Source organism: Apium graveolens, chromosome 10 (assembly GCF_009905375.1).
Source record: "Apium graveolens cultivar Ventura chromosome 10, ASM990537v1, whole genome shotgun sequence".
In the NCBI taxonomy this organism is placed as follows: Eukaryota; Viridiplantae; Streptophyta; class Magnoliopsida; order Apiales; family Apiaceae; genus Apium; species Apium graveolens.
Window position 1 is genome coordinate 231,839,168 of NC_133656.1, and position 72,089 is coordinate 231,911,256.

The window sequence follows — 72,089 nt, forward strand, 5'->3', positions numbered from 1 at the left end:
TATACCACTTGAACGTACCTAACATTCTTATAAGTATATTGCCAATACGATATTAGCCATTCTCGACTGATGATTCCACGTGACCATTTTCGCCAAATGGCAAATTTCCTTCCTCAGACGCTACAAGAAACGCAGGTCATTCCGTGGTCACAACACTTCAGATGAGCCCCTTCCATGTGACAGTGACCATTAGATTCAGTCATTCCTCGATCAACGTGAATTTTCATTAGAAAAAACAAAAATCAACCAGGCTATAGACGATTATGTCAATCATATCTTATGATGAAATAAGTATAACAATTTATAGATCTTAAAACGTCTAATATAAAGATCTCGGTAAGAGGTATATCATCTCACACACACCACGCTGGCAATTTATCATGCTACGAATACGATAGAAGGAACTGAAGAGATTGATCGATGATCAGAAAGTAGATGTGAACTTAATTGTTGACCTTCTCAAATATAAAATTACGTTGTTGCTTCTAAAATTCCAATTACACACACCATAGTGATCATGAAATTAACATGTTATACATCAAATTCATATGTTTTGTGTCGTCCAGTACACTTTGACTACATGTAGATTCTGAATTGAAACACTCAAGCAATTATATGTCATTAGTGTAGTAAATATGTGGGGTTAGGGTTCCATCACTGTTTTTCCATTTCTCACTCTCGTCAAGTCCTCTAGACCTAGCTAGTGCCATCTGTACTAACTATACAGTAATTCAGCATAGTATTTATAAGGAGCTTCTCTACAGATGAATATTCACACAAACACAAGCCAATTAACAAAGCTTAATTGTAGCCACTTAGCTTCTCAAACCTAGCACAAGTACATATCTTATCAATGGCTTCTTTTAATCCTGCCTTCAAGAGTTTAGCGCTTCTCGCAATTGCATTTGCTTTCTGCATCCAAGGAACCTTAGGTACATAATCTTACTTATTATATGTTGAGTTCTTCCACCAACCTGAGCTGTGATACTATGTTGAGTAACAAATTACTCTAAAATCTTAAGGTGTTAGGAGAAAAACCCGAGTAGGATTATATTCTAACAATACTAAGAACATTTTTCTGTTTTATGATGATTAAGTACATTTTTTTGTTATTGTAGGAAGCATTGCATGTGAGGATCTGAACAAAGAGTCGTGTGCATACGCGATATCTTCAAGCGGGAAGCGATGTGTGCTGGATCAACGTGTTCGGAGAAGTGGCGAGGAAGCATTCACTTGCGGTACCTCGGAGATTGAGGCTGATAAGCTAAAGGATTGGATTGAAAGCGATGAATGTATTCGTGCCTGTGGTTTGGAGAGGAACGTTCTTGGAATTTCTTCCGACTCTCTCCTCGAGCCACACTTCGCCAGAAAGCTTTGCTCTACTCGATGCTACAACCACTGCCCTAACATCATCGACCTTTACTTCAATCTTGCTGCTGGTGAAGGTACTTTAATAATTACATATACTCGTAGCCACACAATACCCCACTATTTGGAGCGAATTAAAGGAGCTGACCTAAGATTTTCTTTTCCAAATCCGGAATTTTATAAAAAAAAATCAGCTGGTAAAAATATTTTAAAACCTCGCCTAACATCTAAAAATTAGTGAAAATTAAAATCAATCCCGAATGTTTCAGAATTCCGGTTATGCTTGGGTTAAAGACTAGTAGAATACTGTGTAATTTAACAAATTATTTTAAAGAAAAAAAAATATTCTACTAACTAATGATACACAAAATTTTATCAACTTGAACTTAAACAGGACTATTTCTTCCAAAATTCTGTGCATCTCGAGGAAAGAGAACCCGACGTGGAATGACCGAGATGATCAAAAGCTCCGGAAATGTCGCAGCCGGACCAGTGAGTGCTGGTAAGTTCATGGTAGCGGAGGGACCTGAAGCTGCCGAGTTCATGTATGAGGAGGCGGAAGGACCAGAGGCTGACAACATGTATATGGAGGAAGCAGAGGCTCCAGCATTTTGATAAAATACAAAAAAAGTGTTTTAATAATAAGGAATATTTTGGAATCCCGGTTATTAGCCCGACTTCCATAGGTTGTTGTGTGCTTATGTTCAATTAAATCTGCATTTCTTATTAAGTTGGTTACATTTATGTATCTTGAATAAGAAAAGAAATGGTAGAAGATGTTGAATGTATATCAACTTAAGCAAAACTATTAGAATTAGGGGCAATTAGCAGCATTGAAGAAGAAGATTCACCAAATCACATTTCTGATTAACAAAGTTTCACAATGAATGTAAACTGATTTCTACATATCACTCTTATTGAATCATACTACTATATACTTATTACAATCTACTGATTACACACAAGTTTGAACTCTCATTTTTAACTAACTAATTTTTTTCAGTAAGCAACATGGTTTATAGACGATCCAGGAGAGAGAGTTTGGTTTGGTAAGGTGCAGTTAGTTATAACAAATTTTGTTGAGTTAGCACTTAGTGACATGATGTGTGTTGTCACTTGAATCCTAGTCTTGATTCTGTATTGTTACTCGAATCCTGATCACTTGAATCCTGATCATGATCCTGATCATGTGTTGTCACTCGAATCCTGATTCTGTATATAGTCGTAACATCCCCCCTCAAACGAGGGTGACATTGTGTCATCCCAAGTTTGGACAGAAATTCTGTAAACTGAACAGAAGGTAACACCTTTGTTAAAACATCTGCCAGTTGATTAGTTGTAGGAACATATGAAAGCTGAATTAACCCTTTCAAAACTTTGTCACGAGTAAAATGCACATCGATCTTGCTATAATTTGTATGCTCGTGATGCACAAGATTCTTCGCAATGTGGATGTAACTTTGACTATCACAATGTAACGTGACAATGTAACGTGACAGGCTTTAGACAAGGCATGTCTAACTCAGCTAATAATCTGACCAGCCAAGTAATTTCTGAAGCAGCATTAATGGACATAACACGATATTCAGCTTCTGCTGAACTCTTGGAAACAATTCCTTGTTTCTTTGATTTCCAGCTTATTGGTGACTTGCCAAGAAGCATGATGATATACCCAGAAATAGAAAGTCGTGTGTCTTTGCAAGCATCCCAGTCTGAATCAGGTAAGCTTGTAAAGTTAGATGATCAGTTCCTTGTAGCAAAATGCCTCGTCCTGCAGTTGAGGCTATATAATGAAGAGTATGCATTAGAGCTTTAAAGTGAAACACTCTAGGATTCTGTAACAACTGTCTTAAGTTGAGTCTCATGTTCAATGGTAATGGAGTAACTGTATTTTTGAATGAAGAAATACCAGTTTCGTCTAATTGTTCTTTTGTAAACTTGGCTTGGGACATGTTAATACATGCTTCAGGATACCCAATCTCGATGCCCAAGAAACAACTCATCAAACCCAAATCTTTTATACTGAACGTTTGATGTAAATGAACTTTAACAGCTTGAATCTCTGCAACATCGTCTCCTGTTAAGATAATATCGTCCACGTATACAGCATCAATGGTAGTATATGAAGGGTTTCGAGCACATAAACGCAACGGAATCGATGTAAAATTAAATTAAAGCCAGAATAAAATCGAAACCCTACGCAGGATCCATGTGAAAATAGATATTTAATTCGTAGTAAGAATCTTTACCTTAAAGAAGCTTAAAGAGTTTATTAACGGACTTCCAAACCTTGTTCAATCACCACATATCTCGCTCTTACGATCTACGCTCTACGGTATCCACACAAACGCTTTTCTTGAAGGATTGATGTGTACTAGCACCCGAAAACTCCATCTCTACCTCTCTTCATCTTTCTCCTTGAACGGCTAGAGTTTTGTAAACCATATACCCTTATATATAAATCGGACCTCAAAGAGTTTATATGTAGAGAAGAATGAGTTTTCTAATTATAATCTAATTATAATTAATATTAATCCGAAATCTCCATTTATTATTTAATTAAGTCACACTTAATTAATAACTTATTTCGGCATTAGTTTAAGTAATTTCTCTGTTTTATTTATTTAATTAATTAGTTATACTTAATTAATATCATAAATAAAATAAATTACTTATTTAATTTAAATTATTTCTCCTTCAAGCGTTCTTTGTGTGTGACCTTGTAGGTTATTATTATGTTGGCAATAATTTTAATATCTCATATTAAAATTATAAACAATGAGCGGCATCTAGTAATACATCATTGATATCCAAATAATAATAATTAAATCGGTGATTCGATTTAAACCTTTCGTGATAATGTACAATGTAATATAATCCCTTTAACCAAATATTATAGATTAAACTAGAGGCATGTAATGTGTCATCCTCGTTATAGTTTAATCCAAGTTCCCTTGATCAATGAGTAGACTATCATATTAAATCAACATTTGAGCGCCGCCACGCATTTCATAGTCTAGCTCATACAAGAGGCCAATAATATCACTCCTAAAATACGAGGGTTGAATCCTATCTAGATCATTCATATTTCTCATATAATTCATAATATACTCGAAATACATTTTTATCATTACCCGGTCAAAGGTAACTTATAATGTAATCAAAGTACATTAATTCTCGTATAAAAAAATAATGATTTCAAGTCTAAGGACCATTACATCATTATCACAGTGAGAAGTACTTATGACATAACAAACATGTAGAATCTCACATTGGGTCTATCCAGCACCATGTACATTTACATCTGCATGTCCTTTTGACTTTAGTATCACCATGCCTATGATCAATGAGATGTGATCATCAGTCAAAAAACACACCAGTCTTAATGCATTATTATTGTCCCTTAATAATAATACTCGACTAGAGACCTTTAGGAGTATTGATATTATTCTCATAATCTCATTTCTAAGTCACGTACTTAGAGATTTAAAATTGCATATCATATTTCAAGGACATTTATTAATCTAACATTTATATCGCAGTAAATTAAGAAATAATAAATTATAAAGAGAATAATCGATAGAACATAAATATTAATAATCCAAATATCTTAAACTAAAACATCATAGTGTTGTCTCTAGGGCACAAACACTAACAATCTCCCACTAACAATCTAACATTTGGTCTTATTAGTTGTTTTATAATTTTTCTCAAATAAAGCATTAATTTTATAGAATAATATTCAGGATCTCATCGAAAACTTACAGCAGCTTGCCAAACGAAGGCTAAGAGAAAAAAGAACAAAGGTATGACTGGCATAAGATCTACGATTGGATTTAAAAAAGCATAAGCCTCGGGCAATTTGGCGAAGAAAAGACTACTCGAATAAAAGGCAGAATTAAGTAATACTCATGAAACTAGTATGACCATCGTGCTTTTGCTGCGACAAAGCCTTAGTCTGTGGGTCTGTAACATTATCATTACTATGCACTTCACATTCATATCTCCTTGATCATTAATCTCATTAATAAGGTGATATCGCCTAAGGACATGCCTAAACAGTCTCCTTGGCTATTTTGAAAGCATCCATATATCCGGCTTCCATTATAGAATCATCAATGATCTTGCTGTGAATTATTTCAGCTAACATCACTTATATTTAGACAAAACACAAAATAGACATAAACACATAATCATTCTTGTCTGTCCAAAAATTAGGTTCAGAAACTAGCATCAGTGTAATCATTTACAACTAGTTCCCTATCTTCTCCATACACCAAAAATAAATCTTTAGCGCTCTTTAAGTACGTAAGAATATTCTTGAAAATTATCAGTGACCCTCACCTGGATTAGACTGGTATCTGCCCATCATGCTCAAAGCATACGAAATATTAAGATAAATACATATCATTGTACATATTATAGATCCAATTGCTGAAGCATATGGAACTTTCTAAAATGACCCTTATCATCTAATGATTTAGGGGCAATTATCTTTTGAGATCACTATCCCATGTGACATAGAAACATATCATTTATGTGTCTCATGCATCAAAAAATTATGCAATATTTTATCAATGTATGTACTCCGACTAGGTCGATTAATTTCTTCAATCTATCTCTATAGATCTTCATCCCTAATATATAGGTAGCATCGCCTAGGTCTTTCATCGAGAAACTATTTCTCAACCAAGTCTTAACAGCCTGAAGAGAAGGTATGTCATTCTATATCTGTTATATGCCATCTACATATAATAATAGGAATGTTACATGGCTCCCACTAACCTTCTTGTAAACACACGGTTCATCTTCATTTTTAATAAAGCCAAACTCTTTGATTGTTCAACAAAATGAATATTCCATCTCCTTGAGGCTTGCTTCAATTTATAAATAGATAGAAGCAACTTACAGACCATCTTAACAAACTTTGGATTGACAAATCCCTCAGGTTGTATTATACATATATCCTCTTCGAGGCTCCCATATAAGAAAGCGGTTTTGACATCCATTTGTCAAATCTCATAGTCAAAGTAAGCAGTTATTGCTAGCAAAATCCTGATGGAATTGACCATAGCAACTGGTGAAAAAGTCTCATCATAGTCTATACCATAAAAAAAATTTGAAACCTTTTGCCACTAGTCGCGCCTTATAGGTCTGTACTTTACCATCCATGTCAGTTTTCTTTTTGAAAACCCACTTGCACCCTATAGGTTTTACATCTTCGAGTGGATCAACTAAAGTCAATACTTTATTTTGATACATGGATTCCATCTTGGATTTCATGGCCTCCAACCATCTCTCGGAGTCTGAACTGTTCATAGCATCTATGAGGGTGAGAGACTCATCATTATCCGTAAGCATCACATCACCATCTTGAGTTAAGAAAAATTCATAATATCTCTCAGGCTCATGGTGAATCCTACTAGATCTACGAACAACCTGTGTTTCCTGAACATGATTACTTTCAACATTTTGATGTACATCATGATCTCGTTCCAACTCTAATTCAATGTTATCATGTGGTTCTCGATCTTCATCGAGATGTATTATCCTCCCACTGATTTTCTTAGAAAGTAGTTCTCCCTCAAGAAATACAGCGATCCGAGCAGCAAATATTTTTTTCTCGCAAGGATTATAAAAGTTATACCCTTTAGTCTCACTTGGGTATCCCACAAAATAGTATCTATCTAACTTTGGTACAAGCTTGTCAGAGGCTAAACGTTTCACAAATGCTTCATGACCCCAAATTTTCATAAATAACATGCTATGACGTTTCTCAATCCATATCTCATATGGAGTCTTTTGTACCACTTTTGTCAGAACTCGGTTAAGTGTATATGTAGCCGTTTCTAGAGTATAATGTCGGAAACTGATTGAAAGATCCTCTTGACTCATCATCAATCACACTATGTCTAACAAGGTACGATTTCTCCTCTCAGAATCTCTATTCCATTGAGGTATTCCTTAAGGAGGGAGTAAGTTGTGATACAATATCACACACCTTCAAGAAACTCTTAAATTTGAGGCTTAAGTATTCTCCTCCACGATCTGATCGTAAAACCTTTATACTTTCCCATGTTTGTTTTTCTACTGCGGCCTTATATTCTTTGAACATTTCTAAAGAATTGGATTTGTTCTTCATAAGAACCACATATCCATATCTACTAAAATCATCAGTAAATGTTATGAAGTAGTATAAGCCACCCCTTGTCATCATACGCATTCGACCAGATACATCATTATGTATAAGTCCTAATCGTTCGATGGCCCTTTCATCTGATCAGGTAAAAGAAGCTTTAGTCATTTTACCAATGAGACAAAGTTCGCATCTTCCGTATGATTCAAAATCAAACTTATCCAAGTATCCATCTATATGTAACTCAGAAATGCATTTCTCATTAATATGGCTTAACGACAATGCTAGAGGTAATGTCTGATTTGAGTCATCTTAGAATATATAAATTGTTAACTAATTGTGCAACATTATAAGCCTTACCATTATATAGAACAAACAACTATTGTTTATTTAATTAAAATGAAAACCTTTATTGTCCTGACAAAAAATTGATTTAATGTATCCGCTAAAGGAAGGCACGTAATAACAATTTATCAAGTTCTCAATCTCGCCTATGGGCAAAAATAGGTATCGAATTCCTTCAACTAGAGCAACAACTTTTGCTCCAACTCTAACCCGATACCTAAAGCTTGACCATTGCTAGTTTTCTTCTTTAGATCTTCCAAACAAGCTCGACAATTAACTTCCAATCATCTAGTTATTTCCACAGAAGTGACAATCATCTCCTTTAGCAACACCACTATCAGGCTTCAAAAGCCCTTTGGGATTGGACTTTGGTTTGGCACCGAATAAGATCAAATCTTCACCTTGCATGTCCACTTTCCTTTCCTATTTGCATTCTATGTGTACACCATCAATATGGATGTAATTCATGCTTTTTACCGTGTTATTTTCAGCAGTTCTAAACATGCCTAACAACTCAGTGAGTGTTCTATCTATCTCATTCATTTTGTTCTTAACAAACTGAGAATATAAGTTGTTCAAAGACTGTTTGATCAAATCAAGCTGAGTCTCTAGACCATTCTTGAAACCCAAAATATCAAGGTACATATACCTATCATCTTTAGAACATGTGGTTCAACCGGATATCATTCTCCCATTAATACAAAAGTATGGTGCTTTATTGTCAAATCTTTCTGACGAACCTATCCTTCAAACATCCTTTGAAGGTCCTCAATCATATTATAAGCATCATTACGCTCTTGTTGCTTCTAAAGCTCATCACTCATAATTACAAATATGAGACATGAAATATCAGTTGCGTAACTAATTTGATTCTAGTAAGAATTTGTTCAGCACATGTTTCATTCTCAGCTAGAAGAAATAAGGGAGGGGTTTGATTGACATCCTTGAACCTGAGGACAATCCTCAAGTTCCTATGTCGGTCGAGAAAATTATTTCATGTCATCTTGTCCTTCTCAAGGACTATTATATAGAGAATTTATTTATGTTATTTGTCAGTTGATATCTACAATATTAAAGTGCATAAAATGAATTAGTCTACAAATGATCATTAAATTATGTTCAAGTGATTATTCATATATATTCATAATATATATCTCCCACTATTTTTATCAAATCAAAAGCCCTAACTATTAATTCGGAAAGAATATCTTCTATATCCTTTCTAGTGAGCCAAGATCCATATTCCGCCATGCGTTAGGTCAGCTTTGGCTTTTCTCCTAAAACACTTAAATCTTTTCTCTAAACTTCTTCTCACCTTTATTTATATCTCAAGCGCTCACCATGTACTGTAACTCTCGAATCCACCCTCATAAGTACAATCGCTTCATAGGACAAGTTCTAAACTGGGGGTATAGAACAGGATGTAGGGTAAACTAAAGAAATATACTCACACCCAAATGTCCAATAAAATATAATTAAACAGAGGGAGGTTCTCGAATAGCTTGAAGAGGTGCAACTGTCATAACGGAAGGTAACGCCATTAATACTGATGGAAGCACAAGGTGCAAATCCAATCTGAGAGAAGATGACGATCCTCAAACGGAAAGCTCCAAATAATTAAATGACACCGGAAAATCAGGATCTGCCATTGCCGTTGTCTGGAAATCACGTCGCAAGCTGAGAATCCCGAATCGCAATACGAATTGTGTCGGAGACCTACTATACCATCGCACTCGACCTCACAATGTCTTATCTTTCTATTTCCTATTCCTAATCCTAACCCTCTACCCAATCCCGACAATCTAGGCTTGTTTCAGTGACTTTTAACCTGTAGCTCTGATACCAACCTGTGGCGCCCTCCAAACCCGGGTCAGAAGTTTGGGGTCCACAATACAAACACAATGTATCACCCTGTATAAGAAATATTATTTATAATGACCCTGCTTCACAAAACCACGGATCGCAACAGGTTAAAGTGTGAAAACAAGCCACAACCTGAATTATTACATCGTACCAAATCCCAACTAATTTAACTTATAATTGATAATAAAATCATTCTTACGATCTGACTATCTCTTTACCGCCTGAAACTTCTGCTAGCTTGATCCCACTCAACTGGAACCTTAGCCCGCACTTTGGACTGAGGAACTTCACTATCATCCATATTCTTTTCAACTGTAAAATATATAAAAGAATCGCAAGGGTGAGATATCTAGCTCAGCAAGTCATAATAATGTTAACTGAGGTTAAACAATGATCAAGTGAAATGATTCGGATGAATCAAGTTTCTTTTTAACTAATCATTAGAATTGGATATTCATTTTAAGTTATAAAACCAAGGTTAGGCTGCTGATCAGTCACGCACTAACCCCGAGCAAAGCACACAGCACTGCTCTAATTACTGGATCCAAGGAACACATTGGCCTAATTCGACCACGAATCTGGTCTGACCACGAATCTGGTTCACATAAGAAAACTATCCAATTCTAAAACAATTCAGTGTAATAAACGATGTAATTCAATAAGCAAAATCATAATCCACATTGATAAAGCATTTGTACAAAAGCGTAACACGTTTCATGAGTGTCATAAGGGTATATCAAGGTATGTACGAGAAACGGTTTTCAACCTGTAAAAGGATCAGGTATTAGACAAATAATGGTTTTTCAGGATATGGTTCTTTGATGTTATTAAGAATGATTGGAGTATAAAAGTTTCTGTGTTTTCAAATCATTCTCTTTCAGTGCTTGGTGTTTCGTAGTTATACATTTGGGAAGTAGTATCATATTTACGTGATTTGGTATCTGAGGATCAACAAAAGGATGGTTTACAAAGAATAAGGCTTATGGCTCAAGATCAAGAGAAATCAGGATTCAAGGTTAGATAGTTTAAAACACTTGCAATACAAAACCTGAGTTATTTTAAATAATAGCAACATGTTATGATACAGTTCGAACTTAATTGCGATATATCTTGAAGAAAGATTCGGAAGTACTTGCCTTACAGGCTTTACAACTATTACTGATCAATTCTGATCCGACTCTGCCGCTCAGGCTTTAACGTCCAATCACTAGATCCCATTGGATTCAACTTTAACATTCAGATTTTTCTGTTGAACTCTACTGAGCTCGCTGACTGATTGCTAGGTTATCCTTAGTCCATCGTCCACTTTCAGTGTTCTCGACTATAACCTACAGGGTCGAAATACCCTACGTTAGACGTCTAGGTATGCTTGACATATCCTCGATACTAATTCTTACCCAACGATATTCAAACCCGACTCGTAATTATTCATATTAGAATAACATAGAAAACAATTAGGGTTCATATTCTTGAAATCGATCCAGTGTTCATTTTCAGAAAATACGTATACTCGTCATTTTTCGAAATTAGGGTTACTGTGTTTTGGTCAAAACATACAACACATCATACAATCAGGTTCTGTATAAACATACGTATATGTATTTACTTATACTCGCTCGACGTCCCGATAATCCTCGGATACGCTCCCGTATTTCCGTAGTTTGATTTTCCCGGAAATCGGGCAGCGTCCAATTGTTTATCGGATTACCCGTCAAAACATCAATCGACGTCAATTCAATAACGACAATCCAATTCGTAATAACCACAATTCCAATCCTCAGTTTAACCCAACAATCAATCCAATAACATAATCCAACCAACCTTACAACCGGATATTTAACTCTTACATTTATTTATTTATTTCGAAAATTACCAAATAATTATAAATTGTTATTTAGGCTCAAGAATCATCATTGCCAATAATCCGTCGACTCAACGAGTTCATTGCCGACGGCGGCATAACTCCAACGGTGCCCATACGGGTTTCCGGTCGGAATTTCGCCAATCATTTCTTATGTATACATTTTCTTTTAAACCCGAGTAATTCAATCGATTATTAAATCGTAAAATCACAAAAGCCATCATCGAAAACACATTATCGGATTAAACTGAAATTTACCAAGCAAGTTTTAGGTTACTGTCAATACCACAACCAAATTTCCACACGAACAAGACACCCAACCCGCGTGCACGCGTGTAAACACACGGCACAGGAGCAACGGCGAAAAACAAAATCGCCAGAAACAGAAGTATAGCACAGCAGCAAGTACAGGAAACGCAACCACTTAACACATAATATGCATACATATAAGATCGGGCAATAAGAAACCCGAAGCTACCAGGCCAACCGGAGTTTTAGGCGGCAGCTTCCCGGAAAAGGAACGGAATCAGGCGACGATCGGAGCAAAGAAAGGGGAGGAAGAAACGGGGAGGGAAGAGAAGACAGAGGGAATAAGTGAGGGAGAACACAGAGATGACATAAGAGCAGAGGAAATATATTCCGGCGAGAGGATGAGGACAGCCCCCCCCCCCACCTGTGTTTTCTATTTCTTTACCCCATGTTTCTTTCTTTTTTTATATATATTTTTATTGTACTAATCGTTGCAGTACACCTGATAGTACAGTTTGTAGTACAATATCTATTATTCAAACACATATTATTGGATAATTACTAAAATTCTGAGACCAGGGTTATCTCTAAATTCGAATTTAACGGACCGAGGTGCACGTAAAATTTCTTCAGAAAATTACGAAAATTGCCTTAAAAGGTTACAAATATCCCGAAGTTTAATAAAATATAAATTTCGCAATTTTAAAATAATTTCTAAAATGTACTTTATGCCCGCCTTTATCAATTAAATGAATCGGCGCGCGGGTAAAATTAATCCCAAAAATTTCCAAAACAATTTTAAAATTCCCAAAATATTCCCAACTTAAATAAATATGAGTTTCATAATTTTTAAAGAGTTCTTTAATTAAATATGGATTTTACAAATAAAAGCATTCAGAAAATCATTTAAAGATAAATAATTAATAAAATATTGATTTCCTAATTTTATAAAATCCTAAAAATAATTATTGAAATTATATAATCATAAAAACAATTTTAGAGATACTTCAAATATTTATACAAATAAAGTTGCATTAAATCCACTTTAAAAGTGGAACAATTCAATACAATTCCTTAATTAATCACACGAACAACCCGGTTTATCATAAATCACACCTAGACAATAATCAAACAACACATGGCGGTAAAAACCAATACACATATTTTATTTAATAATTTCCATAATAATCACATATTTAAATAATTCGAAAATACACGGGTTATTATATCCTTCCCCCCTTAAAAAAATTCTGTCCTCAGAATCTGGTCAAGTTACACAAGTGAGGATTTTTGTCAAGCATATATGATTCTAGTTTCCAAGTAGACTCTTCTACTCGAGGATTTCAAATGTACTTACCATAGATATACACTCATTTTCAATGACTTGCTTTTCACGATCAAGACTTTAGATCGATCACTATATACAAAACAAATTTGGACAAGAGTCCATTGGCTCCTAATCACTTGCTTAATTCAAATCAAATACTTAACGCTTTAACATTAACAGGCTAAACACACTATATGTGCATATTGTGACGGTAACGTGAACTCATGAATAACTTCATCTATATTTATCAATACTTCGAATAGTTCACTAGTTTTAGGACTTGACATGATCCTTCTACTTAGACTTATGCAGTCTCTTTCAAGATAAAACTGGTATTAACACTACCGGTCCTATTTCTATACTCATATTCTCTCTCGATACAATTTTGCCTTCTTTCTTTGTCTACTCCAAGCTGCTTCAATCAATATCATTACGCTCTTGGTGTGCCGATTTAACTTATAATTTGATAACTTTCTTTCTTCTACTTTATTTTAATAGAAATGGGGACCTACACTTGCGTTTATATGAAGCTTGGTAAAGTGGCATTCCAAAACTGACATTACTGATAAATGATCATTCCAATATTTCCTTAAAACTCAACCTCTCAACATATCTTACAGTTCTTGAACCATTTCCGTACTTTGACTCTTCGTTTAAGGATGTTACGCAGTGCTCGTTTTCAACTTGGTTTCCAAACATTTAAACATTTCTTACTCATTTTCATTAGTTAAGGCTGAAAAGTAATCTCATATATTCACGTATTATCATCTTTAAGTAGTTGAACTTCAGATTCCATTTATTTTTATTTTTTTCCAATTCGTCTATTAACTCCTCGGTGGTCTTAATTACATCCAATTCTTTTTGTCAGCATGAGGCATCTACTACCATACGGCTTTGCTTTGCTTAGGTAGTTGTTAATGGATTAATTCAGAATCTTTTGTTAATCTTAGTCAGAATTTTATTCTTGAAAACTCAACATATAGTTGCCTTCCTTTTGATCTTTGGAGAAAAATCCTTGGGTATTCCACACATATTTTCTTATTCCTTGAATAGCTGAGGATGTTATTAATAAATATAATTTACTTGTCTGAGTACTCCTTATACAACATATTCCTTAATTCCTTGTAGCCAATTGTTACACTTGTTATTTCACATAATATCACCAGATCTTGCAATGCTCTTAACTCATTTTGGTCGTAATCTTTGTTATGTTCTCAGGTCGGATCTTAAGTTAATCCTTGATATATATCACATCTCTTAAATTAGATCTCATAAGTAGTCAATTCTTTATAGGGGTCACTTATTCTTATTCGTTGTTTTGTTAAACTCCCGATAATCAGTACATACTTTCAAAATTTCATTCCTTCTTTTCCTTAACATCATTGATACCCTTCACGATTCGCTTCTTGTAAAACCACTCCCTGGGTCTGCCTTATCCACTAGGCCTCTCATACTTCGCCTTAATTCTTCGATATATCCAACACTCCCTAATTCATCTTAAAATTTCCCAATTTTTTTTTCTGGATCTCCTTTGGTCTCCTTCTCACTGATTACTTATGCTTTCTATCATCAAAACTTTCACCTTGTAACTTTACATACAACTTCTTTCTTCTCCGACTTCTCCGTTGTCATTAAATACTTCGCATGGTCCTCCATTGACTTTAAGTAACACAAATACAACTTATCCAGATATTCCTTAAAGATTATGTCCATAGGTTCAATCTCCAATTGGTAACACCTAAATCTTAAATCAATTTTAGAAAATACTTTGCTTCTTCTGTTTGATCAACAAATCCGTAGTGCGAGGTAACAGATACTTACTCTTGATAGTAATCTTGTTGAGCTGGCTTTAGTCGATGCATAACCTCATACTTCCATTTTCTTATTAACAAATAATACTGGTACACTTTATGGGATACACTGGGTTTAATTGCTTCTTCTTCTAGCATTTCTTGTATTTACTCTGCTAACTCCTTCACTTTAACTGGCACCATTCTGTGCGGGGTCTTGGACACTGACTTCATTTCAGGTGCTAAATCAATCGTGAGGTTCACTTCTCTATCTGAAGAAAATATTGATAACCCATTTGAAAACATATCTTGAAACTCTTTAATCGTTATAAAATATTCAAATTTCGTTTGCTTCTGACTTTTATTTATCTCATGACTACCATAATGCTCACATCTTGATCACCGTAATCATTGTTAACAAATTATTTACTCTCCTTCTTCCTTTATATCTCAGCATATTCTCACTTAACGATTTTAGGACTATTTCTTAATCACGACGGTTTGTCTGGGCATCATGCTTCCATAGTTAATCCATTTCTTAGAATAATATCAAATCCTCTTATCTCAAATTATATCAATTCTTCACAACTTATTGCCAGAAACCTCAATTCCACCATTGGTACTTACTTATTTAACAACTACATGTTCCTGACTTGCTAATCCTTTTAACCATAATCTTATCAATTCAACAAAGTAATTCATTTCATCAATAAAACCTTGAGAGATAAACAATTAAGTTTCTCTCACATCTTTTAATACTTTAACGCATAAGGTACTTACCATCATCATCCATGTTGTCACGTCCGTAATCTAAACAACATATTTCACAGGAAAGTCGCATATTCTCGTTCTCGAAGACGTATCCTAATTGGAATAGATTCCCTTAATTCTTAGCGCATCCCTGACTGGTTAGTGATTTGCAATTCTCGCCATATGCCCTTGTTTGCTTTCCATGCGTGAGAAGTAGATGGAACTTTACCCGCTTGGTCCATAATTTGTTGATTTCTGTTTGAAAAACTCTTACAAAGAATGACAGTACAACAAAGCAACTAGAAGGATTCGTAATTCAACAAAATTTAGAGTTGAAAAGAAAGAAGAAACAGGGATTTGAATATGAATGAGACAACCACATTGGTACTTAAGATGGCCAGTCTTTCATACCATTTGGCATATAGTACATGATTAGGTGGCGTCCCACCCGACTCTTCGTCATTCCGATAAAGTGTCTCACCATAACACTGTTTGTCCCAATCAGAAAGCAAAACTTGAGGAAACAATTAAACTTGAAAGAAATGCAATATCCTCCCTTTTGATATTATAGCAAAGAGTTTATTTAAGAAAAGAAGTTCATACATTATTAGGAATTGAATAGGAATATATGCTGTAATTTTGAAGGCAAGAACGATACCATTGGTCACCATCCACATTTCATTTGTATTCATCTTTCGAGCTCGTTCGATCATATCCCAATTACGTCATATAACAACTTTAGAAAGTCCACTGAAATGTCTTCACAAGCCAAGCATTATAATCAATTCTTACTTGCTAAGTTTTGCATTTTTAACAGTGCACTTACACGTATAATACCTTAACAAGTCGATCATAATGGCGTCCTTACCAGACAACCTCGAGTTTTTTTTTTGTCGTACATCATGGCATCTCTCCAATAGATTAAATACTTTATATTGTAATTTCCCCGTGGGATCTTATTTCTTAATCCTTTTTCTAACTGCTAACATCGTGATCCATTATCTTCTCTTGACATTTCCTTATCTTTCTCTTTACAATTTCGACTGAAAGGTCATACTATCCATCCTTGCCCCTTTTTGGATTATAACCTCTGACTTCCAATTCCAGCTTCTAAAATTCCATAGATAATTTTTCTGATACAGTTTCTATGTTCATTTTCTCCTTTTTGCTTATTGCTTACCTCTATATTTGCTTTTCCTCGTAAATACATACTTCAACCTCTTATGGTTCATATAGATCTTACATTTTTCTCCATACATATCATGTTTCCCAATCTTTCAAAACAAATATTATTACTATTAGTCCCAGTTATAATTAGGATATTTATGCTCATAAGGTTTCGGTTGTCTGGGAGTATATACAATAACTTTATTATGTTGCATCAACACCCATCCTACTCCCTAATAAGAAGCATCACCATAACTACCGTATCTCCTTGATACTTTCGAGATGATAAAGCAGGTGATGTAACCATTCTCTCCTTTAACTCTGCAAAGTTTCTTTACCCCTCTCCATTTCATATAAATCTCTTGCTTTTTCTGGTTAGCTTCGTCGCAGGTATTGCAACTTCCAAGAAATCTTGCACAAATTTTCAATAATAACCGGTCCATGGTAAAACTCCTTACTTTTGTTGGTGCTTTTAGCCTTTCCTTGTTCATAGTAACTTTAATTTTATTTTATTTTCAATTTAGAATAACCCCGAAGCATTCAACATAACGATCCTTGTGTTAATAATATTCTTCTTTTTAGGAAATCTGGAAATCTTCTCAATCTCCTTCAGTCATGCTCAGACTTCTGTTAGATCAGTGAATTCCTTGAACTTGGATAATCCTGTAATTGGATGAGTAATTGCTCCGTACACTGATTCTGTTGTTAATCTTATCAAACAATATTTGTACCTTTCGGTTGAGAATAACCAATTTCTTCATAATCGCGGATCACTTTGTCCTCTGAATTAACAATACTAAGTCTGAAACAGCATTCTTCCAGGTAATCCGAGCTTTCTAACAAACAAGAAACTCAAGTAGTAACTTGACAACCAATGTTTAAGAATCATTTTATTCGAAAAGGCTTTTAGGAATTTGTAAAGGAAAATCTTTTTCGAAAACTTGTTTAAAAGGTTTGGAAAATCACAAACCTGGTTGTCCTTACTATATGAGTTGGTTGTTGTCCTTCCGACCTATAACAAGGTACCATATTAAAGAAACAATTACATAAAAGTTCGTTCACTTCGATCTACCTTTCTCCTTTATCGAGTCCACTTACCTTCCTTAATCGACGAAACTTCAATTATTGTCGCACATTATCTTACTCGTAACTTCACATCAAGGCTCCCATACATTATTGTTACAGTAGTCAAGTAGAACAGGCTATCCAATAGTCAATAAGTTTATTTCATAGAACAAAGTTTACTCGTATCACATCACATTACTACTTTACATATCGCATTTATCATATCATCATCATTTAATTTCACAAAATCCCAGGTTTATACCTTTCTCTCTAACTTTTTCAAAATTCATCTAATTCATTCCATAATTATTCACGGGTGGCTTAGTCACTAATGACTTCTTTTAACCCGATAACAGCTATCCTCTGAAACACTTAAATCTTTTCTCTAAACTTCTTCTCACCTTTATTTATATCTCAAGCGCTCACCATGTACTGTAACTCTCGAATCCACCCTCATAAGTACAATCGCTTCATAGGACAAGTTCTAAACTGGGGGTATAGAACAGGATGTAGGGTAAACTAAAGAAATATACTCACACCCAAATGTCCAATAAAATATAATTAAACAGAGGGAGGTTCTCGAATAGCTTGAAGAGGTGCAACTGTCATAACGGAAGGTAACGCCATTAATACTGATGGAAGAACAAGGTGCAAATCCAATCTGAGAGAAGATGACGATCCTCAAACGGAAAGCTCCAAACAATTAAATGACACCGGAAAATCAGGATCTGCCATTGCCGTTGTCTGGAAATCACGTCGCAAGCTGAGAATCCCGAATCGCAATACGAATTGTGCCGGAGACCTACTATACCATCGCACTCGACCTCACAATGTCTTATCTTTCTATTTCCTATTCCTAATCCTAACCCTCTACCCAATCCCGACAATCTAGGCTTGTTTCAGTGACTTATAACCTGTAGCTCTGATACCAACCTGTGGCGCCCTCCAAACCCGGGTCAGAAGTTTGGGGTCCACAATACAAACACAATGTATCACCCTGTATAAGAAATATTATTTATAATGACCCTGCTTCACAAAACCACGGATCGCAACAGGTTAAAGTGTGAAAACAAGCCACAACCTGAATTATTACATCGTACCAAATCCCAACTAATTTAACTTACAATTGATAATAAAATCATTCTTACGATCTGACTATCTCTTTACCGCCTGAAACTTCTGCTAGCTTGATCCCACTCAACTGGAACCTTAGCCCGCACTTTGGACTGAGGAACTTCACTATCATCCATATTCTTTTCAACTGTAAAATATATAAAAGAATCGCAAGGGTGAGCTATCTAGCTCAGCAAGTCATAATAATGTTAACTGAGGTTAAACAATGATCAAGTGAAATGATTCGGATGAATCAAGTTTCTTTTTAACTAATCATTAGAATTGGATATTCATTTTAAGTTATAAAACCAAGGTTAGGCTGCTGATCAGTCACGCACTAACCCCGAGCAAAGCACACAGCACTGCTCTAATTACTGAATCCAAGGCACACATTGGCCTAATTCGACCATGAATCTGGTCTGACCACGAATCTGGTTCACATAAGAAAACTATCCAATTCTAAAACAATTCAGTATAATAAACGATGTAATTCAATAAGCAAAATCATAATCCACATTGATAAAGCATTTGTACAAAAGCGTAACACGTTTCATGAGTGTCATAAGAGTATATCAAGGTATGTACGAGAAATGGTTTTCAACCTGTAAAAGGATCAGGTATTAGACAAATAATGGTTTTTCAGGATATGGTTCTTTGATGTTATTAAGAATGATTGGAGTATAAAAGTTTCTGTGTTTTCAAATCATTCTCTTTCAGTGCTTGGTGTTTCGTAGTTATACATTTGGGAAGTAGTATCATATTTGCGTGATTTGGTATCTGAGGATCAACAAAAGGATGGTTTACAAAGAATAAGGCTTATGGCTCAAGATCAAGAGAAATCAGGATTCAAGGTTAGATAGTTTAAAACACTTGCAATACAAAACCTGAGTTGTTTTAAATAATAGAAACATGTTATGATACAGTTCGAACTTAATTGCGATATATCTTGAAGAAAGATTCGGAAGTACTTGCCTTACAGGCTTTACAACTATTACTGATCAATTCTGATCCGACTCTACCGCTCATGCTTTAACGTCCAATCACTAGATCCCATTGGATTCAACTTTAACATTCAGATTTTTCTGTTGAACTCTACTGAGCTCGCCGACTGATTGCTAGGTTATCCTTAGTCCATCGTCCACTTTCAGTGTTCTCGACTATAACCTACAGGGTCGAAATACCCTACGTTAGACGTCTAGGTATGCTTGACATATCCTCGATACTAATTCTTACTCAACGATATTCAAACCCGACTCGTAATTATTCATATTAGAATAACATAGAAAACAATTAGGGTTCATATTCTCGAAATCGATCCAGTGTTCATTTTCAGAAAATACGTATACTCGTCATTTTTCGAAATTAGGGTTACTGTGTTTTGGTCAAAATATACAACACATCATACAATCAGGTTCTGTATAAACATACGTATATGTATTTACTTATACTCGCTCGACGTCCCGATAATCCTCGGATACGCTCCCGTATTTCCGTAGTTTGATTTTCCCGGAAATCGGGCAGCGTCCCCTTTGTTTATCGGATTACCCGTCAAAACATCAATCGACGTCAATTCAATAACGACAATCCAATCGTAATAACCACAATTCCAATCCTCAGTTTAACCCAACAATCAATCCAATAACATAATCCAACCAACCTTACAACCGGATATTTAACTCTTACATTTATTTATTTATTTCGAAAATTACCAAATAATTATAAATTGTTATTTTGGCTCAAGAATCATCATTGCCAATAATCCGTCGACTCAACGAGTTCATTGCCGACGGCGGCATAACTCCAACGGTGCCCATACGGGTTTCCGGTCGGAATTTCGCCAATCATTTCTTATGTATACATTTTCTTTTAAACCCGAGTAATTCAATCGATTATTAAATCGTAAAATCACAAAAGCCATCATCGAAAACACATTATCGGATTAAACTGAAATTCACCAAGCAAGTTTTAGGTTACTGTCAATACCACAACCAAATTTCCACACGAACAAGACACCCAACCCACGCGCACGCGTGTAAACACGCGGCACAGGAGCAACGGCGAAAAACAAAATCGCCAGAAACAGAAGTATAGCACAGCAGCAAGTACAGGAAACACAACCACTTAACACATAATATGCATACATATAAGATCGGGCAATAAGAAACCCGAAGCTACCAGGCCAACCGGAGTTTTAGGCGGCAGCTTCCCGGAAAAGGAACGGAATCAGGCGACGATCGGAGCAAAGAAAGGGGAGGAAGAAACGGGGAGGGAAGAGAAGACAGAGGGAATAAGTGAGGGAGAACACAGAGATGACATAAGAGCAGAGGAAATATATTCCGGCGAGAGGATGAGGACAGCCCCCCCCCCCACCTGTGTTTTCTATTTCTTTACCCCTGTTTCTTTCTTTTTTTATATATATATATATATTTATTGTACTAATCGTTGCAGTACACCTGATAGTACAGTTTGTAGTACAATATCTATTATTCAAACACATATTATTGGATAATTACTAAAATTCTGAGACCAGGGTTATCTCTAAATTCGAATTTAACGGACCGAGGTGCACGTAAAATTTCTTCAGAAAATTACGAAAATTGCCTTAAAAGGTTACAAATATCCCGAAGTTTAATAAAATATAAATTTCGCAATTTTAAAACAATTTCTAAAATATACTTTATGCCCGCCTTTATCAATTAAACGAATCGGCGCGCGGGTAAAATTAATCCCAAAAATTTCCAAAACAATTTTAAAATTCCCAGAATATTCTCAACTTAAATAAATATGAGTTTCATAATTTTTGAAGAGTTCTTTAATTAAATATGGATTTTACAAATAAAAGCGTTCAGAAAATCATTTAAAGATAAATAATTAATAAAATATTGATTTCCTAATTTTATAAAATCCTAAAAATAATTATTGAAATTATATAATCATAAAAACAATTTTAGAGATGCTTCAAATATTTATACAAATAAAGTTGCATTAAATCCACTTTAAAAGTGGAACAATTCAATACAATTCCTTAATTAATCACACGAACAACCGGGTTTATCATAAATCACACCTAGATAATAATCAAACAACACATGGCGGTAAAAACCAATACACATATTTTATTTAATAATTTCCGTAATAATCACATATTTAAATAATTCGAAAATACACGGGTTATTATAATATGTAAAGTGCAATAAAGGAAACGTGGTTGGTTATGGCTTCATTCTATGTGATCTTCATTAAGCTAATGACAAAGATCTAGGTCAATCTAAGGTGGAAAATAAATACAAGCTAACTATTACATGTCTTCTTTCTTGAGTTATTTCTTCCTTGTATTGCTTTCTTGGATGACCTCCATGTGGGATAACCCTTCCTTGATCTTTAAATCTACATGTCTTCATGTACATTACAAGAATGAAATATAAAAATAAATCTAATGAACTTACAAGAAGAACCCAAGTTACATTCGAGATTTAATAATTACAAGATCAAACGATATGCAATCCGTATTCAAAAAAAAACAAAACTATTAACCTAAGTTCATAAGCCATAACCAGCCATCATACTCAATTAACACGTAAGAACATGTTAGAACACATAATCGGATCTTAACATATCATACCCATCATGATCTAATCATAAAAACCAAATATGGAAAAAATCAGAAAATTCGAAATTAAATTTGATAACATTAAATCGCAGATTACAAGGTCTAAACAGCGTCAAATGCCTTACAGACGAGTCGATGATGGCTTTAGCCATCCGTTTTGTTCAAACGCTCGATTCCCTATTGAATAGGGTATTCGTTTGAGAAAATCGGACACCAGACCTAGATTTCAGAGAATTTGCAACATCTGATTCAGAATATGTATCGAATACGATTCTTATAATAAGAACAAATATAAATCATATATATATATCAGTATACATACATATTATATAATCATCATATGATTATACAACTCACATGAATATCGTATATTCAAACCATACATATACAAACATATTGTATCAACATCAAAATATGGCAAATCACGTACATGCTTGTATATCAAAATGGTTAAACACATAAATGAATTAAATACTTTCGCAAGTAGCTCTGATACCATTGAAGGGTTTCGAACACATAAACGCAACAAAAATGATGTAAAATTAAATTAAAATCGAAACCCTATGCAGGATCTATGCGAAAATAGATATTTAATTCGTAGTAAAAATCTTCACCTTAAAGAAACTTAAAGAGTTCATTAATGGATTTCCAAAACTTTTTGAATCACCACGTATCCCGCACTCGCGATCTACGCTCTACAGTATCCACACGAACGCTTTTCTTGAAGGATTGATGTGTACCAGCACTTGAAAACTCCATCTCTACCTCTCTTCCTCTTTCTCCTTGAATGGCTAGAGTTTTGTAAACCATATACCCTTATATATAAATCGGCCCTCAAAGAGTTTATATGTAGAGAAGAATGAGTTCTCTAATTATAATCTAATTATAATAAATACTAATCTGAAATCCCAATTTATTATTTAATTAAGTCACACTTAATTAATTAATAACTTATTTCAGAATTAGTTTAAGTAATTTCTCTATTTTATTTATTTAATTAATTAAGTCATACTTAATTAATATCATAAATAAAATAAATTACTTATTTAATTTAAATTCATAATTTAAATTTTTCTCCTCCAAGCGTTCTTTGTGGGTGACCTTGTAGGTTATTATTACGTTGGAAATAATTTTAATATCTCATATTAAAATTATAAATAATGAGCGACATCTAGTAATACATCATTGATACCCAAGTAATAATAATTAAACTGGTGATTCGATTTAAACCTTTCGTGATAATGTACAATGTAATATAATCTCTTTAACCAAATATTATAAATTAAACTAAAGGCATGTAATTTGTCATCCTCATTATAGTTTAATCCAAGTTTCCTTGATCAATGAGTAGACTATCATATTAAATAAACATTTAAGCGTCGCCACGCATTTCATATTCTATCTCACACAAGAGGCCAATAATATCACTCCTAAAATACGAGGGTTAAATCCTATCTAGATCATTCATATTTCTCATATAATTCATAATATACCTGAAATACACTTTTATCATTACCCGGTCAAAGGTAACTTTTAATGTAATCAAAGTACATTAATTCTCGTATAAAAATATAATGATTTCAAGTATAAGGACCATTACATCATTATCACAGTGAGAAGTACTTATGACACAACAGACATGTAGAATCTCACATTGGGTCTATCTAGCACCATGTACATTTACATATGCATGTCTTTTTGACTTTAGTATCACCATACCTATGATCAATAAGATGTGATCATCAGTCAAAAAACACACCAGTCTTAATGCATTATTATTGTCCCTTAATAATAATACTCGACTAGGGACCTTTAGAAATATTGATATTATTCTCATAATCTCATTTCTAAGTCACGTACTTAGATATTTAAAATTGCATATCATATTCCAAGGACATTTATTAATCTAACATTTATATCGCATTAAATTAAGAAATAATAAATTATAAAGAGAATAATCGATAGAACATAAATATTAATAATCTAAATGTCTTAAACTAAATATCATGGTGTTGTCTCTAGGGCACAAACACTAACAGTATATTGTTTGTCTCTTTTAATAAAAAGAGAATAATCATTCTTCGATTGTGTATAGGGCTGAGCAAAACCGAACCAAAACCGAAAAACCGAGCCGTGTTAATTCGGTTCAGTTTGGTTCTAATTTTTTCATAAATTCGGTCTACCGAATAGACCGAAATAAAACTCAGTTTGGTTTGGTTCTTTTAAAAAATATTTTGGTCCAGACCGAATAGACCAAATCATAAATATTATAATTTCATATTATATACATTTTACATATATTTTAAAAATTATAATCATAATTTTTAATTTGTAGTTGTATTTATACACTATTAGAACTCTACATATCACATTACTTTAATTATATTTTCAATTTTTATAATTTGTGGTTTAATTATTAATGTAATTTTCTTTTTTTTAAAATTCGGTCTGTTAGGTCCAAAACTGGACCGAACCGAATTATTTCGGTTTAGTTCGGTCCGGTCCATAATATAACTTCGGTCTAGTTCGATCCAAGAAAAAATGACTATTCGGTTTTTCGGTGTATACGGTTCGGTCCGGTTTCGGACCGAACCGACCGAATGCCCAGCCCTAATTGTGTATAACCACGCAATTTCAATTCGCCTAGTAGTTTTGCAAACCACTGTCGAGAAGCTTGTTTTAACCCGTGTAATGACTTGATGAGCCTACATACATAACCTTTTGGGAAATCAAAATCTTGTGGTGGAGACATATACACTTTTTCACTAAGATCTCCATGCAGAAATGCGTTATTAATGTCCAATTGATGCAATTTCCAGTGCTTATGTGACGCTAATAATAACAGACATCTGACAGTAGTCATCTTAATAAATGGTGAGAATGAACTTTTCTTCGTAATCTATTCCCCGTTTGATTGTAACCCTTTGCCATTAAACGTGCTTTAAAAAGTTCTATACTCTCATCTGCCTTAAGTTTTATCTTATATACCCATTTAGAACCTATAGGCCTTTTTCCAACTGGTAAAGGAACCAACTCATAGGTATGATTCTGCTGAAGTGCCACTATTTCTTTTTGTCATTGCTTCTACCCATCTATTATCCCTACTAGCTTCTTCATATGTCAATGGTTCTTTGAGTGAAACAGGGTGTGCAAGAAATGAATGATGTTGAGATGACAAGTTTTGTGAAGAGATGATATTGCACCAATGATCATTGGTTGTAGAAGTTAATGTACTAGTATTACAAATAAAATCTTTTAGAAATAAAGGTGGTTGCACAACTCTAGTACTTTTTCTCAAAATAGGTTTGTTTTTAGAAGTTGCAGATTCATCACTGTGTGAAGACTGGGGGTTATCAGCAGAATGTGGAGAATGATTAGAATCAAAATCTTGAGAATTTTCTTCATAGTCATGATCACTAAATTGAAAAACATCTGGTATAGATATAAAATCAAACTCTGTGAAAGAAGTTACTATTGAAAGGAAAACTGAAATTTGGATGAGTGATTTGTAGATAATTTCAGATGATATGGAAAGTGTTGCTCATGAAATATGACATCTCTAGAGATATAAATAATAAGAGTATTAGTATTTAGTATCTTATAACCTTTCTTCCCAAGTGGGTACCCTAAGAACACATGTAGGACAGCTCTATCATCAAATTTGCTTCTGTTAACTTGAGAAGTGGAAACAAAGCACAAACACCCAATACTCTCATGTAAGATAAGTCTGGTGGCTCCTTAAAAAAAATTTATAAGGACTGGAGTTGGAAAAAATTGATAGAGGTATTCAGTTGATAATATGTACTACGCATAATACACATTCACCCCAGTACTGAATTAGAAGCTTGGAATGAAAAAATAATGCTCTTGAAACCTCCAGAATATGCCTTTGTTTTCTTTCTACAATCGCATTCTTTTGGGGTGTATCAACACAACTAGTTTGAAGCTGAATGCCTTTAGATTTATAAAACTGTAGCATTTCCCCTTTATTGAGCTCAGGGGCATTATCAGTTCTAACTACATGAATAGATAGTTTGAACTGACTTTCTATGTAAAGAGCAAAATTGCACAATACTGAAAAAATTTCAGATTTATGTTGTAACAGGAATACCCAAGTCATTCTGCTGAAATCATCAACTATTATAAAAAAAATACTTGTAATTGTTATGAGTTGGTTCTTTATAGGGGCCCCATACATCCAAATGCAGCATAGAACAAGTTGTATCAGTTTTTATTGAGCTATGAAGAAAAGAGGCTCTAAATTGCTTGGCTTTAGGGCAGACTTGACAGATGGTATGTAACATACAGGGTTTATCAAATACATTTTAAATATGATGAAGCATAGAAATAGGTATATGCCCAATTCTGAGATGCCAAAGCTTGATCTTGTTCTGATTTTCTTCAACAAGTCCTTTATAAGTATTAATGGATTTTGTTGCTAAGTAGTAGAGCCCATTCTTGAAGTTACCAAGATGCATTTGTGTCATTGAAGGACTCTGAAGAAAATAGTGGTCATCAGTAAAAGTAACTGAGCACTTAAGGTCTTGACAAAGCTTTGGTATGGATATCAAATTGTATCTGAAATCAGGTACATATAATACATCCTTAAGTATTATATTGTCACTAATTTGGATATCTTCTATATGTGATACTAATACCTTCTTCTCATCTGGAAGAGTTATACAAGTTTTCATATTTTGAATTGGAGAAAATTACATAAAGAGAGATAAATCATGACAAACATGATCGGTAGCTCCACTGTCCACAATCCAATGAGCTGATGTGAATGATGCAAGACAAATATTACCTGCTACACAAGCTGCTTTCATGGTATTTCCAATGGATAAGTCTCATGTATCCCTTCCAAGTAGCTGTAAAAGTTGTGCATACTGAGCATCTGTGAATCCTGCATTCTTGTTATCAAAAACATCAGTACTTTCATTTGTTTCAAAATTGACATTAACAGCTATTTTCCTGTTTTCTGGTCAATTGTCATTCTTGAAATGTGATGAATATCCATGTAACTTATAGCATCTCCGAGCAGTGTGGCCAGTCATTTTGCAGTGATCACAAAAGTAAGAACTGAATTTTCCTCTGCTTTCTCCAGACTGAGGTCTGAAACTAGAACCAGATCCACCTTGTGGTCTGAAATTGAAACTTCTTATATTTGTAGCAAAATCCATGACTTCTTCTGATGAATGAGCAGGATGCAACAACTTCTTGTGATTTTCTTCCTGAAGCAACAATCTATAAGCATGTGATATAGCAGGCAATGGATTCATAACAAGAATGTTGCCTCTGATTCCTTCAAATTCATCATTTACTTCATAAGAAATTCAACCAATCTTTTATCTTTCTGAGATTTTATCATCTTTTATGTTATCTCACACGTGCATCCAACACATTCATATGAAGCTATAGGGTCAACAACATCTAATTGATCCCAAATCATCTTGATTTTAGTATAGTAACTAGAGACAAGATCAGTTCCTTGTTTGATCTCATACAGACTCTGCTATAGGGAAAATAGCAATGTACCAGATGCTTGACCATAGCATTCTTCCAAATTGATCCAAATGTCATGAGCTGTGTTGAAATATAGAACACTCCTAGCAATACTCTGATCTAACACTCCAAGTAACCTAGAAATCATCATACTGTTACAACGTTCCCAACCCTTATAATTTGGATCTGCAATCAAAGGCTTTGTAATTGTGCCATCAACAAAACCAGTTTTATTCTTTGTTGATAAGCTAATCAACATAGAACGTTTCCAATCGCCATAGCCAGTTCCATCAAATTTGATATTAACCAATTTCATGTCAGGATTATCAGAAGGATGAAGATAATAAGGAGAAGTATGATTTTGAGATTGATCCATAACGGGAGCTTGATTGTTTTGATTATTTTCAGTATTCTCAGCCATATTAAGACTCGAAGGAAACAAGATCAACAAATTGAAAAACACTTATCGATAAAATATCATATCTCGTTAATTTGAAAAATAGTTTTAGCAAATCAACAATTAATTGAGAAAGTTTTCAAGATAATGATGATCAGTATGTATGTCAACCAGAAATCATGATGATGAGAATCAATATATAAATCAAAGAGAGAAACTACAAATCAAGAATTCACTAAAAACTTTTGAAGAATTGACGAAGAATCCATCAAAATCAAGAAGAATTCACCAGAGATGATGTAACGCTAGATCGCTTTGTTGCAAGATCGTCTTCTCCGCTCTGATACCATGTTAGAATTAGCAGCATTAAAGAAGAAGATTCACCAAATCACATTTCTGATTAACAAAGTTTCACAATGAATGTAAACTGATTTATATAGATTACTCTTATTGAATCATACTCCTATATACTGATTACAATCTACTGATTACACACAAGCTTAAACTCTTATTTTTAACTAACATTTTATCTCAGTAAGCAACATGGTTTTATAAACGATCCAGGAGAGAGAGTTTGGTTTGGTGTAGTTAGTTATAACAAACTTTGCTGAGTTGGCACTTAGTGACATCATGTGTGTTGTCACTTGAATCCAGGTCCTGATCTGTGCTGTCACTCAAATCCTTATCATTTGAAGCCTGATCCTGATTTTGTGTTGTCACTTGAATCTTGATTCTGTATAGTAGTAACAAAAACTGAATAAATTTATTATTATAAAAAAATTATGTCCGGTTGTTTTTCTTTTTCGAATAAAATTAAATTGTTCACTGAAATAATGAATAAATATTATTTTGTTCATGATTGATCTTAATACAGTATTGTTTGAAACTCTAGTTCAAAGTTAAATTTTTACACGATTTTCAGCTCAGTGTTCTTTCTTCTTCTTTTTTGCCGAGAAAAATGAGAATTTCATTAATAATTTAAATCGTCCATCAATACATCAATGAATCCGGGTTATTTTCATCAACCCTTCAACTACGGTCAGCTATATAACAAGTAGCCCTAGCTAGGAAGTGTGCTACTTGGTTTGCAGACCGTTTTACAAACTTAACGAACATATTTCTAACTCTCAGTTCAAGTAACAGATTCTTGGATTCACTTATGAGTCTACCAAAATAGGACGTCAAGGTTCTTGAACTTCTGATGGCATGTACAACCACCAGACAGTCCGTCTCCAAGATTACATTTCTGTGTTGTTGTTTCTTAAAGCCTCCCTTACACCTATTGCTTCTGTGTTCTCTGCAGTCACCTTACCCAGGTTACACTGTGATTTAGCCTCTATCAACCCTCATCTATGATCCCTTACTATGAACGAATAATTGTATGAGTTGGAAGTTTCAAAGATTGTTGCGTCAGAATTAATCTTAATCTTATTTTCATTTAGTAAAGTCCAGTGCTCATTTCCATCTGCCTTAGTCATATGACCAAGAAAAGTATATACATTATTTTCGGAATTTTCAAATGGATTAAAACCATCATTCGGCAATCCAAGTTGAACATTACGAAACTCTTTAGCAAAAGATTGGTATCTCTTGTCAAAAATTTTACATTCATCTTCGTCCGCGGGGTGATTTAATTCTTATTCTTTTATTTCTCTATTCTTGTGTCAAGTCATAATGTTAGTTGTATGCTCCGATATGTATAACAGTTGTAAACGAGGAATAAGTGGAAAATGTCTTAAGACCTTCTTAGGTATTTTTTTCCTATTTTTTCCAAAACATCTTTGTAACATTTCTCTTTACAAATGTCACAAAAAACATTTTTCTCGTCGTTATTATAATCATCATACAATTATTCGCACACACGTCAATTTTTTCATAACCCACTTTCATTTTTTTACCTTTTTCATTGCATAATAAGAAATCAGTAACATATGGCCTTGTGGCAACACTTCACCAGTATTGCCAATTAATATCTCAAATAATTTCTAACTACAACGAGTTACGTCTTTGAAATATAACAATCTCGTAATGAAAGAGAGTTTTGTGTAATTTTTATTACCGGGATAACAGAAGTTCATGACTAATTGGCATCAGTGTAAAATTGAGAATCATCAAAATTTGGAGATTTTTTTGGCATCATTCGTACTACTACTACCTATTGTATCATTGAAACTATAAAAAATTTGCCTGGCACTATCTCGTAACAACCCATACATATCTACTGGTGGTTCCACAATTGGTGTTGTGTGTCGTTTACGATGACGTAGTTGTCAAGACTCCGTTATTGACTCTTTCTCACCATGTAAAGTCCCCACGACATATGATTTAAATATTTCGAAAGCATACGGGTAAAACTTTATGATATCTAAACTTTTCTGTCGACTAGATTTACAATTCTTACAGGGACACAATATCTTATATTTTGTCAACCTGAATCTTTTTGCTAAATCTAAATGTTCTACTAGGCCATTTTTATACTCTTCCGATAATAAGTGCGATCACTTTTCATACGGCGTGCATCCAACCACGATTTACATTTGACATATACAATATTAACAAAATATATTTCAATTTCATTTCACTTTTTTTTTGCTATTTATATACAAATAAGATGATAACTTTCATATTTTAACATAAATATTAATTTAATATATCTCATATATGCATAAATTCATCAGTAGTATTTCCTTTTGAAGTATATATAAAATGCTAATGTATAAATTATACACACGAATCATACACAAAACTAATCCAAACTAAAATAAAAAAAATGATGAAATAGAATAAAGAACAATGAGATCAAATAACTTACGAGAAATAAATGATTGATGGAAAAACTTCTACCTTCTCTTCTTCTTTATAGTTTTCTTTTCTTCTTCTTTAATTTTTATCTTATCTTCATCATATTAACACCACACACTGCGCAAGCAAAAAGGCTGTGTATAAATCTTTTAAATCTATACCTATTTTCCTACCAATATCGGTAGGATATACTATTTACGGATAGTAAACCCTTTCCTACCAATATTTGTAGGAAATGACACTGAATTATTAAATTTTTTTCTATTTTAAAAAAATGTATTATTTTTTTGAATAATATGTGGACTGCTGATGTAGAGTCTGGGGTCATGTTAGTATAAAATTCTATCAAAATCTACAAATATTGACTGAATTTGTTAGGAAATGTTCTTAGGAAAAAAATCATTAATTAAAAAATGTGAGAGCTGATGAGCGGATGGTTAGACGATTTCGATATCAAATGTCGGTCAAAACCCACCAGAATTTCTATAAGAATTCCTGCCAAAACTCGCGTTGGTAGGAAATAGTTGAGCAATTGCCACCAATTTTTGACGGTAGAAATTGTTTGGTAGGAAATGACCATCTTTCTTGTAGTGATATGTAGAATCTCTTTAAATATTAATTATTAGTATTTAAAACTCATGATTTTTACACTGAACATTGGATAATTAAGGATGGATCATGTTCCCTAGATAGGACATAGCAAAAAATCGAATTAAAATTGATATCGAAAAAAATTGGATAAAACTGAGACGAATAAAATTGATTCGAAAGTGGAATCGAAAAATAAAAAACTAAACCGATTTAAATGGCTTAGTTCCAATTATATGTTACAACTGAACCAATTACTAATATTATTAATAAAATATTGTATTTTACATATATAATTTATATATGAATATGTTATTTATGAATTTTGTAATGCAAATATCTTAGTCTCTTAATCTAGCAATTTTTACTAGCAGGTTATGGAGAGGAATAAAATTTACTAAAGTTACTTAAACCTGCTATAATTTTATTAATAAAATACTAAATTTACGACGGTTTTGGGTTTCGTCGTAAATAATTACGACGTTTTACTTTTATTCGTCGTAAGTTGGGCGCGCAATTTTTTCCGTCGTAAGTTCGCCGTCGTAAGTGGCCTATTTTGTTGTAATGTTAGTAGGATATGTTGTGGTTGTAGTTTAGCGGGATAAGAAGACTATATCTGATAACTTAGCAATTTATTAGTTTAGCATGTAAATAACACTATTTATTTTTATTTTTAAAAATTAAAATAGGGGAATTACCATTGAAGTAAAATATACCACATTTCAGTTATTATATTATAGTATAGATTTTAATATTTATTGATTTTGTAATCGAAATCGGATCAATTATAATCCAAACGGGGCTTTTTAACCCGAATCTGAACTGTCAGTTGCCGTTTTCAATTTTAGAAATCGAAAATATATGGTTGAAGTTCCGATTTTATCCGGAAATCGAGCCGAACCGGCCATGCTCTTCCTTATCCCTAGCAACCGGTTGTTAGTTAAGTCTTATCTTATACACTGTTCCAAGGACATCATATATATATATATATATATATATATTAAGGGCCCGGATTGAATTTTTTTATTTTTACATTTCATAATATTTTTTGGCTGAAAGGTAGGACTCCTTTTCGCGGAAGGGAAAATTCCGATTCGCGAAAAATTATATATTTTCAAAAGATTAAAGAAAAATCAATATGAACCCCTAAAATATAGATCCGGAAACGACCGGGAAACTCAACTGTATGTTATATAAACTGTGTTATATAAATTTTCAGGGAGCAGGACATTTTAAGGATAAGTAGCAAAGTCGGAGTAATATATAATATCAACAAATGGGGGATATTTATAAATACTTCTTCTGTCATCTTGATTTTCTTTTCCATCTCGGACAGCTAAGGCATTAAAAAATAGCAAAACCAGGATACAGTTACAACTTACAACTTACATGTACATATTAGATGGGCTCCTCTTGAAGAATTTTTGTTTTTTTAATTACAATGCCTCAGCCTAATTGCCTATATGGGCTGCTTGGATAGTTGGATATGACACTGCCCTATTTAATACTATCAGATAGCAGAAGTAGTACAATGTTAGCGATTCTCGACGGATTCTACAAAGCCATTATTGACGAATTTACGTCCAGAAATACTACAAAGAAACAAGGTTCTTCTAATTACCTACTGTCAAAACACAAGTTATGTGTAGGGCGCCTTCCATGTGGCACTGCCATGTAGATTAAGTCAGACGTCAATCAACGTGAATTGCAACCTGAAAAAGCAAAAATCAAACAGGTTATTAACTATCAATACATTCTTATAATAAAATAAGTATAAGAATTCATAGATCTTAAACAACGTCTAATATAAACAGCTCCGGAAGTAAGTATAACAATTGCTTCTTATGATTGTAGAGAAAGCTACAATTAACAGCACAAACGATATGTTTGAAGAGATTGTTTTTGTTGATTAGTTCCCCTCCATGGCTCCGTTCATTATCAAATGTAATCTTCGTAATAAGTCATGTTACTGATTACACACAAAGTAGATGTCTGAACTGAAAAGTTTCTGCAATATAAAATTACTTCGTGGCTTCTAAAATTCCAATTACACACACCATAGCGACAATGAAATTAACATGTTATATTTCAAATTCATGTGTTATGTGTCGTGCGCAAGCTATAGGCCACAAACACATTCGTACAGTAGACTTTGACTACAATTGATCGAGATGTGCGTTAATCTTCTAAATTGAAACACTCAAGCAATTATATATCATTAGTGTAGCAAATATGTGGGGTTAGGGTTCCATCAATGTTTTTCCAATTCTCACTCTCGTCAATTTCTCTAGACCTAGCTAGTGCCATCTGTCCTAACTATACAGTAATTTAGCATAGTATTTATAAGGAGCTTCTCTAGAGATGAATATTCACACAAACACAAGCCAATTAACAAAGCTTAATTGTAGCCACTTAGCTTCCCAAACCTAGCACAAGTACATATCTTATCAATGGCTTCTTTTCATCCTGCCTTCAAGAGTTTAGCGCTTTTCGCTCTCGCATTTGCTTTCTGCATCCAAGGAACCTTAGGTACATAATCTTACTTACTATATGTTGAGTTCTTCCACTAGCCTGAGCGGTGATATTATGTTGACTAACAAGTCACTCTAAAACTTAACATGCTAGAGGAAAGTCCGAGTAGGATTATATATAATCTAACAATGCTAAGTGCTAATATGCCACACGCACGCACATTTTTTCTGTTTTATGATGAATAAGTACATTTTTTTGTTATTGTAGGAAGCATTGCATGTGAGGATCTGAACAAAGAGTCATGTGCATACGCGATATCTTCAAGCGGGAAGCGGTGTGTGCTGGAGCAACGTGTTCGGAGAAGTGGTGAGGAAGCATTTACTTGCGGTACCTCGGAGATTGAGGCTGATAAGCTAAAGGATTGGATTGAAAGCGATAAATGTATTCGTTCCTGTGGTTTGGAGAGGAATGTTCTTGGAATCTCATCCGACTCTCTCCTCGAGCCACACTTCGCCAGAAAGCTTTGCTCTACCCGATGCTACAACCACTGCCCTAACATCATCGACCTTTACTTCAATCTTGCTGCTGGTGAAGGTACTTTAATAATTATGTAACTTAATAGGCACACAATACCAACTATCTGATTTTTGTAAAAAATTCAGTTGGTTAAAATATTTTAGAAACCTCGCCTAACATCTAAAAATTGGTGAAAATTGCAATTAATCCCGAATGTTTCAGAATTATGGTTATGCTTGACCAAACACTAGTAGTATCGATTTTTTAAAATAAAAAGAGCATTCTTTTTTTTTAATAACCAGGTGTCCGGGATAAAACGAGCATTTACCTAATTTATGATACACAAAATTTCATAAACTTGAACTTGTACAGGACTATTTCTTCCAAAATTGTGTGCATCTCGAGGAAAAAGAACAAGGCGTGGAATGACCGAGATGATCAAAAGCTCGGGAAATGTAGCAGCCGGACCAGTGAGCGCTGGTAAGTTCATGATGGCAGAGGGACCTGAAGCTGCCGAATTCATGGATGAGGAAGCAGAAGGACCAGAAGCTGACAACATGTATATGGAGGAAGCAGAGGCTCCAGCATTTTGATAAAATCATGGGGTGAAAATACAAAAAAGTGTTCTAATAATAAGGAATTTTTTGGAATTCCAGTTATTGGCTCTACTTCTTTAGGTTGTTGTGTGCTCATGTTCAATTAAATCTGCATTTCTAAGTTGGTTACATATATGTATCTTTAATAAGAAAAGAAATTATAGATGTTGAATGTATATCAGCTTAAACAAAACTGAGTGAATTTATTATTGTGAAATATGTGTTGGTCTATCTACTTTTTTTTCCTTTGATGATGTCTTGCTATTTTCCCTTTTACATTTCTTAAAAAATGAAGCCTAAACTATCACTATAAACTGGAAAAACTCTGGTCCGGAGTTAAACTTTTACAGAGTTTTCATCCTACTATTCTTTTAATTATTTGATGCATTTGGTAAGATTAATGGTGGTTAATTATTATTTTTAGTGAAGATGTGATTCGGAATAAATTAATACAATAACTCTTAGTATCGTATATTTGATTATATGTGACTGTCCCTTCTATCGAATGCCTCTAACATGCTTCATTTTAGGATTATTTTTTTTGAAAATATAATTTTACGATCTTATAATAAGTAATTTAGGACATTTTTATTTGTGAGACTATGCCCCGTTTGTTATTGCTGTTGCAGACCGTCACAGCAGTTTTTTGCTGAGAAAAGCTGTTGTCCGAAAAAACGATTTTGGTTTAAAAACTGTTATTAGCAAAAGTATGTCATAAAAGTTTTTTCCGCTTTTACAAGAAGTAGCTATTAGTTTCACCATCAAACCTTATCAAAAATATTATTTTCATATATAATATCTCAAAATATGTATAAATTAAAAAAAATTACCAAATACTCATCTAATTTTCCTCGCACCACGTTTTCTCACAACACAACACAGTTTTCAACAGCACTCCTAAACGGAGCCTATTTCCGCTTGCAAAGAGTTCATTAATATCTATAATAATGAAGGTCAATCAAAATTTGACAACTAAGTTTCTAATACGTATATTTGAGCACACACAAGAAAAATGGTAAATGTAATGACCAAAATAAACATAATAATGTAAAACTACTAAAACCATACCAAAGTTTAACACGTACTGATTTTCAGTGACATTTTTGTGTTGTTGATTAGTTGTGGTACCGAATTGTGTTAAATCACTGCAAAGATTATGTTGGCCTAAGGAATCAGAAAACAAAAACGGGTGCCATAAGTACTACAAGCCTACAGGCTGCAAGAGTCGACAGGCGCCCCGTAAACTGTTAAAAACGCTTGCTTCTGTTCAAGTAAAAATATGTACAGTGTTAAATTTCATAAATAACGATACATATGTATTAGAGGGGCCTTACAGGGATGCATGATAGGAAACGAATAAAGCAGTACGTCAAACAGAGAAGAAAACAAGATTGTAATCTGAGTAGGAGCCATCAGCCATGGAGGTCGGCACTTTCCAACACACTCAGCTTCTGACGCGTGTACAGCTTCATCTAAATCCAAACTTTCCAGATTACAGTTTATACCTTCCATTTACTAAATCCATCAATCACATTTCCATCTTCACAAATGTGCACCCACACAACACTATTCTCTGAAATTATTTTTCAATTATTTCGTCATAATAATGCCAATAGAAATTTTTACACTCATTGGTTTATTATTTATCAATAGTGTACTTACACATGTTTGTAGGGTTTGAGATAGGCTGTTTTATTGCATTAATTAATCTTGTCCATTTATCTAGACCTAGATAGTGCCGCGTACCTGGCTATACAGTGCTTTAACATAGTATATATAAGGAGCTTCTCTGGAGATGAATGTTCACAACCATCTCTAGCTACACAAAAAGAAGCCTACACGCTTCTATATTTTAGCAATGGCTTCTTATAACTATGCCTTCAAGAGTCTGGCTGTTTCGACACTAGCATTTCTCTTCTGCATTCAAGGCACTTTGGGTACATTTAATCATCATATATATATGTACACTAAATTAGTTAATACATTTTATCATTATATATGTAGACTAAATTAGTTAACATGCTCGCACTATGAGATAGCTCAAGTATTAATAAGAGTTTAACTCTTGTCGTCTGAGCATATGGATTCGATTCTCGCTTAACCCCAAAATTTATTAGAACAAGTGCTCATTTGTCTTCAGAAAAATTAGTTAACATGCTATATTTATGCACAGATGCACCCACATTTCTTGAAATCCAAACTATATATTTATAAGTTCAAACTACTTGTGTGTATAAGGTAATAATGCGTAGTAATTAATTACCATGAAAAATTGAGAATGATTTGTACTAATGTGAATGGTCATTTGTTGAACCGTGTGAATATTTAGCTGTTTTTAGAGTTTGCAGGGTAAAATGGTTTGTGTGTGTAATTTTGCTCACAACAACTGATTAGTTTTTTCTTGGTAATGTAGGAAGCATTGCATGTGAGAATCTGAACAAAGAGACATGCGCATACGCAATATCTTCAAGCGGGAAGCGGTGTGTGCTGGAGCAACGTGTGCGAAGAAGTGGTGAGGAAGCGTTCACTTGCGGCGCCTCAGAGATCGAGGCTGGTAAGCTAAAGGATTATATCGAAAGTGATGAATGTATTGGTGCATGCGGTTTGGAGAGGAATGTTTACGGGATCTCATCCGACTCTCTCCTTGAGCCACACTTTGCTAGAAAGCTTTGCTCTACTCAATGCTACAACAACTGTCCTAACATCTTCGATCTTTACTTCAATCTTGCTGCTGGTGAAGGTCTGTATATACATTCAAATTTTTCACATTTTCTAAACAAAAGTAGGCGTTTTACTAACGGTATTTGCACAATTTTACAGGACTATATCTACCAAAAGTTTGTGAATCTCAAAAAAATAATGCACGACGTAGAATGGCCGAGATCAGAAGCTCGGGACATGTTGCAACTGGACCAGTTAGTGCTGTGGGTGAGTTGATGGAGGAAGCAGATGCACCGGAAGCTGACAACCGGCTCGGGGTTGTGGATTGTGAAACACCAGCGCCAGCATTATTTTGATTTATCATGGTCAAATATATTTGAGAGTTTAAAATAAGGAATTTAGAATTCCAGTCATTGCTTAATTTCTTTCGTTTATGTATTTGCTTGATTAAAAGCTGAATTTCGGAGTTGATGAATGGAGTATTTTGTATCATTTTATGTTCTAATTTTTAGCATTATCTTATACTCTGAGTTGAGGGAGAACGTGGTTATTGATGACCAAGAGTTGATGTAGTGGTCGAGCTCTCTTTGGAAGGAGGGAAGGAGGTCAAGGTGCCACTAGTGGTTGTGTAAGAGTTTATTTAGCAAAAAAAAAAGACATTGGCATCGGTAAACTAGGCTAAAATTAACTTGGGCCTGTTAGTGGTTCTGCGTTAAGGCTTGCTGTTTTTAGCCCAAAGTGAATGGCGTGCGTAGCTGAAAAGAACGGTCCTCGTCGTAATTCCTCGCACTTGAGAAACAGTCTTCTAGAAACTTGGGGTGTGTTTGGTATTTCTGTGCTAAGTGTGTTTGGTATTTCTCTTAGACACATCAACAACAGCTTTTCGCTTAAAAGTAGTTAAAATACTGTTTGTTACAATTTAAAAGTTGTCTTTCGGAAAAAGTGTTTTTGGCCTAAAAGTTACTGTTACAGAAAGCAAGTGCCCCCATACTTTTAGAAAAAACTGTTGTTGCAGGAAGCAGATGTTGATTTCACCATCAAACTTTATCAAAACCATTATTATTTTTAATTTTTTGCATCAAAACATATACTTATCAAAAAAATTACTAAACAGTCATCTGATTTTTACAACAACACTTTTTTCAGCAGCACTTTTTCTAACAGCACAGGAATTTTTAACAGCAATCCCAAACAAAGCCTTAGTCACCTTACTGAAAATTTGTTTGAATATAATCGCCGGTCAAATAATACTCTATAAATTAAAGTGTTTTTCAAACAAATTTTTTAATATGGTTCAAGCAAATTTTTGACAAATATACTCTGCACGTGTTTTCCAGAACATATTCTGCAAGTGTTTTTTTTACAGACATATTTTGCAAGAACCCTAAATACTATATATTTAAATTAAACACTTCTCTTCTTCACTAACACACTTCTAAGTCGTAATTATAATTTTTAATAAATAGCTAATATTCTTCAAAGCACTTTTACTAATTCAATATTTGGGATGGTACACAAACGCTCACTAGTGGAGAACCAATTACTTTACTGATTACTATAATACTATATAATAATAAAATAATCAACTACTAATCTCGTGAAAAATAAGCAAAAAAAAAAAATATTAGTACCACTACCACCTATTTCTTTTACAGTAGAATGTTTACATTCGACAAGTTTAATATCTATATTGTAACGTAAAGAAAAAGTTGTTTAAGAACAAATTATATGATTCACTAAATTTATCGAACTCAAGACTCAGCTATTCTCCTTCAAAATTAAATTAATTAGTTGTGGAATTTTATTTTTTCATTGTCAGGGGCCCCTGTATCTATATGTTATATACTACCGTGTGGCCCGTGCTTAGAAATGCACAAAAATCTCATTCGGTCGAGCGTTATTCGGGCTTTAAAAAGCCCTATTTTTTTGAAAACGGATCGGACCGGACATTTTTAAAATTCGAGCCAGGTCGGCTTCCTAAGAAATATAGGGCTCGTTTTAGGCCCGCGGGGCGGGCCGGATCGGGACGAACCGGGTTTTATCCGGACTTTTTATTTATATATTAAAAAAATATATATAACTCGAATTATGAGTAGTTTAAATACCGGAGAAAATTATATCTTAATATATCATATAGAGTGGTTTAGACATCGAAATAAATAAATATTTTGTAATATAATATATAAATAATCATATATACCTTAATTGATTCTAATATTATAATATAATATTTTAAAAATCATGAAAAGTATTTTATATTTTCAAATTTTATATAAAAAATCGGTTTTTTAATCGGGCTTTTCAAATTATCTGGACTTTTATCCGGGCCGAACCGGGTATTTATCCGGGCTTATGTAGATTCGGGTTGTTATCCGGGTTTTTTTAGATCCGGGCTTTTCGGGTTTCGAGTCGGGCCGGATGTTCGAGAAAAAAGGAGACCCATTAAAGGCCCGCAGGCGAGGCTGAACCCGGTCGGGCTTTTTTACGGATCGAATCGGATTTCGGGTTTCAGATTTTTTGAACATCTCTACCTGTACTATGTACGGTTTTCTAAAATTTACTTATTTTCTTTTTTTTTAATTTATTTTTAAAATTTTAAATGTATATATATATTCTGATGTTATTTCAATATTATTTTTATTATGGGTTAATTAGTAAGTAGGTCATTTACTGTGCTCAAATGTATCAAGTGAGTCACTGGTTACAAAACTGACTCAAATGAGTCACTCACTTAAAAATTTGTATCAAAATTATCACTATATCGTTAGTCGAAATTCTTAAAAGTACCATATATTGAGTTTCGCACATTTTTTATGAATGATATTACATCCAAATGAAAGGTTTCGAGTTCTACTATTTTAGATAATATAACTAGATTTTTAAAATTTTATTAACTATTTATTTTTAATTTTTTGATTATTTTTTATTTGATTTAAATAAAAATATATAGTAGATAAATATTTAAAAATCTAAAAGTATTATCTAAAATACTAAAAGTCATAATCTTTCATTTGTATGTAATATCATTCATAAAAAATGTATGAAACTCAATATATAATACTTTTTAGAATTTCGATTAACGGTAGAGTGTTATTTTTGATACAAATTTTCAAATGAGTTACTAATTTGAGTCAATTTTGTAATCAGTGACTCAATTGATATATTTGAACGCAGTAAGTGACATGTTTGATAATTAACCCTTTTTATTATTGATCATTTGTTGTAATATTATTGCAACGAATATGCAGATATGAGAAATATGTGAATGTTAAATTGAATTACTTTTTTAACTATGTATATTATGTATCTATTTATATAGTAGAATATTTAATCATATTCTATTTACGATAATATTATTGTATTATAATTTGGTATTTGAATAGTAGTAGAATAATGTAATTGATAGGGGATGAAATAAATCTTAATTATGTTATTAATGTTGCATTAATTACATCTAAGACTGTGAGGCCCATTAAAGAAGGTCATATGAACCTCCTGAAATGCTGACTTCCATAAACTCCCCGATCCCATTTGTTATGTGGGGAATGGATATTCTTCGACCTTTCCCTATGACGACTGCTCAAAGGAAGTTCTTGATTGTTGCGATAGATTACTTTACCAAATAGATTGAAGCTAAACCTTTAATCAAGATCACAACTAAACAGGTTGCACAATTTCTGTGGGAAAATATCATGTGCAGATATGGAATTCCCCGCATCATAGCCACCAATAATGGAACACAATTCAATTATAAAGAATTCAGGAAGTATTGCGAGGAGAATGAGATCGAGTTATGGTTTACCTCCGTAGCTCATCCGCTAGCCAATGGGCAAGCGTAAGTGGCAAATCGTATAATTCTAGATGGGCTGAAAAAGAGGATCGAGAAATCCAGGAATAATTGGGTAGATGAAATACTCCTGATACTTTGGGCTTATCGGACTACTTGTAGAGTTACTACGGGAGCAACATCATTCATGCTAGCATATGGGGCAGAAGTAGTTGTTCCTGTGGAGATATCACACTCGTCTCCAAGAATCCAAGCATACAATGCTGAGGAAAATGAAGAAGGGCAAAGGTTAGCCATGGACTTGATAGATGAGGTACGAGATGCAGCGCATGCAAAGATCGTAGAATATCATAAAAAAAGCCTCTTTTTACTACAACCTGAGGGTGAAGGAAAGGTTTTTAAGCAAGGGGATTTGGTCCTAAGGAAGGTGGAAGCTTCTGGAGTAGGGCAGAAAGGAAAACTCGCCCCAAATTGGGAAGGGCCATACAAGGTTAGGAGCGTTCAAGGAAGAGGGTCTTACAAATTGGAGACCACAGATGGGGAAGAAGTACCTCGAACTCGACATGCTCAAAACCTGAAAGTTTATTACATATGGCTAGTACTTACTATAGTGGTAAAAAGTTCAAAAGAACCTTGAACCTTTACTTGCTTAGGATTTCATATCTCAGTTTTAGTAGGATTTACGTTCTAGTTCCTGACTATTAAGGGTTGAACCCATATTATATAAGGTTTTGGAAAACCAGACTATATGTTCCTAAGTTGAAATTATTTCAAACTTTGGGTATCCAAGTTATGATAATGCTTTGTTTACTTAGCTAAATTTGTGATTTGATAAACAGGGGAATAAATAACAAAAGAAAGAGAAATTCAGGAATTCTTCTATGATAGGAATGCCATGAGCAGCATTTTCGAGTCTGTCATATCCATCTGTGATTTGTGTAGTTCAAGTTGTTAATCATCCTCCTTAAAAGTATAACACTTCGAAAGTGTTAAGAAACTTAAAGGGGAAGGCTATGAAAAATCAAGAAAAATAGCATAAATAAACCCCGAAGGGTAATAAGTTCAAAATACAATAAGTAATACATAGAAAGCCACGATGGGCCAATAAGAAAAGGAAACTAATCTAGATCCTTAAACAAGTCATTGTCATCGTTCCCCCCATCAGTAGCAATAGGAGGGGGAACGGGCTCGTCTTCCATCGGAGTAACATCCCGAGAAGGAGAAGCTATGGCCTCAGCAGAAGTAGTAAGAATGGGAGAAGGAGGGAGATCATCGAGAGGAGACCCTTGTACAGGGACAGGAGGAACTGGATACGCAGCGAGAGTCACCTCTGGAATCTTCTTCCCAATATCTCCCACTATCTTCTCCCATCAAGTGGCAAAAGTCTCAGGAAAGTTAGCGTCATACTCAGCATTCAGGACTTCCTGAAAATTCTGAGACGCTTTGTAGTCGGCTATCACCTCAGCTTGAGCCCTCTGAGCATCCAGTTCCAGCTTACGAACCTTCTCATTTTCCTCAGCCAATTCCTTCTCCACCTCACGGAAGCGAGTGAAGTTGGCCTTTGAGGCCTTAAGATACTTGTCCCTATCCCTTTCAGCGATAGTTAGGTTAGTCCTCACCTCCTTCAGGTTATAAAGGGCGGCCTGAAGGTAGGTGTTCATCTGCAAAAATATGTTTAAACACAATAAGTTGTGTGTATAGAACAGTAGAAAATGTAAACACTTCAAGGGGAAGAAGCTTACTAAAGCTATTGCTTGAGCACCAAGACGCTCGATCTGTAGGTCATCAGAAGACTCTACGATCTCAGCCCTGTCACGAGGCGTAACCACGCTCTCGGACCAAACAGATGCCGTCTCGGAGCTTCCCACAACAGTGTCCCTCCTCTATAGGCCGCAGGTCACAGTAAAAGGAGAGGTGTCATCATTAAGGCTAAAAGGCCTTTCGGATATGAAAGTTGGAACCGCCTCTTTAACTGTGACCGAAGGGCCATCACCAATCCTAATCCGCTTGTCGCGGTGAGTCTCAACTGCGGAGCCCTTAGTAGCACGGGCCTCCCTTTTCTTAAAAATGGTGTCCAAAGCTGCCCTAGTTGCACAGAGATACATATATATAAGAAAAATGAAAGAAGTATGAAATTAGATAACGAAGTAATAAGGGGAAAAAAATACCCTCGGGACCCAGGTCACTTAGACCTAAATTTTGCAAATTGCCCTCTGAAAGGATGAGAGCGCAATGATGCAAGTTATCAGCTGTGATGGCCTTGATGGCTGCATCTTCATCTATTCCCAATTTTAGGTCTCTTAAGGAGCCGTCTATACTTTTTGAGAAATTGGGCCTGAAAAAATGGTCCCAACCCTCCTCGGCATCCAAATATACATAAAACCACTCGCTCTTCCAAGTTGGATACGAGCCGGGATTGGTGCCAGAAACAAAGCAAGAACGGGCCAAGGATCTATTAACTATTTTGACTCATCCTTGGTCCTCAGAAGCATTTGCAAATTTAAATAAGTAACGAAAAACACAAACGTTGGGCTCAAAGCCGTGTTTACGAGATTGGGTTATGTAACAATGAATGAAACGCCAAGAGTTGGGCGTGAGTTGGGTTGGACAGACACGTGCCTCAGCTAAAAGGCGGAAAACAAAGGGGTGAGGAGGAAGTCGGAAACCGGCATAAAAGGTTTCTTAATATAAACGAATAGCCTTGGGTTTTGGGTAACAAGCCCTATCATTTGGATCGGGAGCCTCGGCCCTATAAGGAGCAGAAATACCAAATAAACGAGCTATAGTAACTAATTTTTCAGAAACATATTTAGAGGGGTAGTTATAAAAATCTAAATGAAGCATGTTAGGGAAGGCTTCGCCAAACTCGGTTAAAAGATCCCTAAGAGAAATAACTGAAGAATGAACTAGAGATTTTTTACCTCGGCTGGCCCTAGAAGGACGGGGAGCAGCTTGAGGAACCTGAGAGTGGGAGGAGTCGGAATCCGCCATGGAATTCTTGAGAAAAGCTCGAAAAACCCAGAAAAATCCTTGAAGGCAGGGAAGGAGATGAAGATTCAACGAAATCTTCAAAGAAAACCCAGAAGACGGTGAGAACTACGACGGCAAAGGAAGCCAAAAATCGCCTTGTGGTGGCAAAGAAAGAGAGAAATATTGCAGAGAGAAGGGAGAAATTTTTGTGAAAGTGAAGTGTGAGAAGTGAACTCACACTCCACTTCTTATATAGCCCTTCACGAGGGAACTCAACCATTGTTGGGCTAAAAATAAATGGGCCTGTCAAGTCATAAAAGACGGGAGGCCCATAAAATTTGAATTTTAGAGTATTCTGCCAAATTCGAGAATAATCTAGAATGTTCCTCACCAAAAAATCAAAAACGTGAAATTATTTACCCAGGATTTATGAAAAATCACAAGGGAGAAGAAGATGTGGTCAACCACGCCTAGCAGACAAAATTTCTAGGCATGGTTCACAGAATGGTTCCTAGGCAGGGGTGACCCACGCCTAGGATGTATTAGAGCATGAAGGCCCATACCATGCCTAGGAGACATAATTCCTAGGCGTGGCTAACAGATTGTCTCCTGTGCGGGGATGAACCACGCCTAGGAAGTAGAGAGGCATGAAAACCAACAACGCCCAGAAAGCAAGATTCCTAGGCGTTGTTAGAAAAGCGTCTCCTAGGCGGGGGTGACCCATGCCCAGGATGAATAGATGACCGAGGACCAACAACGCCTAGAAGGCAGGATTCCTAGGTGTTGTTAGAAAAGTGTCTACCAGGAGGGGGTGACCCACGCCTAGGATGAATAGATGCTTATGGACCAACAACGCCCAGCACGCAAGATTCCTAGGCGTTGTTAGAAGAGTGTCTCCTAGGCGGGGGTGAGCCACGCTTAGGATGAATAGAAGCTTGTGGATCAACAACGCCCAAGAGACACAATTCCTAGGCGTTATTGGAAGTATGTCTCCTAGGCGGGGGTGACCCACGCCTAGGATGCATGACACCATAAAAAGCTCATTTTCAGATTATTTAATTAATTAAAAAATGGGCTAAAATGAGGAAAATTGCTAAAAATTTCCAAAAATTAGGGAAAAATAAGCAAAAAATCCCAAAAATTCAGGAAAATTAGAAAATAATTTTTAAAAATAATTTTTGATAAAATATTCTTGAAAAATTAGGGAAAATCCCAGAAATTAAGGGGAAATTCTTGTAAATTAGAGAAAAATCTCAGAAATTTAGGGAAAATTCCCGAAAAATACCAGAAAATTCCTAAAAAGAAGGAATAGGGTAAGGAAAGTAATAGGGAGGTTCTAAAACAACCTTGAAGCCATGTACAAGGCAAATCATTGTAAATGTGTAGGCCGCTCCACACTTTACGCAAAAACGATACCCTATAAGGGAACAAATAAACTTAACTTCTGCAAAATCTTTTTACGGTTTCCCATAAATTGGGGGGCAAATGATAGGGGATGAAATAAACCTTAATTACGTCATTAATGTTAGATTAATTATATCTAAGACTGTGAAACCCATTAAATAAGACCATATGTATGACATTCAGACCAAGAAGGTTAACACATTGATGAGGACCAAGAAGGTTAACACATTGATCAGGCCTGATGGAACCAAGAAGACTTGCCCTGAATATTTATTAAATTCCTAATTAATAAATAGAGAAGATTAACAGTTCAGAAGTGATGTTTAAAATATTAAAAATTGGTATTTTATGGGTATAATAAAAGGTCCTTGTTTTCACTTCGGTTCTTAGCCGATGTAAAAAATAATATAATATATTATTTTTAATTAAATAATTAATGTCTTAGATATACTAAAACATCAGTTAGTAACTAATGTGAAAAATAAAAAAAAACGATATCAATTGAACCTCTATAATATAACAAAGTTTTTGTATCATCGTTTCTGAATTTATTGATGTTAAAAATATTTTTAATATTAATAATTTACGACCGCCATGTATATGAGATAATTTGTGGTGTTTTAATAGAAGTTTGTAAAATATTCATCAAATACAGAAAGCATTCAACTTGCGGGGGACAGAAATATAAATGTGACCCCTGCTTCTTCAAAGCCACAAAACCCCAAGTCCCTTTTTGGATCCATTTACAAGCAAAACATAAACTCGCTTCCGCCTCTTTTCTTATCCCATAACCATCCCTTTCCTAACTAAAATTTATTTTGTTATACCAAGACAAACAATTTTTATTTCTTTTAGACAGTGACAAACGATTATTATAATGAAAATTATGGGTGTATTAGAGTTCTATACATTAAAGCCCATTTTTTATATATTTATCTTAAAAAAACTTTCAAGGTTACGATAAGCCGCAAACAATGGTTTGGGCAGTACTCCCTCCGTCCCTTTCAATTATTTACGTTTTTTAGAAAGTGTCCGACACGTATTTTAAGATTAATATAAATTATAGTTATGTAATTTTTTTTTATAATTTTATTTTTCTGAATAAAAATTAAAATATTCAACTTTTATTCAGAAAAAGAAAATTGTAAAAATAAGTTATATAATTATACTTTTTATGCACCTTAAAATGCGTGCCGGATACTTTCTCAGAAATGTAAACAATCGGAAGGGAACGAGGGAGTATAACTCTTGTTAGTGCCCCCATGCAAACAATGTAGAGTTTTTTTAAAGTATTTATTAGGTCGCATATAAAAAAATGGTACACCTGGTGGTGATCAAAAATGGCAAAACAAGTGGCACAACAGCTGTTTAAGATTTAAACCGTTCAACTACATTGCTTCCACCGAAATTATATACACGTATATAATCTTATGTCATTCATAAATAATTTTTATTTCATTGATACTGTATTATTACACGAATTTGATACAGGAGATAAGTTTGTTTATGTTTATTATTTATTTATTATTTTTCAGTGTAACAACTAACACAAGACGAGTTTTTACGTTTCTAGTTATAATTAGCTTATCATAAAAAATATGTAAATATTATATTTATATATTTTAAGATAAGATATCATTGATTTGACAACATAAAATAATATGATTGATGTTATTATTGTGAAGGTAAAAGATTTGCTTTCATTTAATATTATTAAAATTAATTATAATTTGTTATGCGTCATTGTGTATCTAATTTGATAATTATTTTTTTATACTTAACATTTTCTTTAATTTAATTTATAAAATAGATATATTATTCCTTTTTCAAAGAAATTACTCATTTTAAATTGATAGTTAATTAAAAAGGATTTAGGAAAATGTAACCATAAAATAAGAAAAGTAGGGTGTAATCGTATTGAACACTGTAGTCGACTCGAACTAGATTAAAAAATTCGGTCTTGAACTTGAGTTTAATAGAACTTTTAATTTAGAGCTCAAAAATCGTCTCAAAATCTTGAATTGATTCCACCAAATATTGACAAGACTCTAAAACGATCGGTTTTGAGTTTGATTCGATTATATATATATATATAATATAAATAAAATGTTAAATATTTATATTAATTTATTGATATAAAAAAAATTAAAAATAATAAATATTTGAGGCTCGTGAATTTTACGAACTAAATAATTTGAAACCGAAATTCAGATTGATAAGAAATTCGAATAACTCGAAATCGAACTTCATTATCCAATTACCGAATCAAATTCAAATATTTTATGAGTTAAACTTAAAAAATAATTACTCACGAACAATTTGATCCCCACATGCATTGGAAAAGTATAAATATAAGAGCAGTACGTCAACAAGGTCGACCGGGGGAAGCAAAACAGAAAGGGGCGCAAAGATGCAGAAGCAGGGGCAAGAAGATTACGAGTGATCGAGGGCCACCAGAAGTCGGCACGCATCCCAAAACACTCAGCAAATGACACGTGTACAACCTTCCCCAAGTCACGCCTTTCCAGCTTCCACCCTCCCCTTCTAATGAATCCAACTGACTCCCAACATTCCTATTTATACCATACACGGTTCCTAATCCTTCTCATATTTTCACAACACATACAACATACGGTATATTCTATTTCTATCAATCAATATAGACAAAAATAATACATAATAATAATAATAAACAGACAGCAGCTCTGAATTTTTGGTTGAAAAATGGATAATTCAACACTCACTGGATTGTTAAAACAAGCAGCTGCGAAATATCCTGAGCGGCGGGCGATATCGGTTTCGGGGGAATTTGATTTGACGCATTCGCGGTTAGATGATGTGATTGAACAGGCTGCTTCTCGTCTTGTTTCCGCCGGGGTTAAGCCTGGAGATGTTGTAGCTCTCACTTTTCCCAACACCGTCGAGGTATTTTTTATTTTTTGTTTTCTTCGATTCGTATTGTCAGTTTTACTTTTTTTGGTTGTAAGCATGTTTTAATTGAATTATGATATGTTACGACACCTTTTTTGTCTTTCTGTAAACTCAAATTTTGGTTTGAGGAGAAAATAACTTTAGGACCATAACCGGCACTCGTGGCACTTTGCTAACCAAAAAAAATGAAAAAATTGTTAATTTGACTTCATATAAATCATCATTATCGTACCCAATAATACCGTTTATGATAGTGTCTGGCTAGGGTATAGCGTACGCAGCTTCTTTATTTCCTCAAAAGACCCGGCTTTTGTGTGCACAAATATGTGTGTCCTAAATAAAAAAATTGATAAAAAATGATATATAAAAGTAAGTAAAAATAAGTGAGACAATACCTATAAATCGAACAGATAAATTGAGTCGTGGGAGTATCACTTTTGACGGTCTCTTGGCACCTCTCAGAAATGGCCACGTCCATGTGTTCCCTTAATTTTGAAGTAGACTATTGAGTAAGATCTACTTACTCATTTCTCTACACTTTCTTTTAGGATATCATTCTCAATTCTATATGTTTCAAAAATATTAAAAATTTATTATATACAAATCAACTACATTCACTCACATCCACTACTTTCTTTCACTATAATCACTATATACATCAGCACCGAACCTCAAATGTAGAGAATTTAATGGGACGGAGGAAGTAGTATTTGAGACGCAAATAAATTACATTCGCTACTTTTTCCCACTATACTCACTATATATATTAAAAATTGATCGGATCCCACAACTTTACCCACTTTTCTTACTTTTTCTCACTAAATTACACTTTTACTTAATATCCGTACTGAATCCTCAATGTAGAGAATTTAATGGAACGGAGAGCGTAGTATTTTAGACGCATTTGAACCTGCAAGAGAATTATGAGAGGTTGCTTCCCAGATTGGCAATTTAAATGAAACCTGAGATGATATAATAACTAATATGATGGAATTAACCTTTTTATTAATTGATAACTTACAATTATTTTTTTAATTGTAACCAGAAATTAGTTATGCTATTATGGCCTGTTTGGCGGCAGCTCGTAAGCTCGTAACAGCAACTTAAACTTAAGATGATAAGTTGAATGTTAATAATGACATAATTTTTTCAACGAGCACTATCTATACTTAAGAGTGAAATCCTACCATCTCATTCAAATTATGTCATTTCACTTTACATACTTCCCCAAATTACCCAAAAGCACGGCATAAGTGTCCAACCAAAAAACTCAACTAGCTCAACATCACAACATCAGTGTCCAACCAAAAAATCCAGCAAGCTTAACGGGGCATTGCTTTCCAAGTCCTCTGAACCCCTAACATTACTGTCCAAGTTCTCTAAACCCCTGACCCCTGTTAATTGATAGCATTGTGATAATATACTTTTAATAAAAATGATTATACCTGGATGTAAACTAGTTGAATAAAAAGTTGTTTCCCTAGTCCTTTTGTAGATGCAGAACAAATTTGTTTCTTTTCTAGAAAGATGATGAGGAACATGTAATGGAAGAGAGAAAAGTAAACAATAAGAGAACATGTTTTTCCTGGATATTTAGTCACAGGCAGTTTAGAGAGACAAGTGAAGTCAAAGTTAATTATCTGAAATTAAATTTCTAATAGTATGGTTAAGTAAAAATAAGTTGATAATTATTTATCAAAAAATGAGTAGATGATTATTTAAAAAAGAAGTGAGTTGGTAATTGGTATTGTATTGTCTGATTGCAGTTCATAATTATGTTTCTGGCGGTGATTCGTGTTCGAGCCACGGCAGCGCCTCTTAATGCAGCCTACACATCCGAGGAGTTTGAGTTTTACTTATCCGACTCAGAATCAAAGCTCTTACTAACTTCAAAACAAGGAAATGAAGCAGCTCAAGCCGCGGCTTCATCACTTAAAATCCCACATGTTACAGCCACTCTTCCTCAAGCAAACTCAGAAATTGTTCTGTCTACAACTCAATCAGAGTCCAACTCTGTCTTGGAAATCATCAACCAGCCATCTGACATCTCTCTATTTCTCCACACATCAGGAACCACCAGTCGACCCAAAGGCGTGCCACTGAGTCAACTCAACTTGGCTTCTTCTGTACAAAACATTAAATCGGTTTACAAACTAACAGAGTCAGACTCGACTGTGATAGTTCTTCCACTATTTCATGTCCATGGTTTGATCGCCGGGTTACTGAGTTCACTTGTGGCTGGAGCCGCCGTAACGCTACCATCTGCTGGTAGATTCTCAGCGTCAACTTTCTGGCCAGACATGAAAAAATATAATGCCACATGGTACACAGCTGTCCCTACAATACACCAAATCATATTGGATCGTCACTCGGTTAAACCCGAATCCGATTACCCGAAGCTCCGTTTTATTCGGAGCTGTAGTGCTTCGCTCGCCCCAGTCATATTGGAGAGACTCGAGGAAGCATTTGGAGCCCCAGTTCTGGAAGCTTATGCAATGACAGAGGCTACCCATTTGATGTGTTCAAACCCCTTGCCTGAAAATGGGCCACATATTCCCGGGTCTGTTGGAAAAGCGGTGGGTCAAGAAATGGCTATATTGGATGAACATGGGGTTGAACAAGAAGCTGGAGCTAATGGAGAAGTTTGTATTAGGGGTCCAAACGTGACAAAAGGTTATAAAAATAATCCGGAAGCAAATAAAACAGGCTTTCAATTCGGATGGTTTCATACAGGAGACATTGGTTTCTTGGATTCGAACGGGTATTTGCATCTGGTTGGAAGAATCAAGGAGCTTATCAATCGTGGAGGTATCACTTTAACTTTTTCTTATAATTTTACGCTTTTTAATAGCTTCCGCAAAATAAAATGCTATATATTAAGAAATTCCCATTTACTTTTTGCTTCTGGAAATTATTATTTGCATAAACTTAAATACTAACACAGTCTATGTGTACACACTTGTGACTATATAATTAGGCACTCTTTTAATATATATCCTACTAAGTGTCCAATTATAATAATTAAGCACTAAAAATCGAGTCACAGAGATATATGACCACTTAGCTCTGCTTACTAATGCTTATGAAAATACTTACTTTTTGGTGTGTATAAAAGAAATGCATGCACTAATTTTTTAATGCTTTGTTTTGTTCAAATATGGGAGTAGGAGAATGTTGATATACTTAAATTTTTTATGGCATTATCAGGTGCTTACTGTGACTTGTTTAACTTAAATGCTCTTGACATGAATTTCAGGCGAGAAAATATCTCCAATAGAAGTGGACTCAGTTCTCTTGTCTCATCCGCACATAGCTCAAGCAGTCTGTTTTGGAGTGCCAGACGAAAAATATGGCGAAGAGGTAATAGATCATGTCAGACAATTTTTTTTTCTCCATTGCCAACAGTGCTTCTAAATTTTTTTGACTATTATTAAAGAATGTGTATCTGCATTAAATTGTTGTCATGGAATTTAATCAGTTGGAGAAAGACGGTGTTAGATGATCTAAAAGATGATTTAGACCAGCTGAACACCCTTTATGAGATAGTTCTTGTATGCATGTTTGAGTTACCACTTACCACATAAAAACATGTTCTAGAAGAATTTTCATTACCTTCAGTGCCATACAGAAAATATAACGAATACAAACTAGTGTTATCTCAGAGTCTAAGGTGATTTTGATACTACACAAAAAGTCAAAAACAGTCCCATTGAAAGTAAGGCAGGGTATGGGAATAGTGAAATGTGGGCAGACATTACCTCAATTTCAGAGTATAGAAGTTCTGTGAGAAATTTCCTCTACTCCCACATATTTTTCATTAAAGAGCCCTAGTGGTCCGATGGCCAAGTTAAAATGCTTCTATAAACATAGATAAGTTCCAGGTATTTTCATTTCCAGCTAATAGTATATGATGCATGTGTTTATTTTCAGATAAATTGTGCCGTCATTCCACAAGAAGGAACAGACATTGATGAAGCAGAAGTGTTGAGGTTCTGCAAGAAGAATCTAGCAGCTTTCAAGGTGCCCAAGAAAGTGTTCATTACGGATTCTGTTCCCAAGACTGCCACAGGGAAAATCCAACGGAGGATTGTTGCAGAGCACTTCCTTTCTCAAATCTCTACTGCTAAAATGCCGAAATTTGGAGCCTAGACGAGATTAAAAATATATTTAACTTTGAAAAATTGCAGTCCGGGGTGGGAATAAAGAACTATTCATCTAAATGTAAACCAAGTGATTGAAATTTAGAAATTCACAATATTATTTGACGTATGGACATTTACCTCGTAAACTATGTCAACATGGTGTTTGTTTTGTAACTTTTAATGGACAAGTATGGTGTTTTTCGGTTCTCTTTTTTAACTTCTTTTTTAGTATCGACTATTTTTATTGTATATATACGAAACATCTCATTGCATTTTGTAATAATGTGATGCAGTCCACAAAATTCCACTGCATTTCATATTTTCATATTTTTGAGAAGATTTTTTTGAGAAGTTACAGGAGCATGAGTTTAGTTTGGGGTGTCTGTCCTAAATGTTATTTTAGGGTAAAAAAATGATCATAAATGTCACCTAATCAAGCATTGAAATAGTATTTTGACAAAAAGTTAAATCGGCTAACGTTTTGAAATATCTCATTTTTTATGTTTTTTAAACACATAAATGCTATATAAAGGCGCGTTTTGCCTCTTTTTTAATTTTTAATTTTCTTATTTTGTAAATACTGAATCATGTAGTGTTTTGGTACTCAAACCTAATTGCATCTAGCTTTTAGCCACAAAGGCCAAAACAAATACAAAAATTGTTAAACACTAAAATAATAAAAATTATTTTAAATAATTTCTAAATCCTGAAATGGGATTGTTGAATCCTAAAATTTTAAAAAATTGTTAAATTAGGTTACACTCTTAAATTTTAAAATTCTTTAATTTAAAGTTTATATTTTTTATTCCTGGGATTTAGGACCGTTTAAAATTGCTTAACTCTAATTAATACGTAATTAGAATTTAAACCCTAAATCGCTGTACATTATATTAATTTTTTTTAATATATTTAAAATCCAAAAGGGGATTGCTAACATTTATATGTTTAAAATTGTTGAGTTAGGTGTGTTTTTTATTCAATTTTCTAATATTTTTAAAACCCAAAAGGAAACTATTAAACCCTAAAAAATTAAATATGATTAAATTAGGGTATACTTTTAAAATTTTAAAAATATTAATTTAAAAAAAATTAAAAACGTAATATTAAGTAGTGTTTTTGGTTCCAAAACGACTAAACATAAGAATCTCAAAATTAAAAAAAATCACTATTTGAAGTAAAGTTTGTGGTATTAAAAAATTAAAAAAAGGAAGGAAAACGCTACATCGTATAGTATTTTAATTTATTTTGAAAACGGTACATGATGTAACGTCTTGACCTGTACTTTGAGACTTAATTTTCAAAAATGGCATTTTGAACCATTTTTCATTCCAGTATAAATGGACGCTAGCCTGCAATTCTTACATACAACTCTTGATCACCATCAGAGCTGGCAATTCGTTCATTTCGTGTACTTTCGTGTTGTGTACTTTTGTGTTTCGTGTCATGAATGTCTAACCCAAACCCGAACCGTTAATGATTGTTTCGTTTCTTGTTCGTGTACCTTTATTTCGTGTACGTTTCATGTCGTGTTTCGTGTATTTTAAAATTAATAATTAAAATAAAGAAAAATATAATATAATTTTAAATATTAAACTTTTATTAGTCGAGTCTTAAGTCAATAAGTCATAAAGACTCAAGTGCAGTCAAATCTTATGAAATTTAAATTTGAATCTAATTTCTGTAAATATTATATGCAAAATATTATTATAAAATATATGTATTCATATAATTTTGATAAATTTATTTAAATATTTATTTATTTCGTGTACTTTCGTTTCGTGTCGTGTACCCAAGTGTAAATCCAAAACCGACACTAAATTTATCCGTGTACTTTCATGTTCGTGTACTTTCGTGTTCGTGTACCAAAAATGTCAAACCAGACCCATTATTTTCGTGTCATTTTCGTGTCGTGTTATCGTATCGTGTACCAAATTTTCGGCTCTAATTAGCAGGAGTATTTTGTATTCATGTATATAGCTTTGTCACATGTCATGAGAAAAATTTATGAGTATAGTTTTGTCAAGAGTTTTGACAAATTTAGAGCTAACTTCAAGAATTGTTTATCATTCTTCTCTATATTATTATATAACCTCTTAGTAATCTTTTTTATCTATTTTTATTAAATACGAATAAAGCAGGATCCCAATTTTTGATTGTACTTGTATTCAGTATATGTTAATATAAAATTAGAGGAGACAAGCGATACTTCTCACTATTGAGGAGAGATTTAGAGATCCCAAGAGCATCTCCAATAGGCTATTTAAACAAGTTTTTAAACCAAAATATAAATAGCATGTCAAATAAATAAGCTCCAACAAGGAGTCACTGGATAGCGTTAGATTTAAAGATATAATACGAACGTAAAACTTAATTACAATCAACTAAGAATTTATAATACACATGTTGTTCATATAGTTAGTCAATTTGTCACTTTTCCTGTGAACGAATGAAGCAAAAGACGGGGAATCTATACTATACTATAATAGCCGGAATGAGGTATAATTTGTAGTCTGGTTAACACCTTATTTTGGTTATACTTTTCCATCACGACCGTCAGATCTTCTTCATCAAATAATCAGAACCGTTAGATCTAAATACTAAAAAAATACACTCCACAAGTTCTTAGGTTCGAATCTCGTTAACAACAAACATTAATATTATTATTTATAAAGATACATATAAGTTTTCATGTTCGAATTCCGTTAACAACAAACATTTATATTATTTATGAAGATACATACTCCCTCCGTCCCGGCCATTTGTATACAAATGGTTTGGGCACGGAGGACAAGAAACATAATAAAATAATATTACTTTTGTTAAGATGGTGGGATAAGAGATAGAGAAAAAGTGTAATTTAGTGAAAAAAAGTATAAAGTTAGTTAAAGTGGTGGGACCATCCAATATTTAATGAATAAAATGAGTGTAGTGGGAGAAAATAGTGGGTGTAGTTGATATTTATATTATAAATTTTTTACTATTTTTGGTAAGTTTGAAATGTATAGAATTGAATGGGATATCCAAAAAAGGAAAGTGTATAGAAAATGAATGGGACAGAGGGAGTATAAGTTTTCAGATTCAAATCTCACTCGCCAACAACAAAAATTTATATTATTCTTTATGAATAAAATCTCATCAATCATATATTATTTATATTTGAACCTAACTTGAAATTATAATTATATAATCATTATTTAGTATTTAATTATTTATATAGAATTTTAATAAAATTATACAAATTAAAATTAAATATATATAGATATTAACCAAGACCCGTGCTTCTCACGGGCCATAGGCTAGTAAGATGAATAAGCAAAATCAGGCAGTTGGGTGGACTTACGTATGCGAGTAGACTGCTGACTTGGCGAAGGAGTCGAATTTTCGGTAAACGATTGAGTGGGAGGAGAATCTAAAATCTCTGGTGACGATTGACTGGTTATAGAAGCAGGTGGAGACGTCGGAGTCTGAGATGTATATGTAGAAGTCGGTGGAGATGTTGGACTTTGAGATGTAAATGCCTCCGAAACTGAAGTATTAGAATTTGTGGTTGAAGTATCCTCAATGTTTGTGTCAAAAGGATCAATACGAATAAGCTCTTCTTGTGTCATATGATGTGAACTAGCAGGAACAAAAAAAACGGAATATGCTCCAAAAAGTAAACATGTCGAGAAACATACAATTTTTCACTGACCGGGTCAAAACAACGATATGCTTTCTGGATAACACCGTAGCCCAAAAATACACATAAAGCAGACTTATCAGACAATTTACTACGCTCAACCTGAGGTTTAAGAATAAAGCAGGTACAATCAAAGACACGCGACGAAGCATAATCAGGCACTTCATCACATAATTTCTCAAAAGGTGACAAACCAGAATTTTGAGCAGAGAGCTGTATTCACCTCCCAAATCCAAACGAAAATATTTAATGACAAATTTATGTTGAGTTTTTATATAAGTTCCACAATATTTAAAAATATCCAAAAAATCAGGCCTACGCTTCATAAGATAAATCCACGTATAACTAGTGAAATCATCAATAAACGAAACATAATATCTAGATTCTCCTTTTGTGGCCATATGAGCAGGTCCCCACACATCAGAATGCACAATATCAAACGGAGTAAAAGAATACGTAACACTATTATAAAAAGGTAAAGCAACAAATTTCGCTAATTTACAACCGCTACAATCAGAAATATCGTGAGGTTTTAGTTATCCCAAGGCTCCAATTGAAACTAAAAATTATAAATGCGATTGAGAAACATGACCTAAACGAGCATGTCATATGTAGAAGTCAGAAGACAAATCACTCAAACGAAAAGATGATAAATCAATACTAGGAGTTTACACAGCAAATACATTGAGTTCATCCAAAACATAAAGTCCTCCCTGCTTACGATCTTTCCCAATTACCTTTAGAGATCTCAAATCTATAACACAACAAGTAGTAAAAGAAAAAGAAACCAAGTAACCAGATTTACATAATCGACTAACCGAAACAATATTTAATTTGAGATCCGGAATATAATAAACATTAAAGAGAGACACCGTTGGGGTAACTACATAACCAACACCTCGTAACGACATAGGAGTGCCATCAGCAGTCATGATGGATAAAGATGAATCATCAGAAAATGAAAGGAAAGACGACTAATGAGGAGGCATGTGATGAAATGCACCTGAATCCAGAATTCATAGAGAAGAAAATAAACTTGAAGTACCAGTTGACAAAAGACCTGTTGATGATGAGACATGCATGTTGGGATATTGCTGAAACTAAACTCAAACCAAATGAGAAACAAAGTCGAATCCAAATTCAACACCAAATTTAAGTTGTTTCCAAATTTATCAAACCCGAAATAAAATCGAAACTTAGAATAATCAATTCCAATCCAAAATCAAATTCGAAAGTAGTCCCAAAAATCGAGTACTACAAAATCCATTCAATCAAACAATAACGATGAAAAGAATGAACTAAAAGTAAACAGTAACCTGTTGGAACCATCAAAAATAGATTTATGGAGCTCCAAATACGATCTCCACCATTTAAAATTTAGATACTGATGCAAAGAAGGCGTGGTTAAAATTTCAGGATGATCCAACGGTTGAAACTCTGGGAATCGTAAAAACAAGTTGGCTGATCTGGGCAGAAAATTTCTTGCGAATCTTCAAGAAACTTTTGTTGTTGTAACGTAACTCTATATGTTTAATGATTCAACTAGCTCTATAGCTCGTGCAATGCACGGGCATACGCTACATTGTGCTAATTGAAACTGTTTTTGCTGTAATTGTTGACGTTATATTTATGTTACCTAATGAATAAATAATTTATTTGTTTATGTATCTGAGCATGAATGATTGAGGTATGTTTGCAATGGTGCATTCGCAGGAAGTAATAAATTGTTTTACTATACATTTTTTGCCACTTAATAATTAAATGGTATTTGTAATATGTTAATGATTAGAAAGTAAAATAAATACAAGTGATTATGTGTGACTGATGTATATCAATCACTCTAAATATAAAATAACTATTAATTTGTTTTTTAATTATTTAATGTGTTTATATGTTACAAACGTGATTGATGAGTCATACTATATAGACTATTGACGACATGTATGCAAGTTTACTCACTAAATGACATATGATACTCTCCGTCCTAATAACGTTCTATTTTGAGATGTTTTAATATATTGTTAACATTTCCTAAAAGAGCATATTATATTAATAATGACTCCAAAATTTACTTCAACATAATTCATTTTTTTAATCTTCGTGTCTAACAACGATGTTAACAACCTATGGGACGGTTGGAGTATATGATATATGTCATAGATGGATTAATAGTAAAGTAAAAATCGTGCATATATGTATAAATAGTTTATTTTATTTTTTATTTTTATATTGAATTTAATGACCCACTTCATTATTTATTCTTTTATAATAGGAATGCGTCTGCACTCTATCTAGAATCCTCTGAAGTTGTACAATATACAAACATACTGACACATCACCCTTCTGCCATTTCACATTCTTGCCAAAAATTGGATTTTTATATGTTACTTTATTTTTTGACGGTTTTTTAGAGGAAAAAAATTGGACATCTATAAACAATCTAGATTTCAGATCATTCCGGAAATAACCAAATATTAGATGGAGAGATCAGAGAGGAAGTCATTGGACACAAGATGTTTGCAAATGTATATATATGTAATCTGAACTGTCAGTCTTGCTCATCAATATCGATTTATCATGTTGACAAATACGGGGCAAACAATTCCCCTTGTCTACAATGTCTTTGAACCGAGAAACTACACCATGATTTTCCATCATCGATTTTGAAATGCTTGGGATTCATGGTTCATATTTCAATCTTCAAAACAGTTATCTTTTTCCCCATGACAGTTACTTCCGGGTATTTGAGATATTTTAATTATATTTGGCATTAGGTAAGTCCTATGTGAATAATACCATAAGTTCATGTTTGTCTCGAACTATTTTTTTAATTTATGTCATCAAATTTTATTATTTTTATTTTTTAGTTGAAATTTTTACACTTTTTATATATTATGCACATACACACACAAGTCAGGGGTCTTTCGGTAAACAACCTCTTCATTCTTATAAATGAGGGGAAGACTGCGTACATCTTACCCTCCCAAGACCCTGCGAATGCGGGATATACTAGGTATGTTTGGTTTGGTTTGGTTTTATTGAATTTAATATAATATTTTGTCATTCATGATGAGGTTAGATTGATAACAAATAAATGTGTGTGTATGTCCCTTTATTAATTTATATATATGTATATATTTATTGTATATAAATAAATAAATATATATATACATATTAATTATACAACAATTGATAATTTTCAATAAATGAATGACGAGGTGAATTAAACATTGTATAGTAATTAATATAGGTGTATAATTGTTATATGAATTAATTTACTCACCAAACCCCTTAACGATGTTAACAACATATGAGACGGTGGGGATATATGATATATGTCACATTATTTTTAATGGTAAAGTAAAAATTATACATATGTGTATAAATAGTTTATTTTATTTTTTATTTTATATAATTTAATATAATATTTGGTCATTTTATTGTGTTGGAGGATGATGTTAAATTGATAACAAATAAAAGTATATGAGTATGTATAAAATGTATGTATGTGTGTATGTATATGTGCATGCATGTATGCATGTATGTATGATGACGATGTTAAATTAATGACAAATAAGAATATATGAGTATGTATTTATGTATGTATGTATGTGAGTATGTGTGTGGATGTATGCATATATGTATGTATGTATATATACATGTATTAATTTATATATATGTATATTTATTGTATGTATGTATGCACATATTAATTATACAATAATTAATAATAATTAATAAATGAATGACGAGGTGAAATAAAAATTTAAAATTATATAGATATTAATGATGAGTCAATTAATATATATTAATTGTGAGCAATAAGTATTATATATATATTAATAGTCAACTAACAAATATTAATTGTGAGAATAAATGTAAAATAAATATTATATAGATATTAAATAGGGGCATAATCGTCATTTTAATTAAATTGTTTGTCAAACCCCCTGTTGTTATATTATATATATAATAGATTAAACTTTCACAATCATCCCTAAATTTGATACTCAAATATCTCAAAATCTAATACTTGATACCATGATAGATTTAGAGATATAATACGAACGCAAAATTTTATTAAAATCAACTTAAAATTTATAATACATGTATGAACTTATATAGAAAATCAATATAAACTAAATATCGAAAATACCCTAATATATATAATATATTCTAAATATAATATATATTCTAACATATAGCTCTTAACTTCTTTTTTTAATAAAATATTCACATGCACATGTTTCATTTTAAATATTTGTCATGCTCACTTTGAAATATAAATAAAATATAATTTAGGAGGTAAAATTAAAGAGTATTGTTGAAATTGATACAAAAATCTATGTATAGGAAGGGACAAAAAGGTTGTTGAGTTGTTTTTTATTTAATTATCCCCAAATTTTTGCTAAAAAAGTGTAAGAGTATCTCCAATAGAGATTTCCAAGGGATTGTCAAATCTTACGTGACATGACACTCTTGGTTGCTGTAATATCCTGTAATTTTTAAAATTAGGTTGATAATAGAATAATAGAATAAAAATGATTAAAATCAGATAATGATTAGGATATTAAAATTGGATTAGACTAATGAGCCTAAAATTTGGATCAGATTCTAATATGGATAACTTGTAGGTTAAGATATAGGGTTTTGTATCGTTATAAATAGATCATATTCGTCCTCCTCGTTTTAATTATTAAAATTCGTAGGGCTGTTTTCAGCATAAATCAGCAGTATTGTAAAATTCGTAGAAAATTCATCGTAAGTCGGAATTTAGTGATCCTGGATTTTTCGGAAAGGTCTTTTCGTTCTCTACAACTTTTGTGTTTCGTGTTTTCCAAGAAAACATCGTTTAGAGCATCAAAAAGGCTAAAAACAGATCTGGTCAGAATTTCAGGTAAGTTTTCGATCGATCTTACTAGCGTTTTCAAAATTGTATGCTATGCGTTTGATTATCAAAACATGGGCTGGGTGATTATATATTTGATAGTATTATGTGATATAGAATATGTATCGATGTATATATGTGATGTCTATGTTAGGTTACACACACTGTAGAGGGGGTGAATACAGTGTAAAGTACAATCAAATTGAACTTTAATATCTCAAGTAACAGAAAATAAACTTTATTGAAACAATAAACTCTGTTACAGTATGGAACTGTTACCTCTCAGTGATGAACAAATATCACGAGAGCTGCTAGGGTTACAATGAATAATCTTCTCGAATATGATAACACTTATATTGTAAACCCTATGTCTGTGTTTATATACTACACAGTTACGAGATAATCGCTAATTGATATGGAATATAATTCTGCTTCCTAAAATATATCAATCAGATATCTTTTCTTCCAAGTATTCTATTCTTCACAGAATTCCTTCTTCATGCATATCTCTTCTTATGTTTATCTCGATCTTCTTTCCTTTAATCAGCTACTGTCCTAATCTGAACATCCTTCAGCACTTAAGTTCTGATATCCATCTTCTGATGATTATCTCCTGATAATATAAGTACTGATATCCTTAAGTCCTGACTTCCAGTAAGTACTGATTTATCCTGTTTAAGTAAGATCTGAAAACTAAACATAAATCATATTAACCATGACATTATCAAATATATCTAACAATCTCCCCCAACTTGTAAATTAGCATAATATACAAGTTTAACAGATATTTAATGATGTCAAAAACATTAAGTACAAATGCATGAGAATTAGACTAGATAACTACAACTTACAGTCCTTAAAGCTTTACCAATATTTAACTTCTGATAACAGCTTCAGTTTGTACAAATATCAGAATTTAATCAGTTGTAGATCTTGACTTGGCTTCATCTTCTGATCTCTCTGATGTCAGGAGTTGTTCTGAGATAGTTCTTCAACAAACATCTCTCAGCATATCTAAGTTCATCAATCATCCTCCTTTTAGCATCTTTAAGCTCTGCATTATCTTCACCAATTTGAAAGATTGCAGCCCTGAGATCATTAATCTTTGCTTTTCTTATATCCTGATCCAGTCTGATCAAATAAGCTTTATCAGACTCAAGATTGAATTCCACAGCCCTGTAACCCAGAATGGTAGTTATAATCTTAGCAGTATTGGGCTTCATTTCAACTATATCACCCTTGTGATCTCTGTAATTTGGAACATATGTGCTGTCAGACTTAACAGAATAAAGCCTTTTATGTCTCTGAATCTGATCCTTCAAATAGTTTGTAGCACTTCCTGTCAATCTGTCATCCACTTGAAGTAAGAATAGTACATGCTCCAATTCTTCAAAATACTTCAATGGAATGGCATTTTGCCTTATATGATAAACCCTACCATCTGTCATGAAGTACAACAAGATGTGTTCTTTCAAGTAGGTATGGTAAACCATTTGTACAGATTCCAGTTGATTCAATCTCTCAGGAGTTGCTCCAATACCTAGTTCACTCAAGGAAGTTGGATCATTGGTAGTGTTCTGTATTCTTCTTTCATCAGCACTTCCCAATCCAGTTTTATCTCTTGCTTCCTTTCCAGTAATTACTCTTGCTTCAAAACCACTTACAACAGTCTTCAAAGGTTGAGTCTGTTTTGCTTTAGTGAATCCTGGTAGGAGTGTCTTTGGTATATTTTCTGATATCAAGTTAACTTGAGCTATGTCAGAGGTTACTTGCTTCTTTGGAATATCAGAACTTACTGTCTCTTGACTCTGAACAACTTGAGCCATGTCAGAGGTTGTTTTAAGAACTTTTCTTGAAGTCAGAGCAAGATCATCCTTTTCATCAGTGATTTCTTCATTCTCAGGAGGCACATAAACCTTGATAGGTTCACCAACCTTTTCTTTACCCTTGGATCTTGGATCTATCTGTGGTTGTGATTTAACCAATGTTGCTTCAATATTTGTCCTTTCTTTTATCACAATGCCTTTGAGTTTTGGAAGTGTCTTTTTACCAGAAGCTTCAGATTTAGATGTGACTTTTTCTGATTTAAGTCTGGCTTCTTCTTCCATTAAACTCTCCAAGTCCATTCCTGGATTTTCCTGAAGAAATAACTGTCTTGACATTTCTTCATCAAGATCTAAAAGTTCATCAGAACTTATCCTTTTACCAGTAGCAGAACTAATTCTTTTTCCAGTATCAGAACTTGTCCTGTGACTTGTGATTTCAGCTTTTCTTGATGAGAAACCTCTACCTTGACTATGACCTCTACCCATTCCAGAGTTTCCTTGATCATCCTTCCCTTTCAGTGTCTTGCCAGTCTTGCATTTGGACTTAATTACTTTCTCCCCCTTTTTGGCATCAGCAGGTAGTAGAAGAGAGACAAGCAATTCCACTGAGGCTTGGATTTCAGTAAGTTGAGATTGCTGAGAAGCTTGATTTTGCAGAATATCATCAATCTGAGCTTGTTGTTTCTCTTGAGTCTTCTCAATATAAGCAATCCTGTCAAAGGTAGGTTGGAAGAACTTTTTCTTGCAAATTTTCTGAATTTGGTCCTGTTTGATGAATTCTTCGTGAATCTTGTGTAGCTCTGCATGAGTAGTTGAATGGAGACCTTGTAGATGTTTAGTCCACTACTGTCCTGCAGGAGTTTCACTCCAAGGCACTGGTGCTTCTCTGGTAACAAACTTCTTAACAAGTTCAGATTTAAGAACAGTTTGTTGAGGGGCATGTCCTGAAGGACCTGCTTCATCAGCATCTGCATTTGGAGCAGCATCACCAGTATCTCCAACATTTGCAGCATCAGAACTTACAGAATCAGTATCTTCTGATAAAACAACAGCGTGAGTAGCAATGGAGGCTTCACCATCCTCTAATTGCTGATCTGGTTCCAAGTTCTGATCAACAGCCATATCCTGATGCTCACCTATATTCTGATCATCAGCATCTAGATGCAGAGAAGGTGTAGTAGATAATTCTGGAGTTTGAGCAGCATCAGAAACATGTGTTGTTGATGGATTAGTTGTTGTTGGAGCTTCTAAGCAAAGGACTTCAGGCATAACCAAGGTCTGGATATTTATATCAACACTTGTGCCTATATTAACAGGAGATACAGACTTTTGAACAGAAGACACAGATGGTGTGTTGGCCTTTTCAGTAACAACTTCCTGAGATGGAGTTGATGGAGAAGTAGTGACTTTAGCAGATTCCTTTTCTTGTGAGATCAGAGATTCCTGATCTACTTCCTTAGCTGCTGCTTCTTCATCATCTGAAACTGGCCTTTTTGCCATATGTTTCTTGTATCTTTTTGAAGATATGGATTCCTTAGGAGTTTCAGCAACAGTCATTCTTCTAAGCCTTTTGAGAAGCTTAGATCCCCCAATTTCAGAATCCTTCTGAGAAGAAACTTTCTCAGCTTCTTTGACAACAGGTTCTGATGTAGAAACCTGTTCCTCACTGTCTGACTCATCTCTCAAAGCAATCCTCCTTCTCTTTTGAGGTGTTTGAGGAACAGTCTTTGTCCTCTTAGGCTTGGAAGATGAAGGCTTCACAGTAGGTGCTGAGGATGAGGGTTAAACTGCCTGTGAAGTGGAGAGATAGGATTTGATATATTGCCTGAGGGTTGGTTGAGTAGTATGAGTGGTATGTTCTGATGGTTGTTGTGGTGTTTGGGAGGTGGTTGTTGGTTGAACATCAGGATAAACAGATCTATAGGAATCAGGATCAGCATTTACTAAGATCTGTTTTACAGACTGAGGAATCTGTAAAGGTCTAATCACTTGTTTCTTAGTGTCAGCATTTACCAGGTCATTAAAGTAACGTTTTGCAACTTTGAAAGGTGGAGTTAAGATATTGGTTAGTCAAGGTTCATCAGTACAAAAAGTATATATAAGTTGACAGAATCTAGCAAAGTAGACAACATTCCTATCCTCTGTCATCCTATCCCCAATAAAACCTATTATAGCAGTTGCAAAATCAAAATGAGTTTGGTTTATAATGGCATACCCGATGTGCTGACTCATTATGGGGATGACATCAAAATTCGAACACTTGTTCCCAAAAGCTTTAGTGATGCAGTCGAAGAAGAAGCTCAATTCCCTTCTGATATGAGCCCGTTTCAACTGCCCAAGCTTTGCCAAACTCTGTTCATATCCCAAACTGGCCATTAACTCATGAAGAGCTGATTCCTCTAGAATTGAAAAAGTACATCATTCTGGGAGATGTAGAGCCTTGCGTATTGTACCAGGAGTGACTGCATATGGAGAATCACCCACTTCGAAAACAATACTAGGAGTACCATTTTGACCACCATTATCAAAGTTTCCAGTCCTCCAAAGTGTCAGAACTTGTTGGCTTGAGAAGGCTGAAGGTTGGGTCAATGCATACCCGATTTCACTGTGTGCAAGAAGATCTTGCACAAAATGCAATTCAGACGGAGCTTCAGCATTATCAAGAATTGCAGCATAGTTGTTTGGAACAAATTTAGCTCCATCAATGATTAAATCCTTAGGTGCCATGAAATTAATCGAGATTTATAAGTGCCTGTTAGGTGTTTGATAGAATGTCTATATGAAAAACCAACGTTAGAAGAAGAAAGAGAGTAAAAGCAAATAGAGAGAAAAAGTATATAAGGAAATAAAAGATTAAAAAATCCTCTCTCTGTCTTAATTATACTTTTGAAAAAAAAAATGTAACCGTTGAACACCTGTCAGACAAGCAGTAAAAACGAATAGTTAATGGGCACGAGAAAACAGTAATCATTACTTACCCACTTGCAGTTTTTCAAGGAAAAACCGTTCCACTTACCCAGTTATTCCATTAATCAAGGTGAATCAATTTTAATTCAAAATTGAAACTTATTTTTCACTGCAACATCAATATTCTGAAAAAAAAAATTGAGTGAAAATGACCATAATAAATCAGATGAGTAAGTACTGATAAAGTAATATCAGAACTTAAGTTAAAACAAAATTTATATGGTCATCATAATATGAATATGTATCAGGATTTATCAATACATTACAAAATATCTCAGAGATAAGATCTTGAAACAAAAACAAATTTCATGAATATATCAAGAGAATACATTCATGAAATTTAAATTACATCAGAACTTTTTACAAGATTGCCCTAAGCTGCTAAACTTAACGTCAACAGCCTTTGTCCTAGCTCAAGAAGCAGGGCAAGGCTGATGATGAAGAAAAATAGGAAGAAGAAAATAAATCATTTATTCTTCCTACTCTCAACAAACAGAATAGCGAGTCGAATGATTCGCTCTTGCTGGCGGAGAGCTTCCAGCCTTTCCTCCTCCAATCGCTCCAGATAGCTATGATAGTCCATGTAGAAGAACAGGAGGTGGGTGAGTACCTCCTGGGGAACTGAGTCCCATATCTCATCAGGAATGGCAGTGACGTGCCATTCCTGCTGCCAATCGGCATAGCTCAGCTCCATGTTGAATGTTTCGTAGTTCAAAAACATATTGTAATTGACCATGGTGTTTTTGATATAAAGATTATGAAGGTGAGTTTATGATAAAAGATTTGATGGGAAGGCTGATGTGAAGTGGTTGCTTATATAGGCAAGAGAATGCCAGGAGACGCAAAGAAATATAATGCTGACAGGTAGAATTAATTCTACCTCGTCTCCCCAGACTTGGAAAAAGAAAAACATTCATTGGAAAGGGAAAACATGGTTTAATGCGCACAAGAAACAAGTAAAAGTTGACTGTTCATATACGAGTACCACTATCCCTAAATATAGTGACTGTTAATCTTCCACTTCAACATATTCTGGTTTAAACTGAGACTGTTTTTAAATTTTATCCACAAATAAGTCAAGTAAAGAATCAGACTTTAATATTAGAACTTAGACTTATATCAGAACTTAACGGTCATCATAACATAATTTCTTAACTCGAAAAATGAATGCCTATCTTAGTAAGTCCTCACACAAATTCTTCAGAACTTAATCATCAGAACATGCAATCAGAACTTGTCCTCAGAATTTGTACAATGTGACACAATGATTGTTCATCTAAAACAACATAGATCACCACAGTGATTTTCATCATTCATATAGAGTGTTTAGTGTGTGCATTAAGCTAAATATCAGACAAGGAGTAAAGTCTAATTCACTTCAGTACATCTTAGAAATAAGGCATAACTAAAATTTTAATAAAAACATGTCATTATTCTGAAACCTTCTATTGAATGAATTCATGCATGAGTCCACCTCAACTATTTTGTGCTAATTTTATGCATCTTTTTAAATTTCAGTTTACAGTGGCTTCTCAGTGTAAGTGAGTCACGACTGCTTATCAGAATTTATGCTATTATCAGAGTATTTCTCCAGTAATCATAGAGTGTGAAAAGTCATCAAGAAAATATTTTGCTTTTCTGATGCATATTTACTTAATACCAACAATGCACTTGGGTCGTTCCTTCCACATTTGTACTCTAGATCTCAAAGGAGTACCTGAATTTTAATCCTTGATTCTTTTGCTTTTTCTTTTGATAAGTGAGGTTTATCAACACTTAGTACATTCAACAGATTTACTAGCATCAGAACTTAACAGATGAGAAGCAATATTCTAGTTTGTGACTTAGGAATAAGATAGACAAAGTAAACTCAACTAAGCTCATTTATCAGAATTTGCTTGTGTCAATAGATTTCCACAGAAATAATTACTTCTTACATGGGATCCCTTATTTATTGAAGACTACTAGGTCAGCATCTAGCACAATTATCCTCATAGGATTGAATAGTTACACAAACAGACATATCATTTTTAGAGTTTAGAAATATATATCAGACAACAGTCAGTACTTAAGCACATTTTTCAATTAAGCACAGAATACACAAGGAGAGTAAATTCTGTAAATACTGATCATAAAGTCTGATGCATCAGAACAAAGCTAAGCAGATTTAGAGAAAGAACCTGAAACCATTCCAAGTTTATTTACCAATCTTGTAAAAGTAGCTTCACACAATGGTTTGTGAAGATATCTGATAGTTGTTGATCTGTTGGAACAAAGTGCAATTCCACTGTACCTTCATCCACATGTTCCCTGATGAAGTGGTACCTGATGCTGATGTGCTTTGTCATAGGGTGTTGAACTGGATTACCTGTCATAGCAATAGCACTTTGATTATCACAGTAAATAGGGATTTTGAAATATGTTAACCCATAGTCCAGTAACTGATTCTTCATCCAAAGAATCTGTGCACAACAGCTTCCTGCAGCAATATACTCTGCTTCTGCAGTTGATATGGAAATTGACTTCTGTTTCTTGTTAAACCAAGAAACCAATCTGCCTCCAAGAAATTGGCAGCTTCCACTTGTGCTTTTTCTGTCAATTTTGCGACCTGCAAAATCTGCATCTGAGTAACCTATTAGTATAAAATCTGATTCTCTGGGATACCACAATCCCAGATCAGCTGTTCCCTTAAGATACTTGAAAATTCTTTTCATAGCTGTTAAGTGAGGTTCTCTTGGATCTGCTTTGAAATCTTGCACAAAGACAGGTAGCATACATGATATCAGGTCTACTAGCAGTTAGATAGAGTAGAGATCCAATCATACCTCTGTAATCAGTAATATCTACTGATTTACCAGTATCCTTATCCAGTTTTGTTGCAGTAGCCATGGGAGTGGATGCACTTGAACAATCTTGCATTCCAAATTTCTTCAGCAAGTTTCTGGTGTAGTTAGTTTGACAAATAAAAGTGTCTTCTTCATTCTGCTTGACTTGAAGGCCCAGAAAATAGCTAAGTTCCCTCATCATACTCATCTGATACCTTGACTGCATCAGTTTGGCAAACTTCTTGCAAAGTCTGTCATTTGTAGACCCAAAAATGATATCATCAACATAAATCTGGACCAGAAGTAAGTCCTTTCCATGTTTGAGGTAGAACAGTGTTTTGTCTATAGTTCCTCTGTTAAATCCACTTTCCAGAAGAAACTGAGCTAAAGTCTCATACCATGCTCTAGGAGCTTGCTTAAGTCCATAAAGTGCTTTATCAAGCCTGTAGACATAATCTGGATGTTTGGAATCTACAAAGCCTGGAGGTTGTTCAACATATACTTCCTCCTCCAATTCTCCATTGAGAAAAGCACTTTTCACATCCATTTGAAAGACAGTAAACTTTTTGTGAGCAGCTTAAGCCAAAAATATCCTTATGGCTTCTAAGCTAGCAACTGGTGCAAATGTTTCATCATAATCAATTCCCTCCTGTTGAGAATATCCTTTTGCAACCAGCCTTGCCTTATTCCTTGTAATTATGCCATCACTATCAGTTTTGTTTCTGAATACCCACTTTGTACCAACAACAGATCTATTCTTTGGTCTTGACACTAGGGTCCAGACTTTGTTTCTTTCAAATTCATTTAACTCTTCCTGCATTGCTTGCACCCAATCAGTATCTTGAAGAGCTTCTTCCACTTTCTTTGGCTCAGTCTGAGAAAGAAAAGAATTGTAAAGACATTCGTTTGAAGTACCTGTTCTAGTTCTGACACCTGCATCAGGATTTCCAATTATCAAATCAGGTGTATGTGATTTAGTCTACTTCCTTGCAGATGGAAGGTTTTCTCTAGAACTGGATGCTCCCCCATGATCCATGCTGTCTTCAACTTCATTTTCTGATGCTCCCCCAGAAACTATGCTCTATGAGTTGGATTCTTCAGAATTTAAATTTTCAGAACTATCAGAACTTGGTTTATCAGAACTTGACGAATCAGAACTTGAAGAGCCAGATGTATGTTCTGATGCTTCTTGAGATGTGGTAAGATCTTGAGTATGCTCCCCCTGCATAGGTGCATCTTTCTTTGACGTAGTCACCACAGTTTCAATAACATCATAGTTTAATCCATCAGAGTTGGCATTATCAGGACTTAGATTGTCAGGATTTTCAGTATTAGAATTTGAGTCTTCATTTTCAAATCTCAGCTGATCATGATCAATAAAATCTTCAAGTCCAGTAATCTTCTTGTCATCAAAGGAGACATTGATAGATTCCATGACCACTCTTGTTCTCAAATTATAGACTCTGAAGGCTTTTGTGGAAATTGGATATCCAACAAAAATTTCTTCATCAGCTTTTAGATCAAATTTGGATAGCTGTTCAGGATGAGTCTTAAGAACAAAACACTTGCATCCAAATACATGAAAGTACTTCAGATTTGGCTTCGTTTTCTTCACCATCTCATATGGTGTTTTTCCTTGCTTGTTAATGAGTGTTGCATTTTGAGTAAAACAAGCAGTCTGCACAGCTTCAGCCCAGAAATAGGTTGGAAGCTTTGCTTCTTCAAGCATTGTACGTGCAGCTTCAATGAGAGTTCTATTCTTCCTTTCAACAACTCCATTTTTCTGTGGAGTTCCAGGAGCAGAAAATTCCTGCTTAATCCCATGGTTTTTGCAGAACTTTTCCATTATCAAATTCTTGAACTCAGTGCCATTATCACTCCTTATGGTTTTCACAGAATCTTTGACCAATTTATCCAGATGTTTGACATGATCAATCAAGATAGATGCAGTTTCACTTTTTGTATGCAAGCAATACACCCATGTGTATCTGGTGAACTCATCCACTATGACCAACACATATTTCTTCTTTGCAATAGACATGACATTCACTGGACCAAATAGATCAACATGTAGTAGATGATAAGGCTCAAGAATTGATGATTCGGTCTTGCTCTTGAATGAAGATTTTCTTTGTTTGGCCTTCTGACAAGAATCACAAAGGCCATCAGGAGCAAATACTGACTTTGGCAGTCCTCTCACAAGATCTTTCTTGACTAGTTCATTTATATTGTTGAAATTTAAATGAGAGAGTTTCTTGTGCGAATTCCAGCTTTCTTCAATTGATGCTCTACTCATCAGACAGATTGCAGAACCATCAGTACTTGTTGAAAGCTTAGCTTCATAAATGTTACCACGCCTGTATCCTTTCAGAACAACTTTGCCTTTACATTTACTCACAACTTCACAGTGTTCTTCAAAGAAATCAACATGATAACCTCTGTCACAGATTTGACTTATACTCAGCAGATTGTGTTTAAGTCCTGAGACC

The 72,089-nt window shown here is 34.1% G+C and overlaps 5 protein-coding genes across 5 annotated transcripts; 4 read left to right on the plus strand and 1 right to left on the minus strand.

Annotated features, from left to right (window-relative positions):
- Window positions 1-765: 765 nt before the first annotated feature.
- Window positions 766-2,274, plus strand: LOC141693174 (uncharacterized). Its single transcript, XM_074498192.1, has 3 exons — window positions 766-932; window positions 1,119-1,445; window positions 1,763-2,274. Exons 1-3 carry the CDS (start codon window positions 854-856, stop codon window positions 1,981-1,983), a joined length of 627 nt encoding a protein of 208 aa, XP_074354293.1. The 5' UTR covers window positions 766-853; the 3' UTR covers window positions 1,984-2,274.
- A 25,355-nt stretch (window positions 2,275-27,629) lies between these two features.
- On the minus strand, window positions 27,630-28,570 carry LOC141691990 (uncharacterized). Its single transcript, XM_074496737.1, has 2 exons — window positions 28,183-28,570; window positions 27,630-27,949 (listed from the first exon to the last, which is right to left on the minus strand). Exons 1-2 carry the CDS (start codon window positions 28,568-28,570, stop codon window positions 27,630-27,632), a joined length of 708 nt encoding a protein of 235 aa, XP_074352838.1.
- A 5,727-nt stretch (window positions 28,571-34,297) lies between these two features.
- On the plus strand, window positions 34,298-35,739 carry LOC141693613 (uncharacterized). The gene is made up of 3 exons (XM_074498764.1): window positions 34,298-34,465; window positions 34,676-35,002; window positions 35,297-35,739. The coding sequence occupies exons 1-3, from the start codon at window positions 34,387-34,389 to the stop codon at window positions 35,515-35,517; spliced, it is 627 nt and encodes a 208-aa protein (XP_074354865.1). The 5' UTR covers window positions 34,298-34,386; the 3' UTR covers window positions 35,518-35,739.
- Window positions 35,740-37,306: 1,567 nt separating this feature from the next.
- Window positions 37,307-38,673, plus strand: LOC141692762 (uncharacterized). The gene is made up of 3 exons (XM_074497699.1): window positions 37,307-37,457; window positions 37,934-38,260; window positions 38,341-38,673. Exons 1-3 carry the CDS (start codon window positions 37,379-37,381, stop codon window positions 38,535-38,537), a joined length of 603 nt encoding a protein of 200 aa, XP_074353800.1. The 5' UTR covers window positions 37,307-37,378; the 3' UTR covers window positions 38,538-38,673.
- Window positions 38,674-48,727: 10,054 nt separating this feature from the next.
- Window positions 48,728-53,622, plus strand: LOC141693477 (oxalate--CoA ligase-like). The gene is made up of 4 exons (XM_074498582.1): window positions 48,728-49,267; window positions 51,040-52,081; window positions 52,530-52,633; window positions 53,204-53,622. Exons 1-4 carry the CDS (start codon window positions 49,067-49,069, stop codon window positions 53,420-53,422), a joined length of 1,566 nt encoding a protein of 521 aa, XP_074354683.1. The 5' UTR covers window positions 48,728-49,066; the 3' UTR covers window positions 53,423-53,622.
- The last annotated feature ends 18,467 nt before the right edge of the window (window positions 53,623-72,089 follow it).

Bases quoted from the DNA above. Each gene is read 5' to 3' on its own strand.
- LOC141693174 (XM_074498192.1), top strand. From the start codon at position 854: ATGGCTTCTTTTAATCCTGCCTTCAAGAGTTTAGCGCTTCTCGCAATT. The intron at 933-1,118 runs GTACATAATCTT...TTGTTATTGTAG, and splicing joins CTGCATCCAAGGAACCTTAG to GAAGCATTGCATGTGAGGAT. The intron at 1,446-1,762 runs GTACTTTAATAA...GAACTTAAACAG, and splicing joins CAATCTTGCTGCTGGTGAAG to GACTATTTCTTCCAAAATTC.
- LOC141693477 (XM_074498582.1), top strand. From the start codon at position 49,067: ATGGATAATTCAACACTCACTGGATTGTTAAAACAAGCAGCTGCGAAA. The intron at 49,268-51,039 runs GTATTTTTTATT...GTCTGATTGCAG, and splicing joins CTTTTCCCAACACCGTCGAG to TTCATAATTATGTTTCTGGC. The intron at 52,082-52,529 runs GTATCACTTTAA...CATGAATTTCAG, and splicing joins GGAGCTTATCAATCGTGGAG to GCGAGAAAATATCTCCAATA.
- LOC141692762 (XM_074497699.1), top strand. From the start codon at position 37,379: ATGGCTTCTTATAACTATGCCTTCAAGAGTCTGGCTGTTTCGACACTA. The intron at 37,458-37,933 runs GTACATTTAATC...TTGGTAATGTAG, and splicing joins CTGCATTCAAGGCACTTTGG to GAAGCATTGCATGTGAGAAT. The intron at 38,261-38,340 runs GTCTGTATATAC...ACAATTTTACAG, and splicing joins CAATCTTGCTGCTGGTGAAG to GACTATATCTACCAAAAGTT.
- LOC141691990 (XM_074496737.1), bottom strand. From the start codon at position 28,570: ATGGCTGAGAATACTGAAAATAATCAAAACAATCAAGCTCCCGTTATG. The intron at 27,950-28,182 runs GTACATTGCTAT...ATGAATTTGAAG, and splicing joins ATGCTATGGTCAAGCATCTG to GAATCAGAGGCAACATTCTT.
- LOC141693613 (XM_074498764.1), top strand. From the start codon at position 34,387: ATGGCTTCTTTTCATCCTGCCTTCAAGAGTTTAGCGCTTTTCGCTCTC. The intron at 34,466-34,675 runs GTACATAATCTT...TTGTTATTGTAG, and splicing joins CTGCATCCAAGGAACCTTAG to GAAGCATTGCATGTGAGGAT. The intron at 35,003-35,296 runs GTACTTTAATAA...GAACTTGTACAG, and splicing joins CAATCTTGCTGCTGGTGAAG to GACTATTTCTTCCAAAATTG.